The sequence below is a fragment of the Pogonomyrmex barbatus genome, unplaced genomic scaffold, assembly GCF_055798465.1.
Source record: "Pogonomyrmex barbatus isolate J1 unplaced genomic scaffold, ASM5579846v1 scaffold16, whole genome shotgun sequence".
Taxonomy (NCBI): Eukaryota; Metazoa; Arthropoda; class Insecta; order Hymenoptera; family Formicidae; genus Pogonomyrmex; species Pogonomyrmex barbatus.
Genome location: NW_028297112.1, coordinates 6,270,753 through 6,334,180, shown reverse-complemented (window position 1 = coordinate 6,334,180; position 63,428 = coordinate 6,270,753). Strand labels below are relative to the sequence as shown.

General features: G+C 36.6%; 1 protein-coding gene, 2 long non-coding RNA genes and 1 pseudogene across 5 annotated transcripts; 2 read left to right on the top strand and 2 right to left on the bottom strand.

The window, feature by feature from the left end:
* Positions 1–19,750: 19,750 nt before the first annotated feature.
* Positions 19,751–21,910, bottom strand: LOC148937155 (uncharacterized; annotated as a pseudogene). The gene is made up of 4 exons (XR_016138662.1): positions 21,190–21,910; positions 20,613–21,024; positions 20,436–20,537; positions 19,751–20,333 (listed from the first exon to the last, which is right to left on the bottom strand). The product of XR_016138662.1 is annotated as an uncharacterized LOC148937155 (transcript).
* A 4,775-nt stretch (positions 21,911–26,685) lies between these two features.
* On the top strand, positions 26,686–35,896 carry LOC148937153 (uncharacterized). 2 transcript variants are annotated; one of them, XR_016138661.1, is made up of 4 exons: positions 26,686–27,330; positions 28,032–28,271; positions 28,361–28,568; positions 34,019–35,896. It is a non-coding gene; the product is annotated as an uncharacterized LOC148937153 (long non-coding RNA). The 2 variants fall into 2 exon arrangements; XR_016138660.1 differs by having other exon boundaries at positions 28,032–28,568.
* LOC148937154 (uncharacterized) lies at positions 32,738–34,042 on the bottom strand. The gene has a single exon (XM_089074123.1). It carries the CDS (start codon positions 34,040–34,042, stop codon positions 32,744–32,746), a length of 1,299 nt encoding a protein of 432 aa, XP_088930249.1. The 3' UTR covers positions 32,738–32,743.
* Positions 35,897–42,572: 6,676 nt separating the features above from the next.
* On the top strand, positions 42,573–45,725 carry LOC148937152 (uncharacterized). Its single transcript, XR_016138659.1, has 2 exons — positions 42,573–43,382; positions 45,458–45,725. It is a non-coding gene; the product is annotated as an uncharacterized LOC148937152 (long non-coding RNA).
* Positions 45,726–63,428: the final 17,703 nt, after the last annotated feature.

The window sequence follows — 63,428 nt, the reverse complement described above, 5'->3', positions numbered from 1 at the left end:
GTAGAATTTTGTCCAAAAGAATGCAATATAAAAATGTTTGCAGATGATACTTTAGTATATGTAAGTGGGGAAAGTAGTGCGGAATTAGAGAGGAAAATGAACATACTTAGCATAATAGAAAAGTGGATGAGTAAATAAGTTGAAAATGAATGCAAATAAAACAAAATACATGATAATCAGAAATGTAAGAAAGGAGCAAAAAGGTAATATTATATTGAGATGCTTGGACGGAATTAAGTTGGAAACGAAAAAATAAAATATCTTGGCGTAATTATCGATGATAAGCTCCGATTTAAAGATCACTGTGATTATATGCTAAAGAAAACAGGAAAAAAGATTAATTTTTTAAATAGAATAGGTAACTTCGTATCAACGTACACTAGATGTATTGTACATAAGTCGATCATAGCACTTTGAGTACTGTGCTACGCTATTAGTTGGAATGAGAGAAACGCAATTGAGCAAACTTCAAGTAGCTCAAAACCGTGCCATGAGAGTTATTTTGCAATGCAATAGATATACCAAAGTTGAGGACATGCTGCAGGCACTGCAGTTTATGTCCGTAAGGCAACGATTATATTATAATGTGGGGGTATTTATTTTTAAAATTTTAAATAACATGGCACCGATGACATTAAGTACTAAATTAGAAATAGTGGGAAGTGAATGTGATAGACAAACGAGACGGAAACATTGTATTAACATTTCGTAAAACTAGAAGTGTGCAAAAAAGTCTGTTTTACGAAAGAATAAAAATATACAATTCTTTGCCAACCGAGATAAAGCAGTGCGTAAAAATTGAATCGTTTAAGAGAATGTTGAAAGTATATGGTAAATAGTGTATAATAATTATGTATATGTATATGAAATAACTGAGAAAGCTAATAAAGTTCAATCAATAACTTAACTTACATTTATCATAGTGAATCAAACGGAAATAACGGCCAACATTCCGAACAAATAAACAAAGCGGGCGTTGCAACATCGTCGGGAGAAACAGAACAAGCGGACTCGTCGCAAAAACGAACACGCCGGGGAACTCGCGAAGCAGTTGATTGAAATAGAACCTAGGCTTGCGAATATCTTGTTACATGAGTACGCCACCGCCCTCCGCTCTGCGGCAAAGTTCGAAACTCAGTATACTCCAGAGAACTTCGACGTGGAGAAGTTTTATCATCTCGCCAATTTCCTCGATCTCCACCACCAGGGGTTTTCATTAAGCGAAAATTCAAGCTCAACCACGAGTTTTGGGAGGAAATCTCGAAGCATCAACTACACGACGAAGTACATTTCCCGTGACCCTCTTCTCCATCTCGTTCCCGTCAAATCTTTTCGCAGAGCTCACCCTAATCTTCCGTCACACCTTCAACCCGATCCCGTTAATATGTTTGCCATAATCAACTTTTTGCCACAACTAGAAGAATTGGGAATTTAGAGATACGCGAATTCTCAAATATGTAAGGTTTTTCTTTAAATAAACGAAAGTTAACTTTAAGTAAACGAAAGTTTTTTGTAAATGCAAGTTTTTCATTGTAAAACAGGTCCTTAAAATATGAAACAAAAGTATTCAAATGTATACTCTAACATTTGTTTGCGTGATTTCGCTTGCTATTACATAGGAATGTAGGGTTAAATTGTTTGTATTTCCTTTTTTTATCCTTATTAAATCATAGTTGACCCGAATTATGTTTTAATTTATTTTAAAAAATTTTGACCTTGAACCATTCTCAAGCACCTGAAGGTCGCTCGAGGTCCCATCCTTGGTTGAAGAGATTCGATTTTCTGACCTAAAAACGGACCACCGACCGCGCTAGCGCAGGTAAGAGTTATAGCGACGTTGACCCGTTCCCCTGTGCTCTTAGGGCGCGTTCGACTCGCGAATCGACCTCACAACATCGATCTGGGAGAACACAGTTCCGTGCGTCCACCCAAGTTCCCCCTCTTGACCAAAGGTTATCTTTCCTCTCGAACCTCGGACGTAACAATATTATAATATAAAAAGATTTAATTATGAAGAAAAATATCAAAGTCTATTCTAATATTTTTTCAATTAAAGTCTATTATGCTAGTCTATTAATTAAATCTATTATTAATATAAAGTTTCATATCAAAGTCTACTCTAGTATTTTTTCTTATTTAACATAATTAACATAATAAATATATTTTATAAGATAAATTAACAGAGACAACGCTGCCAAAACTTTACCTCATTAAGATAACACAATTTAACAATTCTTCATTATTTTAATTTAATGATATTTAATCAATTAAGATAAAAAAGTGAGTTTTTTGTTGTTGATCAGTGCACCCTTTTATTGCAAAGATATTTTGAATAATTAATAAATTGATACAAAATAAAACAGTTATAGTTTTAAACCCTGATAACAAAGGAGAGCTGCAGAGACAGATTTTGAACAAGGTCTGCTACCATTATTTGATGACAGAAAGGTAATAAATTGTATGCAGAATATGTAATATCTAATATCTAATATCTAATATCAGAATAATTAATATCTAAAGATGTCGGCAAATTGCTATCAAAAATATGATCAAAGCCTGCTGACATATTATGCCAGTAGATTGGAGACAAAAACCGAGCAAATCCTGTTAGGATTTTCCGTCAATCTGCCATCAAACTGTCCACGAGAGCAGATCCTGCTCAGTACTGCCAATTTGCTGGCATATCATGTCAACAAGCTTTGTCAACAAATCTTGATCCTAATACAAACACAGATGGTTATGGATTTGCCAATATCTGATCGAATTTGATGCCAATCAAATTGTTGCCAGCAAATTAGTATTTGGTTTACTGGGAAGTTAGTGTGTTAATTTTAATTGTATGCATCATACATATGTATTTTATTTCATGACAAAGTAGTGTACTACATATAAATTGCTTGTCAGTATTTGCTATATGACGACACCCGACTCACCCCCCCCCCTCAATATTCATAATAATATTAAGGGGTCCCCGACCGATCAACCGTCGGGGCGTCGACACGGCGATCCTTCCGCGATCCCACCGTCGTGAAAATCCCGTCGAACAATGGACGCGGCAAAACGGAGATCACGCGGCTTCACGTGCGCGCTTGTGGACAAACACGCATACGGTAAGGCCACCGCCGCCGGTCCCGCTATCGACCGCGCCACCGAATTCCTCGCGGAATTCCCGAGCGCGTTCGGCGAATTATCGCGAGGATTCCGGCAAAGGCATCCCCCGGAACTACGACCCGAGTTCGGCCGACCCGTACCCGACGACTCCCGACCGACGGCCGGCTCGGGTATATTAGGCGACTCCGATAGAGATCTATATCCGGCGAGACAGTAGCAAGTCCAGTACTGCTCTCGATACTCCCGGTCATCTCCAAAAAGCGAGGGAGGGTGCCACCTATCGTGCCAGGAGTTTCTGACCGATCGCTCCTTTGATCCACAAGCGCACAAGCTATTCACAGATTGAGGAGCTTCTCAATCTAGGCTTCGGAAAGTAAGCCCTTGTGCGCACCTTCCACCTCTGACGATCGAGAAGCAGGGAGCTTCCTGCATTCTAAACGTCATAGCACGAATCCCTGACAAACCATACACGCAAACAGCTGATCCGTCACAACAAGCCAACCGAAAACCCCGCGCACCATCGCGCCCGCGCCGCGCCTACCGTGAACGCGCCGAATTCGCAGAACCGACCGCGAGCCGAGCGATTATACGATACACAGAAACCGCATCTCTTTTCACCGTACCAACGGCGAAATTCAGAAAAATACTTGTAAATATTGTACATACAAAAACCTCAATCAGTCGGAACTGTAAATATAGACTTAGATATATATAAACTAAAGAAGCTCACGATATTTTATTTCTCTTACCAATCCTGACCATATCCGACCGACGCTATCCTGCGAAACCCGATCTACGCGAAACTAGAGACGTTTTAGCTATATATTAGTACTTTATATTTAATTTTTTGCTTACTTCAATACATTTACATTTACACATTAATGATACATTTCTGTATCATTCTTTGTCTTATTTTATTATTAAACATACTTGTCCATATTCCAAGATATTTTATGCTTTCTTCAATATTTTCTTTGAATAATTTGTGTGCATGTGTGTGTATGTATAAAATTATTATTGTTCTTTACATCTTCATTTATGTTTCATGTATTATGTTTCTCTGCATATTGCTGCATTAATTTCCAAAGATCATCATGAATACGTAAAATAACAAAAAAATTATATAGTGATTTTTTTTGGATATTGTTACTGTTCATAAATACAATAAGATATACTATCCAATTTTTTTATTAGTTTTCTTAAATTTAGTTTTACCTATAAATTATATAGATTTCCAGACTGTTTGTCATATAATATAATTTATAATTTTTAAATTGATTATAGATGAAATGCTTAGAAGGAAAAAATGATCACGATCGTGTTATCACGATAATGAAAAAAATAATTACCAGTGAATTTGCTATGCATTTAGTTATATTGGCTTTAAGAAGAAACCTTTTGAAGGATTGACGATTATTACAGTTTGATAAGAGCATGTACGACGAAACTTTTTCCTAGAAAGAGGGAAGATTCGAACGCGAGCAGATAGCGGGAATCTTCCCCCAAGATGCTTTGTTTTAGAAAACCTCAATTATCGTTCGATCTTGGTCGCAAAAAACATATTTCATCATGAGTGTCGCATCACGCATCACGTTTTGAAGCCGTGTTTCTGTGTTTGCATCCAAAAGAGCCGAAAATGTCGTACGGGGCGGCTGCAAAATACATGAAAAAGTCGAAGAGATTGGTGAAATGCTATTCTGATGTAAAAAAAAAACATCGATGACCCGATGAGCCGGATCGTGGCTCTGCATAAGTAACGATGAAAAAGGAGGACAGAACGATTTTACGGATATTTGAAAAAAATCCTGTCTATTGCATGGCGGGCAAGTCGTTTTGTATAAAAAGAATCTAAATGTGTCATGTGACACCATAAGAAGACGTTTAATGGCCTATGGAGTGAAATTTCGAGGCACATTGAAGAAACCGCTGCTGTCCAAAAAACACGTCGAGAAAAGACTCACTTGGGCGAAAGAAAATTTGAACCGTGATTGGGACGATGTAGTTTTTATGGACGAAGCTTCTTTTTGGACAAGTTCTTCCATCCGTTATACTTAGTGTATCCACACTAATAAACTTATCTAGCGGATTATTAAACACTCGGTAAAAATGCACGTTTGGGGTTGTTTCTCAAAATAGGGATTTGGCACTTTACATATCTTTACAGAGAATTTGAACGCTGCCAAAAATTTATAATAGAGCGTTATTACCATTTGCACAAAGGTGATTTACGAGGAAAAACAAAAATTGGCTACTGCAAGAGGACAATAATCCAAAACATCGCAGTCGTCTTTATACTGTATAAAAACAAAAAAATCCTGGACGTTGACGTACTGGATTGGCCGTCGCAGTCGCCAAATGCAAATCCTCTAGAAAATATTTAGGCTCATGAAGTTCAAGCTCCGAGGAAAGAAAATCTGGACTATCAAGCAGTTATTTCGACAGATACGATTTATGGAAGTCTTTGTCACAAGATTATGCTATAAAATTAGTTTCGAAAATATGCCTCGAAGATGCCAAGCAATTATTAATAATGGAGATGATTGGACAACTTATTAATAATAAAGCATCACGGTCTATATCATGTGTATTTTTTTTTAATTCATATTCCAAATAGTTTCCAAGTTTCGCCGTACACGCTCTTGTCAAACAGACTGTAAATGTATACGTATGTATTTAGCTTTGTGACGCTTAAAATTTTTTAATTTTTTTGTATAAATAAATCGAAAAATCAAGAAAATGAAATTAAAATTTATTTTTTAATAAGATCAACTTATTGATTGAGATATGCTTGGCTAAAATGTGACTTAAATATAAAATAATTCAGAAATAGTTTGTGAAATATAAATCAATTTATAAATAAATAAAATTTTAAATGTAAATAAATATAAATATTCCAAATAAATATAAATAATATAAATAAATATATGTATATATAAATAAATGTAATTTTTATTTTAGATGTAATAGCAATGACAATAAAAAAAAAACACAACAACAAAAGAAGTATCCGAGTGGATTAGCAAATGGCTTGCTGGAATTAAGCAGCGTTTTGATAGAGAAACGTGAAACGTTAAATTGTTAACCAATTTAAAACATATATTATCTTACATATATTATCTTTCTAATTTCTTAAATTATAATTTATTTAATGTGTGTGTGTGTGTATGTGTGTGTGTGTGTGTGCGCGCGCGCGCGCGCGCGCGCGTGTGTGTGTGTGTGTGTGTGTGTGTGTGTGCGTGTGTGTGTGTGCGTGCGTGCGTGCGTGCGTGCGTGCGTGCGTGCGTGCGTGCGTGTGTGTGTGTGTGTGTGTGTGTGTGTGTGTGTGTGTGTGTGTGTGTGTGTGTGTGTGTGTGTGTGAGAGTGCGTGCGTGCGTGTGTATGTATAATTATTAACAATTTAAATGATGTTTTCATTCTAGATCAAAAGTTACGGAGAAATAAATAGATTTGGAATAAAAAAGATGATTTGAAATAAAAATTAAATTTAAGTTTATTTAAAGATTGATATACATACTTTTAGAATTTTTACGATTTATGTATATTGAAGATGATTCGAATCAAGCCGAAACGTCTATGGTTAATAAAAAAAACTATAATTTAAAAAAAATAACTTGTGCATGAATTATAGCGCTGATTCTTAATAGTCCTTTCTTATATTTTCTTGTTATAAATTTATATATTTTGACCATTTTCGAATTATTACTTAATTACATGAGTATGCATAATTTGTATAATTGTTTAACATTAAATTGCAATAAGCATCAATTATGAAATGTTATTTTCCAAAAAAATTTTAATATCACTAAACCTTTTCAGCGATCTATTCTACATGATACGGTGATATGAAAAGGTACAAGTGTCGAAGAAAATTGATAGAAGAGATTTTAGCGAAATTTCACTATATTAGCTCTCAGTCTGGTAATTCAGACTATATGCAACAGCAACTTGAATGTCTCTATAATGTTTCTACAATGTCTTCAAAATTATCTCAATAATATTTCAGAATATTCCTGCAACATATTCAGAATTATCTCAACAATATTTTAGAACAGTGCTCAGAATTAGTTATCCTTTTCAGCTCGATTTCGAAGACGAAAGCCTACAGTTTTCTTACTACCGTTCGAAACTTGGCGGCCGAACCGTCGTAGCCTTATGTCTCAGGAACGTCTTACATTAAAAATGCATCATTTCCATCAAACTATTATTAAATCAATTTCTTTATTAAATTATTTTTATTTTTACAAACATTAAATTTTCTTTTTAACACATTATGTTTTATAATATTTAATGATAATAAATACGTTTATAATAAAATTATTACAGAATAATTAAAGAATTAGAATAATTAGAATTAATAAAGTTTTAACAATAGTTTCGCATCATTCATGCGGTTCTATTGTTGATACGTTTTCTCTTTAGTGGTTTCCTCAATAGGTCTATTCCATTAAAAAATAAGAAATCAAATATATGGCTTGGCAGGAAAATAAAATTCTATATTGTAAAATATGACATATAAAGAATAAAAAGAACGAAAGGAAGAGCAATTCGTATAAAAATACTAATTTGATACTAATTTGAAACGATCGTTTACATTATCCAAAAAATCAAAATATAATATTTTTACTAGAGATATATCCACAGAAATTTTAGAAGAACTAGTTCGCAACAAGAATAGTGATGCACAAGAAAAGAAAAATGTTCTTTGAATGCTTACTATCTCTGCTGATGCAAACCAGTTCTTCCAAAATTTCTATTGATATATCATCACTAGGTATATTAGGCGGTTTTAATCCAGAAGCTCCGAGAGGGATGTGGATGTGCGGGGGGAACTCGTAAGCGCAAGGTAGAGGAAAAGGGAGGAACTCGTAGACGCGGGATAGAGGAGAGGGGGGAGGGGTCTACCTTAGGGGTCTACTTCATCGGTAGTCCTTTAAAAATATGCTGCCGGGGGGAGGGGGTCTTTCTCTTGAAAATGTAATGCCGAGGGCGGTTCTGTTTTCTGTTTTTTTATGAGGAGCTGCGAAAGATGGCTTTTCGATTTTTCTTAATAATAAATATTGACACGTGTTTGTTCCTGTTTGGTCAAGCTCAGGTACCTCACAAGAGACAAATAAATTTTGGCAGCGACGCGGAATGGAAACTATAAAAATGAACAAATTCAGTAAAAAAAATATTACTCTTTTGATCGATGTTACCATTAATAAATAATATTACATCATAAATATCAAGTTTCTTAATCGACGACAGTATATGTTAAGAGAAGCGCCGATAATTCGGCTGCTATAAACAAATTGCAATTCGAAGAATCTATGACCATGCTCCGATTTCGACAAAGAGACAAAAAAATTCTTGTACTTTCGTATAGGCTTTTAGGGTCTGTTCTATTTCATTCTCATATGTGTGTGGTGCACATGTAGGAGATGCACATGCATATAGGATCTATTTTTTTAACGCCGCCCTTTCCGAACGACAAATTTTAAGAGAATGAGAAATTTCTGGTCAAAAAGAAAATGCAGATGATATATATAGATCGTTGGGCACGCGGGATCACAGTAGGTGCCTTAAAACTGTAACGAATTGAATGTGAGAGAAAGAAACAGTTGTGAAATAGTTGTGAATATTGTGATTTGAAAATATGAAAGAAAACTTCGCGAATATAATGAACGAAGTTTGGAGAAGAAGAAGAAATGAACATCAATATTGAAAATATTGACATTGACGTTGATATTGAAGAAGAGTCTTCCGACAAAGAGCATGCATTTTCTGACGACAGTGATTATCTAAGTGATCAGAGTGAGGACCTTACGGATCGTGAAGAGAAAATTGTCACACGTTCGGAACTTCTTGCTCTGAATCTCCATACAAAATATTGCATAATTCATTTTTATTATTCAACGGGTGATGCTCTGGTTGTATGTGCTGAATGCATTGTTCTTCTGACAAATACTATCGGAGCAATGTATGCTGTTAAGAAGCATGAAATAAATTTTCTTGGTATTGTTACGTCCGGGGGACTTCACGAATTCTTCTCTTTCGGGAAGACAAAAAATTAACGGCTGCTAACCCATAAGCGGAGCACTTCGAACGATCAAACAAAAAAAAATCCTAAATAAACAAACTTTCTCTCGAGATATGTCTCACTATCAAAAAAAAACACTTGGTAAACTTGGTAAAGGCTTGGTAAAAGGCTTGTCGGCGCCGACAGATTTATGACTCACCAATAAAAATTAATATTTACAAAAGCAAATCCCTAACGGATAGGAAACGCGTTGGATCGTTCGGGGATGACACTCCCCACATTGGTGGGGAAACACAAAAAGCACCAGTCAAGAAGAACCGATTAGTGGCCGTTGGCGGGCACACCAATGAGCGATTGAGAGTGTGAACTAGCGGGAGAATTTTTATTAATAATTCTATCTATCTATATTAAACCTAATTCATTCGCTGGGAAATCTGAAAATGTAAACACAACCACAATTCACAAAACACCGCTCCCCTCCTTCCTCTATATTCACAATTTTCCTAAACTATCATTTGACAAGCCAACACGGAAATCCATCACGCCCTCAGATATTCCCACCCCTCCGGAATCCTTTAAAAACCGCGACTTGGAGCGGATCGCTCTCTTCTTCCTGCTTCATCGCTACATTCACGGTCAGCACCATCTGAAATTGTTACAGTTAGAATCTGTGAGCGATTTTATTATTTTCGAGTGATTCAACGATCCAGCCTGGCCATTCCATTCCTCGACCATCACCAGCGGCCGTTACAACAAAAGTAAGTCCAAGTTTATCATTTTTTCCCCGCGGTAACTGGCAGTTTGGTTCGCGACCTCTACTTATTTATCTCTACTTATTTATCTTAAAAACACTCCAACATTCCAAATTGGCAAGCCGCCGATTAACTCGGTGAAGCTGCCTTCCCCAATTTCACAATATTCTATTCCACAACCTTCTAACCTGGCAAGCCGCCGATTAACTCGGTGAAGCTGCCTCCCCCGATTCCACAACATTCCAACCGGGCAAGCCGCCGATTGATTCGGTGAAGCTGCCTTATCTCGATTCCTCAATTTCTCTCTTATCTGACTCTCATTTATATAGTGAACCAAACAAATGCCATTCGGAACGGACGAACGAAACGGGCATTGCGACACCGTGGAGAGAAAGCGAATAAGCGGATTCGTCGCGAAACCTGCCACGCCGAAGAACTCGCGGAGCGATTAATAGAAGTAGAGCCGGGACTAGCCAACATCTCGCTGCATCAGTACGCCTCCGCCCTCCGCTCCGCGGCCGAATTCGAGAACCAATGTACTCCAGAAAACTTCGACGTGGAGAAGTTTTTTTACCTCGTCCGTCAATTTCCTCGCTCTCCCACCCATCCACCTCCTGGCACCTTCTTCATCCCACGAAAATTTAAACCCGACAAGCAATTTTGGGACCAAATCTCCAAACACGAAATAACCGATACCGTCCGTATGTATATTTCCCGTGATCCTCTTCCCTACCTCGTCCCAATCAAGGCTTTCCGCACCGCGCACCCTAATCCTCCTCCACACCTGCAACCCGATCCCATAGACATGCTCGCGATCACCAACTTTTTACCCCAACTAGAGCAATTGGGTATATAAATATAATAATCCAGATTTTCCTTGTCCGCGGTTATTTTTTATATTTTTTATGTATAAGACTTTTCTTTGTAACAAATACCTCAACTCTTTTTTAATGTACACGAACAGAAAATTGTAACTCATTTTTATTATTTATTATTAAATTAGTTGATCAAAATTCGGTCTTAAATTTTTTTTTCTCTCCTAGACTTGACCCCGCGCCGTTCCCGGCTCCCTGAGGATCGCACTAGGTCCATCCCTGGTCAAAGAGATTCGGTTCTCTGACCTAAAACGGACAATCGATAGCGCGGGCGCAGGCAAGGGTAATAACGTCGCCGACGCTGACCCGATCCCTGCCCCCTTAACGCGCGTTCGACTCGCGGATCGGCATCACGACGTCGTTCCGCGAGAAAGAAGAGGTTCCGTGCGTCCACCCGAGTTCTCCTCCTCCTGACGAGAGATATTATCTTTCGTCCTGAACACGGACGTAACAGTACGTTAAACGGCCGATCTTGCACCAACTGCAGACAGTTTCTATACACAATAATATTGTGTAATATATGTCCTATTTGCACAAAGTAAACTTCTATAAAAGACAATATTGTGAACGAATCACATGCAAGTGCTCCGTGGAAGAGTGATATAAAAAAAAATATGGAACACTTAGAGCGAGTGGAACGCGAGCTGGAGCAGTGCAGCCAAGTCGCCACCTTAGTGGAGTGTTTCGCGTGGTAATGATGCGAGTGCATCGAACACCTCGAGGAACTTAGCTGTGTTAAGCGTTCTTGATTCACCGTCGGAAACAAACAATCCGTGGTAGCAAGGATTGCGTGACTCGCGGGTGCAAAGGTACAATTAGAAAGACGTTTCGTGCACGTTGGTGGCGAGTACTAGTACAGACAATGGATCTCTTGTTTGACGAGAAATCGTGTTCGAAAGTCGTATTCTAACTGGTGTGGTGATTAACGTAAATGATATCGAACGATTTTTGAAAGACTCTGGTGGTGTAGTGCTCAAGCGAGTGCGAAACACTATAAAAAAACACGGTAGTTAACAGCGTTCAACGGCGAGTTTGTAACAAGCGATAAACGCGCCAATAAAAGTGTCAATACGAGAAACTATAAACTTTTTCGAGTGTCAAATGTGGACAAATGGTACGAGCAGCATGTACGAGCATCGAATCCACGTTGGCATCGCTCAAAAAGTTCCAAGAACGCGAACAGTGGATGGGTGCTGTCGCGAATTCTTAATCTGATTGTAAACGTACACAAATATAATTCTCACGCAGGATGTTATATCGAGTTACCGCGAGAAATTATGATTATTGAAACGAGCGATGATCAACGTACGATCCGAAGACAATGCACGTTTCGTGTTATCGCGGCTCTACATCCGGCCGAAAGGCATAAAGATGGGGAATCGTCGTACTCACATTACAGTCTTAAATCTCCAAGATATTGAGTGACATTGGACCAAATAAAAAAATTCTAAATTCACAACTCTACCTCCATTAGTGTTTACGACTTCGAGGAAGAAAAGGAGATTCTCCCGATACAGCTGACAAATAAGAAGATGGAGAAACACAAATTTACGTTCAAGATTCGCGCGAGAACACGGGGTATTTTGCGTACATCAAGGACCTATCTCACCTCGTGAGCTCGCAAATAAACAAAAAGAAATGCAAGAAATTCTTTTGCGACCAGAATATATACATATTAGGTGTACAAAAAAGTTCTGAGCTTTTTTTTGTAAAATTCAATCTTTATTCAAAAATAAACAAAAAAATATTAATCAGCGAAATATTTCTTGTTTGCATCAACGACCTTTTGCCATCTTTCGGATAGCTTGCGAATTCCTTGACGATAGAAGCTCACCGGCTTCGAAGCGATAAAGTCATCAATGCATTTTCGTATCTCTTCAAATCTCACGAAATGTGTATCAGCCAAATGATGCTGCAGCGACCGGAATAGGTAGTAATCGAAAGGCGCCATGTCTGGGCTATATTCCGCGTGCGGGAGAAGTTCCCGGCCTAACGCAAAGATATGGTCCTGAGTCGCTTTCGCAACATGTGGTCGAGCATTGTCATGAAGCAAGAACACTTTACGACGTCCTTGGCCAGTAAATGGCCTTTTTTCTTCTAATGCATCGCTCAAATTGGTCAATTGTTGTTGGTAACGGTCTGCCGTGATTGTTTTGTGGCGGTCACCGCCACTCCGGCCCTGCACCGAGCGCGCCGGCGCGCGCCGCCGCGCTGCCACGCGCCGACACCGTGGGCCCGCGCACGGGAGTGATACACGCTCGCCACGAGATGGCCAGACGTCCGACCGTCTACTCGTGCGTGAAAAGCCGAAAGGCCCGCCCGCGCACGAGAGTGACCCGCGCGCTCGCCGCGAGATGGCCACACGGACAATCAGCAACTCGTGCGCGGAAGACCACACGGCCGCTATATAAGAGCGGCCAGCACCAACAACCGACACTACCCCTCAATGCGCTCTGGGGCCCGTACACGGCTAAGGAGACACTGAGGTCCGACCGCTTGCGGTCAGCTATACGGCTCTTTTTTGCCGGCATTACCGACCCTACACAGGTCGTACTCTCCCCTCGGTGGCCGTTCACGCCATAGAGGGGCTCCTCACCTTTCGACGCGGCCGTTCACGCCGTGCCTCCTCTCGCCGACCTCTTCTCAGCGGCCGTTCACGCCGTTGAGTGGACTCTAGGCACTCCTGCCGAGAGGCACCTGAACGAGCCACCATCGCAGACATCGGAGGAGGAGGACCACGCCGCAGAGACGACTCCTGATTCCGCCACTACGTCACAGCCACCACTACACAGCCGCCGACCTCGCAGCCGCATCCGCCCGTGCCCTAGCGGCCTGCTGGCCGCCATCTCAGCGGGGAGGACTACCCCCGTCGCCAGCGCAGAGCGGACCACGCGGCTGGGAGGACGACGAGACGACCAGACACCGACACCGGGAACACCACGTCGACCAGAGCCCGCGCCGCCAGCGCGGAGGAGCGAACATCGCCCCACGGCCTCCGAGCGAGACCGTCTGGTCGACCTATTTGGCGCCCTCTCGACTTCCTCCTCGTCGGCCGACAGCCACACATCCGGCCCAACGTCGCGGACGCCACCGCGGCCGCACGCAGCAGCTCCGCGGACTTGTCCGCCTACGCCGGGCCGCAACCTCCATTTTTCGGCCCGCAGGGACGCACGTGGCGAACCAGTCACCCCGCAACGGGCGAGATTTCCGCCGCAGATCGCGGCACATCACCGCCCATCCGTCCCGAGCTTCACAGGACTGCGACCGGAGTCCACCATCACTCCGTGGCGCCTTCTACCCCTCGACTTGGGGAGCATCACGCGGGGAACGCCCCGCCGAGACCACCAGCAGTCTACGTTCCACGCCGCCTCGCAAACCGAGGCCTCGACACCTATCGAAGCCGCTCTGGCCATACGAGCCCGGACGCCTCATCACGGCGGAGCCGGTGCCCGCGAGCGACGCACGCAACGATTCAGGGAGGAACCACGCTCCCCGGCCAACACCGGAGACTCCTCGTATACGCGGAGAACTCAAACTCCCGCACAGCGCAATTAATGTACACGACGTTTTGTTTCTCTATTAAATATCCATAAAATGTACGCATGAGATTCGTCCATTTCTGGGAACCAGCACGACAACCTTCCATTCCCCGTCGCCCATTCTGCCTCGTACTTAAACAGCGGACTACCAGCGTCGGAGACTCAGCAGATCGACAACATTTTTGGTGGTGTACATACACACACCACATTGGTGTACCATAACCCACCATAGTTTCACCCGGGTGTAACAACTCGTAATACAACACACCTTTCCAATCCCACCAGATACAGAACAAAACCTTCTTAGCGTGGATATTGGGCTTTGGCGTCGATGTCGAAGGTTGACCAGGGTCAATCCATGATTTTCTACGTTTAGGGTTATCATAAAGAATCCACTTTTCATCGTCTGTAATGATTTTGTGCAGAAAATCTTTTTTCCGGAACTTTGAAAGCAAAGTGAGTGCAGTATCACGCCGACGATTTTTGTTGTCTTCGGACAATTCATGCGGAACCCATCTGCCTTCCTTCTGAACCTTTCCCATCGTATGTAAACGTACGGAAATGGTTTGCTGCGTAACGCCAAGCTGTTCTGCAAGTTCCTTTTCAGTTTGCGCAGAGTTTATATCCAGCAGTGCTTGCAATTCGTCCGTTTTAATCTTTTGAAGGCGTCCAGCACGCGGTTCATCTTCAAGACTGAAATTTCCTTGGCGAAATTTTTGATACCATCTTTTACATGTAGTATAACTTACAGTGTTCTCTCCATATCAACACAAATCATTGCAGTGGCTTCAGCAGTATTTTTCTTCAGATGAAACGCGAAGTGGATGAAAAATCGAATATGCTCTTTTGTTATTGCCATCGTGAACACTACTGATTTTTGAGGTTATGTGCATCAAACGCCAAACCGTATGACATTTTAGAAGGCCAAATGTCAACGCTTTAAAAGCAAAGAGGAAGATATATAAAATTTAAATTGTTATTTCGGTTGTATGAAATCTAAAGCTCAGAACTTTTTTGTACATCTAATATATACATATACATTTTTAAAAAAAATGTTTAATATTTTATAATTGTTTATTAAATACTAAAAAAAAATCATATTTTCCTTTTTTGCAGCTGTCTACACTATTTCAGTTCATCTGAAAAATTGTAATCGCATACAATGGATTGCGAACAGATGAACGACATGCCACTCGATTGCCGAGCGAAGACAAATGGCTCACATTTAAGAATCACATGAATAAGGAACAATTCCCATTTATCGTGTACGCGGACTTGAAGTGCATACTACGGCGAACGAAACCGGAGAAGGTAGGTGTCATACATCTATTAGTAACATAAGGTATTTAGCATCGGATATTACATACAATGCTCATATGATGCGTTATCGGCAAATATTACATCCATTGTTTGGTTTAGTCAGAAGAGTACAACAACTGTAAAAGTACAGAATCATATCAAAAATATTGTTATTAATTATGATGACAAAGATTTCATAATGCATTTTCGATTATCCAGAGCAATAACATACGAACTGATAAATCGATTCACAGAATCAGATATATTTATTTCTATACAAAGTAAGTATATATTTTTACTTCTACACAGAAAACAGGATAGAAATGAAAGATATCTATTAGATTCGGAAAAAATTAACGGAGACCGACTGGATTTGAACTCGGGATCCCTCGTCTACCAATCCGACACTTAGTCTGCACGACCACGACGGCTCCTCTCTGTTAGCTGTTTATATTCCGAATCTCTTTCATGACCGCTTACGGTCGTCTAATTCTTACAGTTCGGCCATTCTGGTATTACATTCGTCCCGAATGTACCGAGTCTTCCTCTATCGGATTTTTATCCGAAACTTGGAGCTTCTGCTCCCGACTTTCGATCACTTTCTTGAACGACCGACACGACTTTGGAGTACTACCCCCGACTTTTTCCGTTCACTCCTGAACGATCGACTTGTCAGGTAACATAGGCTGAATCTTCTCTGAGGTAACATAGGCTGAATCCCACTTCTGAGATTGAAAGATATCTATTAGATTCGGAAAAAATTAACGGAGACCGACTGGATTTGAACTCGGGATCCCTCGTCTACCAATCCGACACTTAGTCTGCACGACCACGACGGCTCCTCTCCGTTAGCTGTTTATATTCCGAATCTCTTTCATGACCGCTTACGGTCGTCTAATTCTTACAGAAATAATAATATGATAAGATTATTAATGGATAATAAGAAAATAGAAAAAAACTTTAAAAAAGTATTAGTTCTATTTTATATTAAATTTTATATTATATTATATTATTATGCTATTTTATTATATTTTTTTAGATCGTATGGAATGTACAAAAATAACAGCTGAAAAACACATTTTGTGTTATTTATGGTTTGTTGGGCATGAAAGGTCATTTTACCGGGATGTTACTGATCGGTATCACAATAAGCACTTTACACCATATAATCACAAGAGTGATAGAATTTATTATGTCTTTAGCGCCTAATATTAAAATACTCAATTAGCAGAAAAAGAAGAAACATCAACTTATTTTTTATTAGAAAAAGGATTTTCTGGTATAATTGGTAATGCATTCACATTTATAATCATGTTTTGTTTAACTCATATTAATTTCATGTTTTACTTATATATTAATATTTTTTTAGATGCTATAGATGGTTCTCATATAAGGATTGACAAACCATAGAAGATGCTGACTCTTATATCAATAGAAAACAATATTTTTCATTACATATTCAAGGAACGATTAATCAGAATTTAAAATTTATTGATGTATTTGTTGGGTATCCAGGTTCCGTTCATGATGCTAGAGTATTAAAAAATTCATCATTATATAATGATCTACATCAACTTTGTGAAGGTTAGTTAAAAATAGAAAATAATAAGTAGTAAATCATGAAAGCTACAAAAATATCAATATTTTAATGTTATTAATATTGTTTCAGATAATTATTTCCTTGTGGGAGATAGTGCATATCCTTGTTTGCAATAACTAATCGTTCCATATAAAGATAATGGATATTTAACAAGAAAGCAAAGAATGTTTAATCAGAAATTAAGTTCTTGTAGAATTATAATCGAAAATGCCTTTGCTTGTTTGAAACAGCGATTCCGCCAGTTATCATTTTAAATTAACAGATACCACGAATAGTACGAGTTATATATGCCTATTGTTTTGCATAACATGGCCAATGTATAGGATTTATAATTATTTGAAGTACTTATGGACGATGAGCAACCAGATTTTGACGCACAAAATCATTTCATAAATAATGAAGCACCAAGAGAATATGAAACTGGTGTACATAGATGATATGAAATATGTTACCAAATAACGCGTGTATAAAATTTACTTTAGGATATGTAAACAGCTTATACTGCCAATAATTCAATAATTTAATTAATCTAATTTTTAATTATATAATTAATATAATTTCTAAATATTTATCCACCGCTTTATAAAAGAATAAATTTAGTAATATCCAGCTTTCTTACACATATTTATTTGAATTAATCCAGGTGGATACACAGCGGTGTTGATTTGCTGTGAAATTCTCGGGCGGGCGAAGTATGCGATGTGCGCGACACGTGCGTCGGGGCGAGAGATTGACTCGCGTCGGGGCCTACTGGTCGCATAGGCACGTGATTGATCATGATTCGGCGATAGCGCTCGCAGTGCGTGCCGCGATATTTTCGCGCGGTCGATGTGCGTTTGAATGTCAGGAGCGAGAATACTCGCTTTGGCTCGTAAATTTTGCACGAGAGACAAGTATGCTTGTCACGGACTGAGAATACTCCGTCTCATATGCTCGTGTACAGGCAGGATTGATGAGACCGAGAATGCTCCGTTTCAGAGTGGAAGATAGAAGGAATGAGTGACAAGTATGCTTGTCGGAGACTAAGAATGCTCCGTCCCGGTTTGTTCGTATCGTTAGCAAGGAAGCGTTGAGATTGAGAATGCTCTGTCTCGAGGGAAACGAGAATCAAGTATGTTTGACAAGGACTAAGAATACTTTGTTCCGATTTTCTCACTTTTATGAATGGATGATACCTGTGTCGAGTATGCTCGGTGTCGAGTATGCTCGGTAGAGATCAGGAATGCCTGGTTTATATACGATTCGAATATACGAATGGTATATATATGAACAGGTCGGAGAATCGGATCGGTCTGGTCTGTCTTATCGTGGATCGACCGGGTTTATATATCCGGTTGCGTCTGCTATTTTCCGCTAACAAAATAACAGCAGTGTTGATTCGCCTAGCTCGCTTGTTGGCAGGTGTTATGTGCTGTTCGCCGTGATGCGCATGAAGTATGCGCGGTATATTCGGAGTGCGCGGCGCGTGCGTCGGAGCGAGAGATTGGTTCGTGTCGGAGCCTATTGGTTGCGTAAGCGCGTGATTGGTTAAACGGTGGTTCGTCGGTAGCGCTGCAGTGCTCGCAGTGCGTGCCGCGTTATTCAATATTTCCGCGCGGTTGATGTGCGTTCAAATGCCAGGAGTGAGAACGCTCGCTCCTGCTCGTGGATTTTACATGAGAGACAAGTATGCTTGTCGGAGACCGAGAATACTCCCGTGTGCTCGTATTGTTAGCAAGAAAGCGTTGAGACTGAGAATGCTCTGTCTCGGAAAAAGTGAGAGCCAAGTATGCTTAACGGGACTGAGAATACTTTGTCCCGATTTTCTCACTTTTGCAGATAGATGATACCTGGTGTCGAATATGCTCGGCGGAGATCAGGAATGCCTGGTCTCGGTTTTCGGTATCGATCGGAAATATGAATAGAGCATGGATCGGAGGATCGGATTGGTCTGATTATTTTATTCTAGATCGGCCGGGTTTATATATCCGGCCGCATTTGTTATTTTGTATTAACAAAATAATGCGGGTCGTCGGCAGTGTTTAACACTTACATGGCGAATGCGTGTTCGGTTGCGCGCGCAATGATCGGTGCGTTCGATATCTCAAGCGCGCGCGTCGGTCGGTGTGTTCACAAATTGTGGATTTATTATAATCATTTTAATTAGTATCAAAGAACGTATAATAAGAATTCTTGCAAAATATAGTAAAATATAGTAAAAATATTAATCGATAATGTTTACATTTGATAAAAAAGATTTATAAAATATATAAAAAACTTATTTTTGTTACGTCAATCAATAAATAACTATATATTTAAAATGAATTATGACTTTGTTTTTAATTAAGCATAATTTATTTCTAGATATATGGTTATTCATTCATTATTGAGGCAAAAAAGAAATTTGATATATTTTACAATACTATTCTATTAATTTCAAATTTTATTTTATCAAAAAATATCTTTCTTGTAATGTATTTTGTAATATATTTTGCAAAAATTTTTATTATATATTTTTGCTTGTGTTATCAATTAAGATGACCGTAACAAACCGATAGAGTGAAATACAAATGTGATTTTATGTTTTATCTATTTAATTAATTTTTCAAGCTTTGCTATATCTTATTGTAAAATAAATGAATATAACATATAGCATTAAAATATAGCATTTTATTTAAAATATTTATAACTTTTAATATATATATAATTTCACAAGGAAATTGTCATTACGTTATATCTTCAAAAATACTATAGGTTAAATATGCAATGTTTCTTTATATTAATAAATATAACGAAAGTATTTTATCATTGTAGAAAACTTATGTTTTTAACATAATTTTATAATTTTTTATAATTTTTTATTTATCTTTCTGTTACCATTAGTATCACTGATTGCAATTTCATTATAAGTTGGTTCATTATATATTGTTTGATGTGATGTTGTTAATTCATTATATGTTTGATCTGATATTGTTGATTCATTACATATTACCTGTTGTGATATTGTTGGTTCATTATATGCTGTGATACGAAATTTCTTCATTACATATTGCTTGATGCGACATTATCGGTTGATTGATTACATGTTGCTTAGCTTTAATTTGTATACTTGTATTTATACTATTATAATTATTTTCATTATTTTCATTATAGATAGATCTATAATATATTTAAAATAAATGATTAAAACAATTTTATTATATAAGAAACAGTTTCTAATAATTAAGACTTTTCTTACTTAAAATCTAATATAAAACTTACAAAGATATTGACCTACTATCATTTTTTAAAATTATGCCTTTATTTCCTGATAACAATAAGGGTTCAATATTATGTTTTTCGCCTAATAGTTCTGCTAATTCCCTGTAATTAAATTAAACGTGTTTTATAATAAATATTAATTTTTTTATACATTTTAAAATTTATTGATATACTTACTCATAAGGACAATTTAATCTATTTCTTCTATTTTTTTTATTATGAGTTACATTTTTATAAGATTCGTTCCAATGATTTATATTTGTTTTCTACTTGTATTGCAGAAACATTATAGCCTTGCATTTTCATTTTTTCTGAAAATTTTTGCAGAATTTTTTTTGTTTTAATTTTTCTTTGTATAAGTAGATCTATGTTTTCTTTATACAAAGATAGAAATAATTTTGTACTCGTATCTGTCCAACAAAATGCTTCTCTATATACTTCTTCTTTTCTATTCATATTCTCATTATTTAATTCATTTGCATTAGGAATATCATGCCATGTTATTAATATGTTTTTATTATCAATAGTACAGCACATACTGTCAAAATTAAAATCGATTTCTTTGTATATGTGAAATTCTAATCCTCCTGCAAATGCATACAACAATATATTAATTTTTATATTTTGTTTATACACAGATGTTGATACACAGATTTAAATCTACAGAGGCTGATATTCATAATAGTAAATAATTTTGAATTTCCTTATTAAATAATATATAAATATTAAATTTAGAGGGGCAATCTTAATTCCTTCAGAAATACATGTAACGTATCTATTTTCATTTATCAGAATGTTTCCTGCGCCGTCTTTTTTGATAAATGCTATTTCTACATTATTGCCGTTTGCCATTTCTATGGAATGCCAGACGGAATAATGTGCGAAAGTCCGATTTATCAAATAAATGACACTTTGATATATAATGACACTTCTGTACACAGTGTCCGTCGGTCGAATCTCCTGTTCATTATTCCGTATTAGCTCTCTTCCCTATACTTTTCTCCTTCGAGATTATTCTTAAATAATAAATATCTTAATTCTTACAAATAAATATAGTTTTGAAGGAGAATCTGTTTGCTATTATTGTTTGTCTCTTATCTATTGTCTCGATTGTTAAATGTTTTCGAATTATGTTTTTCAACCTGCAGGAATTTTCAACCTTTCGGTATTACAAAGACTAGAAAATAATAATCATGGAATACAGTAAGTATAAATTTAAAAACAAATATGTAATATTTATATATAATATTATTAATTATTATGCATTAGCGTCTGATTTTCTAATCTACAAATTTTCTACAAATTTAATATTTAATGAATACTGTTTTCTAAATAGTAATGCTGATAATTTTAACTTGCATATCTCAAGTATTATGTATATTAAAATATATAAACAATATCAATCAAATATTGAATTTATACTCTAAGAAACTACTTTCTACTTTCATACTTATTGATTAATATCTTATGGTATTCAAAATTATCGCTACTGATTGAATTTCGTTTGCCTGCACTGCTTGCACTGACTCTAGACCCAGTGCAGCCAATTCAATGAATTCGTGCACTAAGTTTTGTTGCACTGGAATAATGAACAGTATCGATGATGTCATTCCGGAAATAGAAAACGCTTTAGTGTACACTTCTTGCACTAGTTTAAGAAGTTCAGGAATAAAAAACAAACCTTGTCTCCTTACACAATGGCGACGACGATAATAATGACGACGACGTTTCTTAAAGTAAAAATTTCCAAATCGGACTTTGCGTAGCAATATCTCTGCTTGTACGGCACGTAGCAGAAAAATAAAAATACTTTTATTATGCAAGTCGGACTCAAGCTATAAATCAAGCTTAAAACTTGATCAGTTTAGCCATTATTGAGATTCGATAATTTCGGATGCTCGCCGACTCGCGTAAAGTCAGATCAGTAGTTCTCCGGTTGACTTGACATCCGAGATACATCGCATATATTACGTGTGTGTGTGTGTGTGTGTGTGTGTGTGTGTGTGTGTGTGTGTGTGTGTGTGTGTGTGTGTGTGTGTGTGTGTGTGTGTGTGTGTGTGTGTGTGTGTGTGTGTGTGTGTGTGTGTGTGTGTGTGTGTGTGTGTGTGTGTGTGTGTGTGTGTGTGTGTGTGTGTGTGTGTGTGGATGCGCGCGCATGTGCCTGTATATCAAATTATATCAATATGTAGAATGATAAACGCGAATGGCTCGACATTAGAATCATCAAATGAGTAAATGTAGGAAAGCGAAAGCTTCTGAAATAGAAAGACGATCGTAATAGAAGTCGTAATCATAATTCTAACACACAATAAATTGGTAAGTCTGTTCTACAATACGTCATGCATCACAATCAAGTATTTTCCCCACATTTGACTGTGATTAGCCCATTCTTACGGCCCACGACCCACGACACCGATACACGACGCATTGTAGAACAGGCTATAAAGGATATATGTCGCCAATTCCTTATGCGTTGGAATTACGACTATGATTACGACTGCGACTCCGTCCTTCGGCCTGTTCTACAATGCATCGTCTGTCGGTGTCATGAGCCGTGAACTGTAAGAATGGGCCAATCACAATCAAATATTGCCCCCATATTCGTTTATAATTGGTCCATTCTTGTGGCTTGCGGCTTGTGACATCGACATGCGGCTTGTTGTAGAACAAGCTTAAGCTTAATTTGGCTAACGAGAATATAGCGCGAGGGTTAGATGGCTGTCCTTGTCTATTATTCGAGCTGGTCCAAACTCCGAGCACTCATGGATGTACTTTTTCATCGTACATAAATCAAAATTCGCATAAAAGAATAAAAGAAAAAAGGATATTATGAAATAAATTATTGAAAAAAATCAAGAAATTAATTTTTAAAATATATATTGTAAGTTAAAATTAAATATATAATATATTTAAAGAATTAAATCATATTTATATAATTTATATATATAATTATATATATATATAATTAAAACATTTAGAAATATATGCATATAAATAGATTGAGTGATAAAATAAATCATCAAGAGTAATGAAAAAAAGAGAGAAAGGCGAGGGGAGGAGGGAGGGGGGGGGAGAGAGAGAGAGAGAGAAAAGCGGAAGAAGCAATGAACAAGCTGAATGTTTATACTTACGTATGACTTTGCATAATGATCAGTCGATTCTAACGATGAAACAGGTCCATCGAATAACTGATTAAAAATTCTTCCACTTTTCTTTATAAATTGTATTATATTTCAACACATTCATGCAATCACATCATTCACTTACTTGGTCAATTAAACAAGGAATTTATTAATAAATCAATCAATAACTAATTATTCAATATAAAATCACTAATAATTGTTCACTGTGCAAAAGTTATTTGAAGTGACTACTGTTTCTTCTAATGATTTTGACTCATGAATCGATGCAGATCACGAATAATTAACAAAAATAATATATAAACTCAGCAAATGATGTAACAAAGTTACATCGAATTGATAGAATATTCGAAATGATAGGAAAACAAAACGCGAAGCATCACAGCCGTTTCAAAAATTTACACAAAAACAGAACACATCGACTTTATTTAGAGATCTCAATAAGACTATCCGAAAGAAACACGTGTTACTCGACAATGGCTGTGTTCAGCCACCTGTTACGTCCCGAGATGGTGTAGAACGGTTAATGGGGTTTGAGAAAGGACATCTAGAACATCTGTGTTCAATGGCGGCGCTGGATACGGTTACGAACTATATTTCGGATTAGAAGCCGCGACCGAGCGGAAATCGCGGGGAAATATGCTTTATTAATATAATAATCGGGCTAAGGTATTGTATTGTAAAGTTGCGATTATTGGTATGATTGGCTATGAAATTACGATTCAAGGTTATTCAGTGTGGCAGGAAGGAATGATTTCTCAGGTTGTTGTAAAATATAACGCGAATAAGTAGTTACATTAAAATAATAATTATAAAGAAAAATAATAATGATAATAATATAGTGATGGCGATAAAATATAACTTAGTTGATATAAAAATATGAAATATGTAATAATAGAGAGATAAGATGTGAATATGATAATCAAATTCTAAGTTATCTTTGCAATTCATATAAATAATAATATTAAAACGAAGTGAAAATCAGCAGTATACTATAAGCAAATCGAATAATATAATGTAAAGGAAATCAGTGATATAATGTAACCAAATTGAATATAATAATATAATATAAGGAAAAAAAAAATCAAATGCCTCAATACAAGAAAATCAGCAATACAATATAAGAAAATCAACAATGCAATATAAGAAAATCAATAACATAATATAAGAACATCGAATAAGGTAATGTAAGAAAATCGAATAATGTAATATAAGAAAATCGGTAATTTAATATAAGAATAAGTAAGTCGAACAATACAACATAGGAAAATCAAGCAATATAAGAAAATCAGTAATATAACATATAATACATCGAATAATGTAATATAGTATTAGAAACAATGGTTACCTTAAACTGTTAGAGGCGAATTCTTAAATGAATTAGAATTATAGTGACTTCGCTTCCCTTTCCTTTATTTTTCCTTTGTGGTTGTAAGATTCAGCGGTTTGAGATAGTGACTGCACTCTCTGACAGTTTGGTAACGACTGTGCTCGTCGGAGGTTCGCTCATCACTGGCCCGTCCGCGCCCAAGCCGTATCTCTAGAGTTGGGCCAGGCGCAAAGGGGAGGGGCAAACAAAGCACTCCTCGACTGAGTATTTATTTTGTACTACAATTCTTTGTGAGAAAATAGAAGAAAGGGAAAGGAGAAAAGAAAAGCTAAGCCTAATATTTCGAAGATATAATTAAGATATAATGCTTAAAGATAAATCTTATTATTCAAAACGAGAATTCATTTTCCTTCGCCTCGCGATAAGACATAATTTTGTTTTACTACTATTATTATTGTTTCCTTTTAGATGTATAGTTTGGAAATATAATTCTATAACTTAATTTTCTTTTCTCGAATTATTTCCTCTTTGTTCTCGATGCTGCTGTATTGTAGGAGAGACGAAAGAGCGTTCGATGGCCTTAGTTTATACTATAGGGGAGACTTATCGCACTCAAATATTTCTAATGTAAACTTTCAAACGAAGGGCCAACTCGGAGAGCCTTTCGTTGCGCAGCAAAGTTTTAACTGACGACGAAAATGAATTAAATGAATTCTCGCTTTACTATTGCTTATATATATATCTTAATATTAATTATATATATATCTTGATCATTAACACTTAAAAGTAAATCTTATTATACAAAACGAGAATTCGTTTTCCTTCGTCTCGCAATAAGACATAATTTTATTTTATTACTATTATTATTTTTCTTTTGGATGTATAATTCGGAAATATAATTCTATAACTTAATTTTCTTTTCTCGAATTATTTCCTCTTTGTTCTCGATGCTGCGACTGTAGGAGAGACGAAAGAGCGTTCGATAGCCTCAGTTTATATTATAGGGGAGGCTTATCGCACTCAAATATTTCTAATGTAAACTTTCAAACGAAGGGCCAACTCGGAGAGTCTTTCGTTGCGCAGCAAGATTTTAACTGACGACGAAAATGAATCAAATGAATTCTCGCTTTATTATTGATTATATATATATCTTAATATTAATTATATATCTTAATAAAAAAAAGGGAACACACTTATATATAAACTGGTAAGACCTTGAAGGTTGTATCCTAATACTTAAATCTTAATATTTAAAATATCAATATTTATAATCTTATATCTTAATATTTAAGGTTGCGCATGCGTTAACCTAAGGTTCGACTGCACCTACATCATTTCGGATGAACGTCCGCAAGTTTTAATTTTCTGCGGACGTTACACCCCCCTCCTTAAGAAAGTAAATAACGGGAGGAACACGTCATTTACTTCTGGGAGCTTAATGCAGGGTGAAACTTGAGTCACTTATAGTAATAGTTTATGGGAATAGCTTACGGACGCAAGATTATATGAACACTGATTGTTCATTGAGGCTCTTTCTTATAAAGTCACTTTCATTAGCTGTGGTAGAAACCTTGCACATACTATAGGTAACACGTTTGCGTCCATTTGATTGGCTGCGTTCACTTTAATGAATTTCCTTGCAAGTTGCGTTGCGCTCGACGGAATCTTCCACGTTATTGGAGATGACTCCGCGCTGGTTTGTTCTCCTAGGAAGTTCCATTTCGATTGCTGCGGTTGGATATAGTGGCTGAGTTTCATGGAAGGACATGCGTGCTGCAGGTCGAGGTTTGTCCACGTGGGCATAAGTTTCGTTTGAGATTCCTTCTTCAACTACTTGAGGAGACGATTCAGGATGGCTGCGTTTCCCCAAGTGTAGCAGGAGGTTTGTAATAGAGGAGAAGATTGCTCCTAGTAGGTGCAAACTCCATCCATACACTGAATGCAGTGCATAACCGTGTATCGCAGTGTCTGCAATCAATTTAATGAGCCTTATCAACATCCAGATACCAATAAATCCAGCACTGGCAGTCCCAAATTTCAGAAAGCCACCCCACAATTTTTCACCGGCAGAGGTAGCTATTTTATCAAGGGTTTGCTCATCGAGAAAACCCGAGAGTGAGATGCCCGCCAAAGGAACGCGTTGTCCGGCTGCAGTCCGTGCGAAAGTGTTGAGGAGAGCGGTACTCTCGACAGGGAACATGATGTGGTCGCGTAACCTGGAGAGATCTTCCTGGGAATAAATTCCACTATCAGCAAGATGCTCAGCGTCAACATATTTCCAGACGGGTTTAGTCATTGGTTCTAAGGTCTGAGGTGACAGTACTGCAGCAGGTTTCGGAGTAAGACTTATCCAGCCTCCTTTTATCTGATACATAACAGGTATGAGAGGATTGCAGTCGATCGGCGTACCGCTATTAACTAAAATGTGAGTTTTAGGAGATAAATACATAGATCTATTTTGTAAAGATACTGGTAGTTCTAAATAACAGATTTCGGTGGTGCGACGTGTAACTTCGATTGGAACGCATTTAATAATATGAGCTACTTCACCCGAAATCGTAGCCATGTAGCCAGGGCCTTTCATTAAGTTGTATGCAAAAACATCAGGTTGGGTGTGAGCTATCGATATAGCGTTTTTCAAAACCTGTTGTTCTAGTTTACACTTTTGTTCAAGAATGTTATGGTACAGATCTTGCATTTGTGTCTTTAAATGTTTCTCGACGTAGACAAATTTAGAGTTGATGTAAGTGAAAATATCTAAATTGTCGACAGAGATTCTAGTGAGTTTAGCAAAGAGATTATTTTTATTTGTTTCTACGATTAGCAATTTAGGGTATTCGGTTTGTATCAAGGTATAGCCACACACGTTATATTCAGATTTTTTGGATAAGGCAAAAGTGACATCCTTCGTTATTAGTGAGTATACAATAGGGTATTGAGTGTTCGAATCAGCTATTTTATAAGCTTGACCTTGATACAAGACGTTATAAGCGTGGAAGTTACACGTCTCGACAGGTAGAGGGGCCCAATATACATTTCCCCCATCTTCGTCGATACATTCGTTCCTTGAAAGCATGCATTGAATTCCTGAGCGGAGTGTAATATAATCTGTCTTTGTTCTTGCAGGCGCAAAGTAATCTCGCAGTGTAATGGTAACGGCGGCCTCGACGATAACATCATCCCAGGTCCCGTATGGATCCGAGAAATGGCTTCCTTTGCAGGAACCATCCATGTTGGTAGAACCGGCTAAAGTGACGATCCGATAGTTGGTGGCATTGAGGAGCAATCCAATAATAGAGACGGAATTCCCCAGAACGATGGAACCCGTTTCATGTAGACGAGCGCATTTGTGTTGATCAAGTTCTAGTAGATATTTCCTATGGCCTCCACGCACCATGGAGATATGTGAGTGCATTCCGCAATGGAATATTTGTCGATCGATTTCTATCTTGCAGGAAATGACGCCTATCTGCGAGTAATCGGCGACTTGCAGCAATTGTATATATACAGCGGTAGAGTTGGGTCGGGAATCCGTGATATGGCATTCGCCTACGTCCAGCAAAGATACAGTGGTTACATTGAATGACGTCCCTCCGCAATCATATCCAAATAGACCGGAGGCAGTCTTAATCAGAAATAGCACCAATGGTATGGTGAACATCTGTAAGTATATACAGTCATTAAAGAGGTAATCCAATACTCAAAATTCGGAGTTTCAACCGGGGTCAGTCATGTGAGACAATCGTAACTTATTAGTGTGAACCAGTTTGATAGTGTCTTTAAATTGAATGCGTACATTTTCATGGTCAAGGATTTCCAGGATCTTATAGGGGCCGGAATATTCATCCGAAAATTTATTAGTTTTCCTCTCTGTTTTCAAGAACACATAGTCGCCAACGTGAAAATTTATTTGATTTGAATTCCTGTCGTAATAACGTTTTGAGCGGGCTTTTGCTCGTTCCAAATTGGTTTTAGCGATTTCTTGTGCTTTGCTTATATGATCAAAAAGCTCAAGCAAGTGGTGTTGATACGTTTCCACTCCTCCTTCCACAGGCTGACGACTGGATGGAATCCTGGCCACCTTCCCAAATACTAATTCATGAGGCGTGAATTTTGTGCCTTCATGAACACTTGTATTATATGAAAATGTAGCTCTCTCCATAAACTTATCCCATTCTTCGTTTCTGTCGATGAAAGTCTTTAGGTATTCTATAAAAACGTGATGGGAACGTTCGACGGATCCGTTAGCTTGTGGATGATAGGCAGAAGTACGATAATGTTTGATCCTAAAGCGTTTGGCGATATTTTTCATCAGGTAACTTAAGAAATTTGTTCCCTGGTCGGTTAAAATAGCTTTCGGGCATCCGAACCGGCAAATGAAGTGATCGACGAATGCTTCCGCTGTTGTTGTTGCGCTTGTATCTTCCATTGATACAGCGATCGAATATTTAGTAAGTAAATCTTGTATCGTTAAAATATATTTATTACCACGTCTAGTTTTGGGCAGAGGGCCCATCACATCCATCGCGACCTTATCAAATGCAACTCCCGGCGTATCAGTAAGAACCATCGGTTGTTTGGTTTTTAGTCTTACTAGTTTTTTTAGTTGACACTCGCGACAATTTCGTATGAACTCTTGGACTTGGATTTTGATATTATTCCAATAGTAATCTTGACGAATCCTGAGATACGTTTTCGTCACACCCTTATGTCCGCCTACAGTTGATCGATGATATTCACTGATGATGTTTGGTCTCTCCTCTTCAGGGGGGACCGTAGTTAAACCTTCGCAAATGGTGATAGAAACGGGCCTATGGTCGAAAGTGTTTTGTAATTCTTCAATGATTAATGGCCAAGGTATATCGTCTAGTTGTTGGGTTTTTGCTACACTAAAAGAATTCAATTGAAGTTCGACCGTTACATCCAACAAAGAACGAATTGTCTCTTGAAATATGTTCCAATCCATAATAGTAGTGAGTCTTTCTTTGACCGGTAGTATGATTAAAATTTTATTATTAACTCCACATACCCGCGCGCGACCAAGAGTCAAGTCTATCAGTGGTGGAACCTTACGGAGTTCATGAAATTCTTTAGCTCCGTTATCGCATGGGTGTCCATCGACTGTTGTTAAAATAACCAAATTATCCTTTTGCATGGATAATCTGTCTCGAATAGTTCGTATTCTAGCTCGAGTAAGATGCTGATACATTGCTCCATCGTCTTCTTCATCCGATAAATCGGATTCGCTGGTTTGTTCGTCAAGTTCGTTATTGTCGGCGGGAGGTAACTGAATCTCGGCCTCATCAGCAGGAGGCACGATGACTGGCATGGAATCTCCCCCTAATTCTGAGCTTCCTTCTATGATGTTGGATGCGGAAGGAGGAGACTGGGATTGATCTTCTTCATTAGATTCGCCAAGGGTTTCAAATTGAGATTGAGTGGGTGAGGGTGGTTCTGAATCTTCTTCTGGCGATAGGAGATCGATTATCTCGGCAGGCGAGTTTACAACGGCCAAAATTTGGAGATTCCGAGAAAGCGCATCGGCGTTATGATTCGCGGATCCTGATTTATACACAATTTGATAGTCATACTCTTCTAATTTGAGCCTCCATCTCATAAGTCTCGAGGTAGGGTCTTTCACTTTGTAAAGCCAAGTAAGAGGTTGATGATCGGTAACAAGAGAAAATTTGTGTCCATATAGATAAGGTCGGAAATGATGTGTGCAGTATATGATGGCTAAAAGTTCCTTTTCTATAGTAGAGTAATTTATTTCGGCGGGATTTAGCACGCGAGACACATATGCTATAGGGAGGTCTTGTCCGATAATCCCCTGGCTGAGGACTCCGCCTACGGCCGTGTTCGAAGCGTCGGTGGTGAGTATGAATGGTTTTGAAAAATCCGGATACTGAAGGATAGGTTGTTGGCATAGAGCTGTCCTTAGGAAGTCGAACGCCTCTTGTTGTTCGGATTTCCATGAGAAGGGGACGTTTTTCTTCAAAAGTTTGGTCAGTGGCTTTGTTAATCCTGAAAAGTTGGGTATGAAACGGCGATAATAGCCGGCGAGTCCCAAAAACTGTTTGATATTTTTGGAGTTTTTGGGAGTCGGGAAATTCTTAACAGCCGCTGTCTTTTCGGGGTTAGGCTGCACTCCATCCTTTCCAATTATGTGGCCTAGATAGCCAACCTCGTGTCGTAGAAACTCACATTTGTCTGGTTGCAGTAGTAAGTTAGCATCTCGTAGGCGACTCATTAATTTTTGTATTTTTATATCGTGCTCTTGCAGTGAGCTTGCATATACAACGATATCGTCCATGTAAACGAAGAGTTCAGCTCCTTGTAACCCGGTGAGGATTTGGTCCATCAGGCGTTGGAAAGTAGCTGGGGCGTTCTTCAGGCCAAATGGCATCCGATTGAACTCGTAGTGACCATGAGGCGTAGAGAACGCTGTTTTATGAGCACACGAAGAATCCATGGGGATTTGATGAAATCCGCTAGCAAGGTCAAGGACCGAAAAGTACTTGGCTCCCCCGAGTTGGTCTAAGATGTCTGAGATATTCGGTAACGGGTAAGCATCCCCGACAGTTTTTTCGTTGAGAGTCCTGTAGTCGATTACCATTCTCCATCTTCTGTTCCCTTGAGAATCTGGTTTCTTTGGAACTATCCATACCGGAGAATTGTATGGTGAAGTCGAAGGCTTAATGATATCATTTGATAACAGTTGTGAGACTTGTTTGTTGATCTCTCCTTTATGTATAGGTGGGAATCGATATTGTTTGGTATTTATTGGTATTTCGTCGGCGGTGAGGATTTTATGAGTAGTAGCAGTAGTTCGTCCCAAAGGCTCACCGGGAATGTAGAACCGATCTTGATGGCGTTCCACAAGGGAAAGAACATTCTGTCTTTCCTCTGAATTGACGTGGTCTAGTCGGAGAAGTTGAATGATTTTGTTGCTCCGCGACTCTGAGTCGAAGAGAGTATAAGACGTACAATCATCTTCATTTGAGCATCCTAGGACGCTTGAAATAGATTGAGGTGGAGATATAGAAAGATTGGATTCAGTGGAATAGCATGGATTGCCTAAAGATTTTTCCTGCCCTAGAACAGGTGAAGGCAATGGTTCTATCGGTTTGGCGATAGTGGAAATGGAATAATTTATTGAATTAGAGTGTCGCTTCTGCGATTCCTCTTGAGTGTCATCATCGCTAAGATGATGAGGTCTCTGGGAGACCGATTTAGAATCAAAACAATCCATCATGGGTTCTCCGAAATTAGCAACCTGCGAGATTTCTTGTAATCGAATAGTAGGAACAAGAACCTCGAATTCAACTTCAGTGGTGTTGATAATTCGAATAAAAGCTTTATCGTTGATACAAGTGACAATGAGTCTCCGAGGAAGACTCCATCCCTCACGTACATTCGTGGTACATATCCAGTTCCTATCTCTGGATTTAGTACTTTTATCATTAAACCTACGTTACTTCTTGGTGGTACCACGATACTTGCAGGAGTTTTGAAAGGTATCTTATGTTGGTTCCAGGTAATATGGTTGGTATCATAATCGATTCGTGCATGATGTTCGGTAAAGAATGAAGACCCTAATATTCCCTGTTGTGCGATAGGAAAATCATCGGTTACAACATGAAAGATTATCGGGATATCGCGAAGATGGATGTATACTGTCCCGAGAGTTTTTACAATATTTTCCGTGATTCCTTTTAAATTCAAAATGTTGTCACTATTAATAGGTACGTCACAATTTAGAATACCAATTTTTATGATATTCGGCTGAGCTTCTGTATCAAGCATCAGAGCTGCTGGCTTGCGGAAAGAGCAAGAATCTAATTCGATGGTTGGGACGGTTCCAGAGCTGAGTTTGACGACGGCGACTCTGGTACTTTGGTTGTTATTGGGTATAACGAGCGCGTGGTCGCCTCCCCTCGATTTACGCCCGACGTCGAGGGGCTGGGCAAGTTTCCCTGGTTGTTATCGCGCATGGCATTGTTATATTGTCTTTTCTTACATTCGGAGATTAGGTGACCAAAGTTTTTACAGTATGCACAGATTTTAACTTGGAGGGAAGGGTTAGGAGAAGAAGATTGACGGCGATCTGGTTGCATAACGGAAATTGGCGGTATTGTTCTTCGGTTCTGATCAGTAGCTGAGATGTTGCGAACAGGGTTTGGTTTCGTATCGCGCTGGCGTATGCGATCGCGTTCGAGCCTTTTACTAATGAGTATTGCTTTATTATAAGCTTCTGAGAGATTTCGGTAACCCTCCATGTGGATTTCGGTACGATATTCGGGGGTTAAACCCTCGAAGAATGATTCTAGGGCATATGAATCAATCTGCTCAATTTCGAAATTATTGAGAGGTCGGCCAAATTGATTTTGATCTCCTTCGATTATAGCATTGCGTAAATCCTTTACACGGCCGATATAATCTAAAATATGCTCTGAGGGTTTTTTGAAATTGATGCTTAATTGTCCGCGGTAATAATTAGAAGTCCGTACCGGTCCGAATGTGCGTTTTAAACAATCTATGAACTGATCGACTGTATTATGAATCTCATCTTCGACGGCTAGGTATGCATGGCCTGTTAGCTTATTTCTTAATAATCGGACTAAATGATTTTCGTTAGTCAATGGGATAAGTTCCTTAGCGCGTTTGCAAGCGCGTGCAAATTGTAAAACGGACATATTATGTCCGTCGTATTTCGGCACGAGATCCAAAGCGTCTCGGATCGATGAGTTAGAATAATTCACTTCCGTGTGTTGAAAAGGATTCGGTGGATTAGGTGATAATCTGTCAAAGAATGTGCTATCTTGCGTAATTCGATTCTCTCTAGTCTCAGCGTCTTGCAATGATTTATTGGAAGCAGAGTTGGATAGGCTATTCTGTACATCACCTACGCGTTTTTCTAAGATTTGAAATCGTTCGCTTAAAGTTTTCAAAAAGGAAAGATCCTTTTGGATCGTGTTTAACGTAATATTAAAATTACTGATATCTGAATTAGCGTTTTTAATTCTTTCGAATTCCTCTCGTTGTTTTTCGAGTTCTTCTTGTCGAAGCGATACAGCATCACTCTGTTCTTTTAATTGTTTCTCTTTTTCTAGATATTGATTTCTGAAAGCGTCCATCTCCGCTTCGGATAATGGCTGATCAGCAAAATCTAGGCGAGTACGATGGCACTGAGATCGCGTACCTTGTGCCATCCCACCGCTGTCACCAGTTTCGTTCTACGGTGTTGTTACGTCCCGAGATGGTGTAGAACGGTTAATGGGGTTTGAGAAAGGACATCTAGAACATCTGTGTTCAATGGCGGCGCTGGATACGGTTACGAACTATATTTCGGATTAGAAGCCGCGACCGAGCGGAAATCGCGGGGAAATATGCTTTATTAATATAATAATCGGGCTAAGGTATTGTATTGTAAAGTTGCGATTATTGGTATGATTGGCTATGAAATTACGATTCAAGGTTATTCAGTGTGGCAGGAAGGAATGATTTCTCAGGTTGTTGTAAAATATAACGCGAATAAGTAGTTACATTAAAATAATAATTATAAAGAAAAATAATAATGATAATAATATAGTGATGGCGATAAAATATAACTTAGTTGATATAAAAATATGAAATATGTAATAATAGAGAGATAAGATGTGAATATGATAATCAAATTCTAAGTTATCTTTGCAATTCATATAAATAATAATATTAAAACGAAGTGAAAATCAGCAGTATACTATAAGCAAATCGAATAATATAATGTAAAGGAAATCAGTGATATAATGTAACCAAATTGAATATAATAATATAATATAAGGAAAAAAAAATCAAATGCCTCAATACAAGAAAATCAGCAATACAATATAAGAAAATCAACAATGCAATATAAGAAAATCAATAACATAATATAAGAACATCGAATAAGGTAATGTAAGAAAATCGAATAATGTAATATAAGAAAATCGGTAATTTAATATAAGAATAAGTAAGTCGAACAATACAACATAGGAAAATCAAGCAATATAAGAAAATCAGTAATATAACATATAATACATCGAATAATGTAATATAGTATTAGAAACAATGGTTACCTTAAACTGTTAGAGGCGAATTCTTAAATGAATTAGAATTATAGTGACTTCGCTTCCCTTTCCTTTATTTTTCCTTTGTGGTTGTAAGATTCAGCGGTTTGAGATAGTGACTGCACTCTCTGACAGTTTGGTAACGACTGTGCTCGTCGGAGGTTCGCTCACCACTGGCCCGTCCGCGCCCAAGCCGTATCTCTAGAGTTGGGCCAGGCGCAAAGGGGAGGGGCAAACAAAGCACTCCTCGACTGAGTATTTATTTTGTACTACAATTCTTTGTGAGAAAATAGAAGAAAGGGAAAGGAGAAAAGAAAAGCTAAGCCTAATATTTCGAAGATATAATTAAGATATAATGCTTAAAGATAAATCTTATTATTCAAAACGAGAATTCATTTTCCTTCGCCTCGCGATAAGACATAATTTTGTTTTACTACTATTATTATTGTTTCCTTTTAGATGTATAGTTTGGAAATATAATTCTATAACTTAATTTTCTTTTCTCGAATTATTTCCTCTTTGTTCTCGATGCTGCTGTATTGTAGGAGAGACGAAAGAGCGTTCGATGGCCTTAGTTTATACTATAGGGGAGGCTTATCGCACTCAAATATTTCTAATGTAAACTTTCAAACGAAGGGCCAACTCGGAGAGCCTTTCGTTGCGCAGCAAAGTTTTAACTGACGACGAAAATGAATTAAATGAATTCTCGCTTTACTATTGCTTATATATATATCTTAATATTAATTATATATATATCTTGATCATTAACACTTAAAAGTAAATCTTATTATACAAAACGAGAATTCGTTTTCCTTCGTCTCGCAATAAGACATAATTTTATTTTATTACTATTATTATTTTTCTTTTGGATGTATAATTCGGAAATATAATTCTATAACTTAATTTTCTTTTCTCGAATTATTTCCTCTTTGTTCTCGATGCTGCGACTGTAGGAGAGACGAAAGAGCGTTCGATAGCCTCAGTTTATATTATAGGGGAGGCTTATCGCACTCAAATATTTCTAATGTAAACTTTCAAACGAAGGGCCAACTCGGAGAGTCTTTCGTTGCGCAGCAAGATTTTAACTGACGACGAAAATGAATCAAATGAATTCTCGCTTTATTATTGATTATATATATATCTTAATATTAATTATATATCTTAATAAAAAAAAAGGGAACACACTTATATATAAACTAGTAAGACCTTGAAGGTTGTATCCTAATACTTAAATCTTAATATTTAAAATATCAATATTTATAATCTTATATCTTAATATTTAAGGTTGCGCATGCGTTAACCTAAGGTTCGACTGCACCTACATCATTTCGGATGAACGTCCGCAAGTTTTAATTTTCTGCGGACGTTACACACCATATATACGCAACTCGCGATTTCAGCTTGGATAAAAATGAACTGCACATGCGCGAGGTAGCTAGCCGATCACAGCATTGATATTCTATCTTATTTTTCTCTATTTTCCCTCTCTATTACAACCATTTAAGATATTTAGACTGCACTCCAATATTCACTACCAGTATTGAAAATATATAATTCAGGTCACGTATATTATAGATTTTCAGTACTAGCAGGGAATATCGCAACGCGGCCATAGAAACAGAAAGTGGCGGGAACAAAGATTTCACACAAAAAATAAAGTGATAAAGTGATTAGTAATTCAATAAATGTGCATAAATAGTGACTGTTCTGTATAACCAGTGTTCAATGTTCAGTAAATAGAATTAGAAAGCGAGAAAATAAAAAATTATTCTTACAGAAAATAGTTTATCTGTACAAAAATTGTACAGATTTGTTATTCTCTCAAAGAAAACACTTTGGTCTCAGCTTTATTGCAGGTGTTATTTTGGAAAGAATTTTGAAGAAGATCAAAAAGAAAAAAAAGATGTCGGCTCAAAGAAGAAGCAATGTTGTTAAAGAATATAATAAAAATGTACAGGAATCATGCTTTTTTCCAAAGAAACATGATAGGTATGATTTTATTTCATTTATTATTTTTTAAATATGAATTTATATTATTGATGTAAATATGTTTACAATATTTTTATATATTTAAATATATATATATATATTTATATATTTATATATATATATATATATATATATATATATAAATATATATATATATATATATATATATATGTTTATTAATACAATTTTATTTTTATCTTCTAATGCTTTTTATGCAGCTTCTTTCTTCATCATTTCATATTAAATATTACTTCTCTGCGTTGAGAGTTATTATCCTCTTCGCCATGTATTGTGACTGCTGCATCTTTTCATCCATAGTAGTCACAGTGGGGAATGACAACAAAATCTATACAACATCATTACTCTATTGCAGTGCTAACGCATTAGGATACATTTTGGAACAGTTTTACCGCACTGTCAGTGAATTTTGGAACACAACTATAGCCTATAATATTCAAATACAAAAATCTGAATTCAATTCTGTCAATATAATAATAAAATAGTAATGAAGTAAAGAAGAAATACAAACAGAATAGTTCAGTTCAAGAAATTTGGAATAGAAAATTGAAAACTTATAACTGATACACTCATCGAAGATTGAGGGTGATATTAATATATGAAAAAAAAATGAGAAATAAATACAGAATAGACATATATATAATGTAATACAAGGTAAAGTATCAAATAATTACATGTATAATTAAAAATATCAATATTCCTAATAAATAAATAAGTAAATAATCAAAAATTATAAGAAAATTTCCTAATCAGTCGTATGTGAAAACAAATGCAATACACGGGACAGGCTGATAAAAGTAATATCAAGAAACAGTAAAGCGCATGACAAAATCATGAAATGGTTGACTATAAATGTGCATACTCAAAAATGTTAGAGGCACTGAGTATCACACATATCCCACTAGTCCCTACATATCCTCTATTTAAATGCACAGATCAAAACTATGATACAAATTAAACACTTGCCCAACGAGATAAAGATTTAAATAAATTACTAAAATTACTGAAAGTAATTTAAATAAATTACTAAAATACAGCAAAAAATTATACAAAATAGGCGCAATAACTAAGTAATAGCTTAAAATAAAATTAAAAAGCAAATATATAGGCAGCAAGTAAAAGGTATGCAAGTGTACATATGGGACAACCAGGAAATAGCATTACAATACAATAGCTATCCGGCGCCCGGATGAAAATAGTTTCTCAAGAGAAATTAATTGATACATAAATAAAGTAAAATAAAATTAATGGATAGAATGATGTGATTATATGAATAAAAATTACCAAATTAATAATTATCAAATAAGTTAAACCTGATTATATGAATAAAAATTACCAAATTAATAATTATCAAATAAGTTAAATCTGAGTTAAATTAAGATAAATTAAATAAAAATTAAATAAAAAAAAGTTAAATTAAAATTGATATATGAGAAAATTTGGAATTGTTCATTTAATACTAATCAAAGCTAATTAAAATTAAACAAGATGAATAATTAGAATAATAATTAATGATTAGAGTAACATTTATAGATAAATAGTGTAAAAATATAAGAAATATGAATAGAGCTCAATTGAATTGATTAGATTAAATTAAACTGAGTTAAACTGAATCAGAGATTGAAAAAGAAATAAGAATATTAATGAATATATATAATACTAAGCAGAGATAAATAAAAATTATATAAATTTAAACAGAAACAGTGAAATAATAAATAAATTAAATTAATATGTAATTAGTATGTTTAATAAATAAACAATTAAAGTGATACATAATAAAAATATAAATCAGATTGAATAAATATACATTCCAGTGCAGGTAATATAATATGATCAAAAAATTGATAATAAAAAGTAAATAAATAAATAAATGAATAAATAAAGTCTAACAAAGCAAGCGAGTCAAACAATTTATTAAAACAAGGCAGTATACAGATCTCAAAACTCCTGCATTTGAAGTGTACTTCAACGTTTTTTTATGTTAAAAGAAACAACTTTTTCCTTTAGTAAAATTGCGTGCGAGTAGTTTTTACAGTAAATCAAATTAAAAGTGACGAATGAGCGCGCGTATGTGCGTAGCGATTAGGGCTGGTGCGGCTCTGGTACATAAGCTTTGATGACTTCACGTACTATATTGTTTAAAATATGATAAAAATTAACAAAATAAGTATTGTTTTCATCTTTTAACAATTTAATAAAAAAATTGTCTGATTTCATAGCATTATCTCGAAATAAAAATAAATGTAAATAATATGATGTAAATAATATGAACTGAGCATTCTATTATTTTAATTACTGTGCAATATAACAATAAAAAAATACTGAATTTAACGAATTATTTAGATTTCGTTAAATTTTTCGTTAATTTTAATTATTCGTTAATTTCTTTTTTTTTTGTTTAATTTATTTTTAATTATTTTTTATTTTGGAAGATTTGCCATTAAATATATGTCGAATCATATCAGAAATGCTCCAGTTCAAATATAGTTTTATTCACAGAGTCAAAGTCTGAATACAAATAAAAGGATTACACTTCGAACATCTTTTATAAATTTAAATTTTTAATCAGTCCTTTTCAGAGCTATACTATTATTATTATAAACTTACGAATATTTCAGTACATCACAAATGCTTACGAATTGTGTTTTTTACTTTATTGTTTTAACCATGTAATCAATAGAATGTTTTTTTTTAATGGAATATATAACGCTTAATAACTAGAAATTGAACTTTTGAACTTTTTAACAATTATAAATAATTTACTCAAATTGTTTTTTATGAAGGAAAATTTTTTACAGAGCATATACGTAATATGTATAATATTATATTTTAAATACGATTATTTCAAAATATTTAAAATATTTTAAATTTTTGACATTTTTTAAACAATTATTTACATAACGTCTAGATCATAATTATAAAAATTATTTATTTTATCAAATATAATTTTTTATACTTTTTTTATTTGAATAATTTTAACTTCTTATAATTTTTTTAACTTCTCTGATACAAGATATTAGAAATAATTTTACACATTTACGAAATATGTGAAAAAGTTTCAAAATATCGGTACAATCGTTATTAAAGTTTTATGAAATTATGTAATTATTGTAATATTATAAAGATAAATATGTTTGCATAATCTGTTGTTAATTTTTTCTGAAAAATAAAAAGAGAACCAGCTCTCTCTCAAAATATTTTAAATTATATCTTAAATTATAAATTATAATTTTAAACTATTCTTTAAACACTATTATGAAAAAATCAATTTTTTTGACTTTTCGTAATTATATACTCACGTAATTAATAAGTATTTGTTAAATTCAGTATTTTTTTTATTGTCATATACAATTGCGTGACAAAAAAATAATTAAAATAATAGAATGCTCAGTTCACACACCATATAATTTACATTTATTTTTATTTCCAGATAATGCTACAAAATCAGACAATTTTTTTATTGAATCATTACGTAAAGGATGTAAACAATATTTATTTTGTTAATTTGTTTTATATTGTTACACCCGCGGCTGGTTCATTCGCGTCAAGAAAGGAAGAACAGTTTGAGAAAAGAACACAAACTTTATTACGCACAAAGCACAGGAGCATTAACAAGAACTTTCACAATTAATTATTATTCGCAATTATAATCCGCGTTACGGCTCAAATTCGCGCGTCGCGCCGCCGACTCTCTCGCTACAACAATCACTTAACAACCGCTTAGCGACTGCTTGACAACCGCGTTAGCAAAGAACGATCTTCATGTTGGAAATCGAATAGCATCGAGCGGAACATCGCTCGGTCGTAACAATATTTTAAACAATACAGTACGTGAAGTCAAGATTAAGTACCAAGCCGCGCCGGCCTAAGGAATGCGCGTCTGACCGCTACGCACATACGCGCGCTCATTCGTCACTTTTAATCTGATCCACTGTAAAAATTATTTGTCGCACGCAATTTTGCTAAAGGAAAAAGTTGTTTTTTTTTTAGCATAAAAAATCACGTAGTGTACTCCAAATGCGGGAGTTTTGGGACATCCTGTATATCAATATCTGATGATCAATATAAAAATAACAATTAAATATAACAGTGATGCAGTATAGTAAGAAAACTAAATAAAGAAGAATGAGAAAGTGTATTGTTAATAAAATCAAAGAGTTTAAAGAATAGCATATACAAAAAATTTTTTATCAGCAAATAGTTGAGTAAGTAAAAATCAAAATAATATTAGCAACAAAAGACTAATAAACAAGTCATTAATAAGGGAAAGGCGCGGACTTGGAATCACTGATTTTGAAAAGACTTATATATTGTCGCGTACGCGGCGGTCACAAATCGCGAGTCGCGTTATGCGGATGAGTCGCACGCGGAATAACAACTCTCTTAATAAAAACTTGAGAACTTTATTAATAACGAAACAATTACAACACCGCGGACACACGTCGGTCCGCCTCAAATCTGCGCGTAACAACAACCAGAAAACCGCGCGTAACACAGAATAATCAACGACACGTCGTCAGAGAAACGATCCTCTGTTTTAAAATATCGATTCTTTTAATATTGATTTTCCCGAAACGACGAACACCGTTCGGGTCGTACAATATGTTAAAGTACTCTACTAGAAGAATACTTAAGTAAAAGGATAGGATGCCATATTCAGTTGTTTTCAAGAAAAACTGATTTAAATTTATAGCATTCCTTATAGACCGGCCGCGTTAAACTCATTATCGTTGAGATCGAGTAGTTCGGGTGCTCGGCCCTGTACTACCAATCTATCAACTTAGGTTCGATTCCTGTCTATTATACTTTTTTTTTATCTAGAAAATATTTATTTATTATATTATTATGTTAAATATGTATTATATTATTATGTAAAATAAAATTAATTTAATTAACAATTGTTTATATTTAAAATTTTCACTTTTAATTTCAATTAATAATTTAAAATAATTATTATAGTTCACTTGTTTTTATGATAAATATCACTCAAACAGTTGTAATCGAACTGCAAGTATTAACAGTGATGAAGATGACTAAAAGTTTTGGCACAACATTTTTCGAAATTACTTTTAAATTCCTTATTAAATTAATCCTTAGTAAATTTAAAAAATTAAAATATACTATATTACTATGTTAAACTATATTAAAAGTGACATTTTATTAGTTTTATATCGGACATAAAATAATAAAATTGTTAATTGAATAAAAATTAGGTTCAAATAAATTATTAATTGAAATTAAAAGTGAAAATTTGAAATAAAAACAATTGTTAATTAAATTAATTTTATTTTACATAATAATATAATACATATTTAACATAATAATATAATAAATAAATATTTTCTACATTAAAAAAAAGTATAATAGGCATGAATCGAACTCGGGTCGACAGATTGTAGTACAGAGCTGAGCATCCGAGCTACCCGATCTCGGCGACAATGAGTTTAACGCGGCTGGTATATAAGGAATTATAAATTTAAATCGATTTTTCTCAAAAGCAACTGAATATGACGTCCTATTCTTTTACTTAAATACTCTTCTAGTAGAGTATTTTAACATATATAAATCTTTTCAAAATTGGTAATCCCAAGTCCGCCCTCCCTTTGTAAGATCAATAAGCTGCAAAGGAAAAAATATAATAATTACAGTTACAATTGATAAACTCTTATACTCATACTGTGAAAGACATAGTATACCGCATCACAATTGAAATAAAATGGGATAAATAAAAAGGAACATATCAAGTTTCGATTGAAACAAAGTCATGGATATAATAAATATCAGATATGATAAATACCAGAACTCCAATATTTTAAAGCAACTTCAGATTAAATCTAATATGAAAATATATGTCGATATATGTCCGCAGAGGGAACATAAAAGATATCGAAAAGCACGAATTTCAAACCGCTCCATCGCCAAATCGGCAAAATGATATTGACGGAATAATTCGCTATGAATCCGTCACAATAGATAATAGATAATATCCGGAGGATGTGACTTAACTCATAAACGAATATTGCGTATTATTTATTGCCACGTGTCAATGTTCCGGTCACTTATATTCACTTATATCACTTATGTCACTTATATCACAATCTATGATAAAATATTAACAATAATCAAGCTGCGCATAGTCGTACCGACTTTTCGGGTAATACGCACAGTCCCACTCACGTTAAGAATTATATATTTCTGACAAAATTCACTGAAATCTAATATGTTTCACTTTGGATATTTCAGTCATGAACAAAGCTGCCAGAAACGGCACTCTGCATCACGACAGCATCGGTGATGGGGCGGGAGTGGGGAGAGCGCGAAGCATGCACACAGAACACGAGTCACATCTATGTGCGCTTGGCGTTTCGACTACCTTCGAACGGTAAGAGAGACTAGGAATATTATCCTACTCTCTCACGTTCGAAGTGCTGCGCGAGAAGAATAGACATACTATCGTACTCTCTCGCGCTCGCAGTGCATCGAGCGTGAGAAGAGGATACTACCATTCTCTCTCGCCCTCGACGCGCCGTACGATTTCGAGCGTTTCCAATGTTTCTCGGTTACCGCTCGCTATTCTTGCATACATAGCATATCCATTGGGAAAAAAATAAGCGGTATTAATAATATGAATGAATTGCAGAATTGATAATATAAGCAGAATTAATAAAACGAAAATGAATTTATTTTAATAAATGTTATATGTTATACTTGTGTTATATGTTGTGAAATTATATAATAGTTTCTTAATTATATCACTCTTCCCCTCAATAATTATTCTATCCAGTTTGATTTTTTACTTATGGTTTACATTGCAAATGTTTATCATATGTTATTTTTATTTATCACGAAATTATTAATATTTCTATTCTATACGTTCATAAATTAATGTATAATCAGCACTATTAGAAAATAAATATTAATATTATTTTCATAAAGATTAACATTATTTTGACAAAAATATGTTCAAATTTTACATTAATTCTTCTATTCCTCGCAGCAAAGAATTATAAATTTTAATACAAATAAAGAAAAAACGAACGCCAAACAATGACCAGCACAGTTATTCTTTTTCGCGTGCAGGTTTAATTTGTTATTGTAATTCATACATGTATCATATTACGTGCCAATTATTTGTCGGATTTTATTATTTGATTTATTTCATCGTATCAGGAGTTTTAAGTAATTTATTTTATTTCTTAATTTATTTTCATATAATATTATTTATTTTAATACATTATGTATCGAATTAGTCAAATAACATTCTGCAAAAAGCCGAATTATATCTCTTCTAAGGGAATTTTTTAAATTCTACGTTTTCACGAATACGACGTAGCGTTTGTGCGATGCCGCTGTATTGTTCTATCTCACTTGCCGCTTGTAAACATTTGACGATTAAACAAACGAGTTCTGTAAAGCCTTCTTATTTCACAGTTCATGCCAAGACGAAGCAGAAATAGATAAAGCAAAGGACAATAAAGTTATAAATATTAAAAATTATTAAAATATTATTATTTAACACGTTAATACTGTTATGTCGGTCCCTACGGACCGGCACTAGACTTTCCACTGCATCGGTCCTCACGAACCGGCGTTTGACTTTTGTTTATTATTTATATTTCGACTTATGTATCAAGCGTCTCAAGTAGCGCGAACGGAAAGTCAAGCAAAATCGACGTGGTAGTTAACGTATTAAATATTCTTAGTTATTATATTATGATATGATGTTCCTGCCTAAAATATAATCTTAATGTATACATCAATATCTATGCATGCTATTTATAAACATATATATATATATATATATATATATATATATATAAATGTATAATTATAAACATGTGTGAATGTTGCGTATATATGTATTTTATATATATATATATATATATATATATATATATATATATAACAAAAAAGTGAATGAATATCGATATCCTATCAATATTTACACTTACAAATTTTTGCTCTATATATATATATATATAACAAAAAAGTGAATGAATATCGATATCCTATCAATATTTACATTTACAAATTTTTGCTCTATATATATATATATATATATATATATATATATATAGAGCAAAAATTTGTAAGTGTAAATATTGATAGGATATCGATATTCATTCACTTTTTTGTTTTCTTGTATTCCTGTGTTTTTAGCTAAGAAAACGGGATATATATAATATATATTTTATTGCTATTCAAAATATAATTTCATGTTTCATAAAAAATATATCAAATATATCAACACTTATTACTTATCTTTTTACTATTCCCGTTTTCTTAGCTAAGAACGCAAGAATACAAGAGAAAAAGTGAATGACATATCCTACCAATGTTTACAATTACAAATTTTTGCTGATATATAGAATGCATAGCACCAAACAGAGAGCGAAGTGCAATAGAATAGTAGGTCTTAGCAAATGAAATTTAAATAAATATGTATTTTCATTTCAGAATACGAAGAAATGTTGTTGAAGGAGGAGCTGTCGCTGTCTGCTCCACAGACTTCATTAGAAGAAACTATGGAGCAACAGCGACAAATAATCATAGACTTGCAAAAGCAGTTGAAGCAGCTGCAAGAATAAATTGCAAGAAAAGTCCAGCCGTTGCAATAGCAGCATCAACAACCTCAACAATGGCAATAACAGCAACAATCATATAATGCAGCGCCGCAACAAGAATTGCAACCGATGAATAGTAAGACATATACATATATACGTTTAAACACACACACACACACACACACACACACACACACACACACACACAAATAAACACACAAATAATATTTATTACATCCTTTTATTAACATGTCATTTTTATGTTTTATTTATTATTGCTATTATTATTATAAAATATTTAGTATGTTTCTTTTATTTCAGATTACAAAAGAGGATGTGGCCGTAGGAGCAATCGTGTTCATTGGTACCAGCGGCGACGGCACACTGTGCCCTCTAAGAATATCATAATAATTAATAATTATTGTATAAAAAAAAATAAAAATATAAAATATTATATATAAAATGTGTAGTAAATAGTAGGTATATTACACCGGTTCTAACTCAAGAGCTCCGAGAGGGGTGCGGGTGTGCGGGAGGAAACCGTGGATGCGGGGTAGAGGAGAGGGGAAAGTCAGGGGCGGCAGTCCTTTGAACTAAACCGCGGGGGTGGGGGGGGGGTAGATAAGATAGTAAGATTCGGTGAAGATGATATAAACAAATAGATAAACAAATAGGTAAAAAATTGCGACTCGGAGGACATGACGTCACGGGGGCGGGGTAGATAAGATAGTAGCTGCAAAGGCGAAGGTGATATAAACAAATAAATAAACAAATAGATAAACAAATAGGTACACAAATAGATAAACAGGTGACAAAGATGATATAAAGAAATTGCACATGGATATGACGTCAGAGGGGGAGGCGGGCCCGCCGCCGCCGCCGCCGCCGCCGCCGCCGCCACTCCGCCCCGCCCGTCATGTTCTCATCTTCTCTTTTCGTTGCGCTGTCTCTATTGTATATCTACTATCTCTCTCTCTCGCATACCTACTATCTCTCCCATTGCGGCTCTCTCTTATTATGAATCTTATAATATTCTATTTTTTTTTTTGGCTAATTATTTTTATGGCGGGAGGAAAGGAATAAAAGATACATATTGTGTATATTATATATGTTTATTTTTAAACAAATTGAATATATTTTTCATTTAAGTGTGAAATTTTTTTTATTCACATTTTTTAGAAGAATATATATATATATATATATATATATATATAATGCTTTATAAAATATTTAATATAAAATTATTTAATCTAAACTATATCATACCTATACATTTCTACAAATATCTCCTAATTATTTCATAGTTCAGTACGTCAATTTCATCCAACCAATAAAATGCTTCTTCATTATTTATGAATTCTTCTATACATATCATACATTGTTCCACCGGTCTTAATATTAGTAAAAATTTATGGCACTCAAAACAGTGTTGTTTTGTTCCCTATTATCTTCGGTAACTTTACGTAATGTATGCCACTCTCTCACTTCGTCAAAAATATGATAATGAATTCCAACATTTTCTAGATGTCGTTCCAAGTAACAATTTTCACACAGACATCGATAGGGTTTCTCAGGGTGTTTCTTTTTCCGATAAATCACTTCTTGATGAATTGCTCTTATGCACATTATCGACTCTTACGCCTCTTCTGGTTCTGGGTGTTCTTCTAAAATAACTCTATCTAGATTGTGACGTTGCAATCCTCGAGCTTGTCGCGCGGCTTTTCTGTCATTTACCGTTTTCGCCACGCTGGCCGCTTCGCCGATCAAGGATCCGAGCGCGCCCAAAATTGGCAGAATCGGTAACATGCTACTTCATTTCGCCGTTGGAAGTATTCGTTTCTTTTTTTGCTGGCTTTTTTCTTCGCTTTCATACCTATATCGATCTTAGCTTTCATCGCTCAAATTTTTTCTGCCCAAATAGCTACAGCTGCAGTTTTCTCGCTCAGAGTCGAATCCCTCGCGATGACGCGTCCTAGGCTTTATCGACTAGTACCTTGTCCGCCACATGTCTGTCGGCGAGATCGTTGCTCTGAGGATACGCAATGTCGTGTTCACGACACGCCGCGTCCAATGGATTTATGCCCGTTTCATCTAATCGATTCTTCAGTCGAATACCCGGGCCGCAAGACTAGTCGGGAATATGTAACTCGAAAGGAAGCGCGTTTATCGCTTGATTTAGCAGACCTCTAACGCAGCCTACGTTTGACGTTGCTGCTGCTGACATACGTTACAATCCTTTATCTTCGATGTGCGTACGTTGCCACGGTTGGTTATAATGCTCGATACAGCGACAATAAGTTCGAACGTCCAAATTCGTCTTTATATGATCCAGAAGCTTGTCCTACACATAGTCGATACATTCACCGTACACGCATAACAGTACGACTTTCGATATATATTGGAACTGTTCAGCGCTCAAATCCCGAATATCGGAGGGATGCGACAGCGCGAGATATATTTTTGCAACTGCGATTCGCGGTTTCGCGCCTATAAATAGGCAGTTCGATCGAAGCCTAGATAATGCAGTGTGAACATGAAATTCGTGCGGCATCCACTGACGATACGCGTCGCGAATTGTGACGAGAAAGCGCGAATGGAAGGACATCGCGACGGAGCGCAAGCACGGAAATGCTACCGCGCCATCATTTGCGGTCGAATTGCGGTAAAACCAATATTCTTATAAGTTTGCTCGAGAATCCGCACGCTGTATATTTCGAGAACGTGTATGTATAATCGAAATCGCTGCAACAACTAAAATATCGATATCTCGAAACTTTGTTGACATCGATCGACGAAATCGGCTTTACATTCTCCAACAACAATGACATCATTCCACTGAGCGAGGCACGTCCCAATTCGATCTTTGTCTTCGATGACGTTGCATGCAATAAGCAAAATGCAGAGAGAATTCTTCTCGATGGGCCGTCATTCGAACATCGATTGCTTCTATTAGGTGTACAAAAAAGTTCTGAGCTTTAGATTTTATACAATCGAAATAACAATTTAAATTTTATATATCTTCCCGCCCTTTTGCGGTTTTAAAGCGTTGATATTTGGTCTTCTAAAATGCCATACGGGATATTTTGGAGTTTAATGCACATAACTTCAAAAATCAGTAATGTTCACGATGGCAATAACAAAAGAGCATATTCGATTTTCCATCCACTTCGTGTTTTATCTGAAGAAAAATGCTACTGAAGCTACTGCAATGATTTGTGCTGCATATGGAGAGAACACTGTAAGTCATACTACATGTAAAAGATGGTATCAAAAATTTCGCCAAGGAGATTTCAGTCTTGAAGATGAACTGCGTGCTGGACGCCTTCAAAAGATTAAAACGGACGAATTGCAAGCACTGCTGGATATAAACTCTGCGCAAACTGAATAGGAGGCTTGCAGAACAGCTTGGCGTTACGCAGCAAAACCATTTTCGTACGTTTACATACGATGGGAAAGGTTCAGAAGGAAGGCAGATGGGTTCCGCATGAATTGTCCGAAGACAACAAAAATCGTCGGCGTGACAATGCACTCACTTTGCTTTCAAAGTTCCGGAAAAAAGATTTTCTGCACAAAATCATTACAAGCGATAAAAAGTGGATTCTTTATGATAATCCTAAACGTAGAAAATCATGGGTTGAGCCTGGTCAACTTTCGACGCCAAAGCCCAATATCCATGCCAAGAAGGTTTTGCTCTGTATCTGGTGGAATTGGAAAGGTGTGTTGTATTACGAGTTGTTACAATCGGGTTGAAACAATCATGGCAGACCGCTACCAACAACAATTGACCAATTTGAGCGAGGCATTAGAAGAAAAGAGGCCATTTACTGGCCAAGGACGTCGTAAAGTGATCTTGCTTCATGACAATGCTCGACCACATGTTGCGAAAGCGACTCAGGATCATATCTTTGCGTTAGGCTGGGAACTTTTCCCGCACGCGACGTATAGCCTAGACATGGCGCCTTCCGATTACTACCTATTCCGGTCGCTGCAGCATCATTTGGCTGATACACATTTCGTGAGATTTGAAGAGATACGAAAATGCATTGATGACTTTATCGCTTCGAAACCGGTGAGTTTCTATCATCAAGGAATTCGCAAGCTACCCAAAAGATGGCAAAAGGTCGTTGAAACGGGGAATATTTCGTTGATTAATATTTTTTTGTTTGTTTTTGAATAGAGATTGAATTTTACAAAAAAAAGCTCAGAACTTTTTTGTACATCTAATATTTCTGTCAGACGTACGCGAGGATACCTAAACATGTGATACGCGACAATGCGAACCTACTGATTCTATTCAAACAGGATCAACTTGAAATATGTTTACAACGATCATGTGAATACCGACATGTCGTACGATGAATTCTGTGTGTTATGCCGCGATTGTTGGCAGCGCGAGTACGGATTTTTAGTGATAGATAAGGACAATCCGCTTATTAATGGGCAATACAGAAAAGAATTTAACAGAATTTAACAGTTTACGGTATCATAACGCGATTAGTCGAAATCGATACGTCAAGCAGGCAACATGGATAACATCAAAGATCGCGAGAAAATAGTGAAACAGATTCCGAAACGTGCGATTCGATTCGCAAAAAATATTGCGCTTTGAAAACTGATAAAATAGCTGAAGATGTAGCGTTGGAAAGACATTTTAAGCCCATCGTCGAACTCTGAAACAAATTGTTGAAAACATCGAGGAATCTCAGCTGATTAAAAAAGGAGCCAATGTTGCAAAGGATATCGGTTAAGAAAAAGAAACGTGAAAACAATGACGACGATTATAACATTACAACAGGGATTCGTATTGGACGGATGTTGGATGGTTGAAATTAACGCCGCCTAAAAAGCAACACACAAAACAATTGAACGCCACGTTAGATTCATTCACGTACGAATCTACACCGAAAGAATTATCGAAAGAACTGCTGCTGCTGAAAGAATCATCTAAAGAAAATACTGAAAACCAAAAATACCTTTACGAAAGTTTTTGAGACAAAAGACGTCAGAGAACCGTCACCGAAAACAATCATCAAATAAACTTTACAAACGCAAAGAGGAAGCCGAGGTGCTTCATGGTCAGCTGGGACCGTTTGGACGAAAGTACGTGGACCTTCTTCTCAATGACGACATAGATAAAGCGATCGATAATGTATACAGTGTTTATCTCAACAAAAGTAGTACGATGTTCGGTGACTAAAAGTTTGACGTTGATAAAGATGACATCCATAATCATCCATAATCATAGACAATGTGAGATACAATATGAGGTACACCAGAATTATACAAATTGATCTTCAAGAGAGATCTTCCCGATGAGGCTATATTCACCTCAGATGACAAACAAACATATAAAAGTATACTATTAACAACGAATGCTCATAGGCCATAGCGCCTATAATCCCATCATGGGCAACAAGAGATACAAGTACATTAACATCATTGCTCCGCTCGTATCTACATATAAGAAAAGCGGTAAAAAGGATGCAGGCAATATCCGTCATGAAGTTAACGTAAACGATAACAAGATCGATTACGTGTATTGGGATGATCTCAACGAGTTGGTGGATCGACTCCGATTACTCGACACTTCGCACCGAGCTGATAACAACGCTCACAACAACGAGATGCTATTGATCATCGAAGAACTTCGCGAAGCCGGCATTATTATAAATTAATCGCGTATTGACGAAACGAGCCAGTCGATTGACGTCAGTGAGGAAAAAAACAATTTTAAATCGTATCTTGTTTACTATTAAACATCGTCGAAACATGAGATCCAATGGACGTGAAAAAAATGTTAACTCCGAGAGGTGACTCGTTGAGAAATTGCACGCTTCGGCAAGGAGAAATTTTCCGCGAAGACGTGTCATAATTCGGGGATACGACGATCTGTGGCAGGCTGATATCGTCGAGATGCGTCTGTATTCGAGTTTCAACAGAGGTCATTATTACATACCGTCATCGATGCGTTGAGCAAGTACGCCTGGGCCGTACCGCTCAAGAGCAAGGAAGCGAGACGACTAATTAAGATAATTCAAGAGAGTGGAAGATGCCCGAGAAACTTGCAAACAATATGGATATGGAAAAGGAGTTTTATGCCGATGTGCAGAAACTCTTGAAAAAACACAACGTTAATTATTCCACGTATACGCTGCTGAAGGCATCGATCGTCGAGCGATTCAGTCGCACGCTTAAGAACGACATGTAGAAGATGTTTATGCTCAACGTCACTTATAAGTGGGTCGATCGCGTCTCGCGTGTCAGATTACAACGCGCGCATCAGCATGCGACCCGCTGACGTAACTCCCGCGATCGCCAAGAAACTCTTGGACACGGTGTACAGCGCGATAAAGATCGCAGATCCAGCAAAATTCAAAGTAGGCGATTCGATACGCGTGAGCAAGTACAAGACAGTTTTCGAAAAAGGTTGCACATCGAATTGGACCACCGAGGTGTTTAAGATCATTAAAGTGCAGCATATTAATCTTGTAACCTATCTGCTCGAGGACTATCGCGGAAAAGTCATCGCTTTCTACGATCACGAATTGCATCGCGCGACTCATCCGGACGTGTATCTCGTGGAGAAAATACTGCGCAGGAAAGGAGACGAGGTTTACGTCAAGTGGTTGGAATTCGATGGATCGCACAATTCTTGGATAAACAAAAGCAGTGTGATTCATTTTTTTATTTTTACAATTAAAAATAAATATACAATGTATAAATGTATACAATCTTATTATTCCTTTCCTTCAATTATATCTTCGTAAAGTATAAAAAAACTACACGTGTAAATATAAAAAATTATTAAACGTATAAAAAAATGTACAATACAAGTACAATATGTGTACAAAAAATATAATATAAAAAAAATGTATAAAAGTACAAGAAATACGTACATACATACATACATACATACATACGTACATACGTACATACGTACATACATATATACATACATACATACATATATACATACATATATACATATATACATATATACATACGTACATACGTACATACGTACATATGTACATACGTACATACGTACATACGTACATACGTACATACGTACATACATAAATACGTATATACATACATACATACGTATATACGTACATATATGCATAATATGTGCATATATGTAAATTACATATTGTCACACTCGCGGCGATTTTTACTTGCGTCACTCTCACGCAAGGAAAGGAAGAGACGGTTAGAAAAGAAATATTATTATTTTATTTTATTATTTATTTATTAAACACTAAGCACAGGAGCGATAACAAGAGCTTTTCACAGTTTAATAATAATTCGCGACACAGCTCATACTCGCGCGCCGCGCCGAATACTTTCTCGCTCAAATAAAAAGGGAGAGTGTGTTTTTAATCGTAATTATTTTCGCGTAATTATTCGCGTGACGACTTTCTCGCCAAAACAACGCTTGACAACCGCTTGACAGTATCGGCAAGGAACGATCTTCAGGCTGGAAATGTATGAGAGTAGCGTCGAGCACCGTTTGATCGTAACACTATTAAGAATTCTCGTCCATATAAATAGTGATGAAAACTTCAAAGAGTCAACTATTGCTAACAACTCTCTTCGAGTTACACAATAATTTCTTTCGGTTTTACTTAAAACCCTACTAAAATAAACAAACTCTCTCCTTTCCTTTTTGAATCTGGAATAAAACAGCACCAATGCCATGATTCGAGGCGTCAGTATCCAAAATGAATTTCCCTGTCTCAACTGGAAAAGATAAAACGTGGGAAGAAATCAAACATTGCTTAAGCTTTACAAATGCCTCCTGACAATGTTCATCCCAAACAAACCTACACTATTTCTCCGTCAAGGAAAATAGGGGTTTTGCAATTTGCGAAAATCCTCTAACAAATTTCTTATAATAGGAGCATAACCCTAAGAAACTACGAACTTGCTTCTTATTCCGCGGAACAGGCCATTCCTGTACACTATCTTTTCAGAGTTAGTAGAGATTCCTTCTTCCGAGACTTCATGTCCTAAATATTTAACTTTCCTTCCAAACAGGGAACATTTCTTTGGATTTATTTTTAAATTTGCTGTCCTGAGACGAAGGAAAATTCCCCGTAAATTAGCCAACATCTCTTCAAAGATTTTACTGAAAATTACAACATCATCTAAATAAACCAGATTTTGTTTAATATCTGATGAAGAATTCTTTTCATTAACCTCTCAAAAGTCGCCGAGGCATTACATAATCCAAATGGCATCACAGTAAATTGCCACAAATCGTTACCTATTGAGAGGTAATGCCGTTTTTTCCTTATCTTCTGGATGAAGCTTCACCTGCAGTATCCACTTTTCAAATCCAACATGGAAAACCAAGAATTTCCTGACAATCGATCAAGAAGATCATCAATTCTTGGTAATGGGTAACAATCCTTCTCAGTAATTGCATTGAGCTTTTTGTAATCCACACAGAACCTCAATGTCCCATCCTTCTTCTTCATCATAACCGCAGATGAAATCCAAGGACTGTGGGATTCTTTAATTACCCCTTGCTGTTTCATCTCTTCAAGAATTTTTTTCACTTCATCTCGCATCTGTAAGGGAATACGAGAATCTAGGAATCTGCTTAATACTTGATTTTTCTACAGAAATTGAGTGATCTATTACCGAACAATTTCCCGTTATAATATTTTCCGAAAAGATATCTTGAAACTCTTTGAGAAATTCAGAAAAACTTTTCTTTTGCAAATCATTTAATCTTTCCGAATTCCTATTGAAGAAATTCAATAAAAATTCAGGAATTTTCCTTTCTGGGAGACTAATACGAAAACAAAATAGGTTCCTATCTTTTCTAGAATCGTCATTACTAAAGAGCGAATTAAAGATCCTATTCTGCCCGACTTTAACAAGAAAATCTGCTTCCAAGATGCATTCATCCTTAATTTCTGCTACATACATCGGAAATTCTAAGAAAAACTTCCCTAACACGACGTTTACATTTGTTTTAAAATCAATGGGAACTTCTTGCCCAGTTGGATATTGCTCAATTTTCTATTCCCTACCCAAAACTGTTGCCTTCCCGGCCTAACCAACCTTTTATTCAGAATCGAAATATCTGAGCCCGTGTTAATTTTGAAAACACAATTTTGATCATCTAATCTTCTTTGAAAACAAAAATTTCCTGCTTTCTCACTTAAATTCCCGAAAGAAAAATTTCTTTCCCTAGCGGTATTACATTTCCGCGCCGAGTCCTGCGTTACACCGCTGCAAAGCTCGGCGAGCTCAAGTTTCCTTTCCCTGAATTAACTAATGAAAGGGCACTCTGTTCGAAAGTGTCCCTTAGCTCCACATTGCCAGCATTAGTTGGCTTCTCTTTTAGGACCGGAAGTTTCCTTTTGTTTACTATTAAAATTACTAACTTTTCCGCGATTTTGCTTATAATCACGTGCGAAAATTTCTCCTTTGTTCAAAAAGTTCCGTTCGTGTCCGAACTCAAAATTAATTTTCCCCTTTCGATCTCTCTCCTGAAATTTGGGAAAACTATTTTCCTTAATAATTTTTACCGCTATGGCTCTTTCCACAGCGATTCCTCAAAGATGTATGCCCTTCCATTTGAAGGGTCTGCTTAATAAAACCGTCTGCCAACGCGACAATAAATTGCGAGCACGCAATTTTATCCGCGCCAAGAGAGCCGGATAGGCTAAACGCTCCAGGTCCGAGCCAAGCGCAGCCAATTTCTCTCCAAATTTCTGCTTCCGATTTATAAACTGCATGTAATAATTTTGCGCCGAAAGTTTTTCCCCAAAACGTAACTCTAGTCTAGAGATTAATTCGCTATATTGCGAATTTTCCAATTCCGTTCCCCCCTCTAAAACTGAACGCGTCTTCCCCCTCAAACAGAAAAGCCATACAACCACTTTCTCCGAATTTCCCTGATCTATTTGCCCGAGCAATCAATTCGAATTGAGATAAAAATTCCCGCAAAGGAATACTCATATATATATCGGACTTTAATTTTAAACCGAGACCGAGACTTAAAATTGGATTTGACTAGCCTGGTACGGGTGGTTCATGCTCTTCGGATTGCCACACCGATCCTTCCTGCTCTTCCGTTTCGCGTCACCGCTCCGCTCGCTCCTCTCTAAGAAGGCGAAGCTTCTCAATGGTCATTTGGAGAACCATCTCCGAGCTTGGAGTCGTTTCCGGTTCCTCCGTACGCACTCAAGCTTTCTTTCTAGCCGAGACAACCCGTCTCCCCGACGTTCCTTCCTGTCCTTCCTCCGTTTCCTTTTAATTCCGCTTGACTCTCCGCCAAGTTTTTCATATCCCAGACGAGCCCCATGTCACACTCGCGGCGGGTCTACTCGCGTCACTCTCACGCAAGGAAAGGAAGAGATGGTTAGAAAAGAAACACACTTTATTAAACACTAAGCACAGGAGTGATAACAAGAGTTTTTCACAGTTTAATAATAATTCGCCGCGACACAGCTCAAACTCGCGCGCCGCGCCAACGACTCTCTCGCCAAAACAACGCTTGACAACTGTTTGACCACCGCGTCCACAAGGAACGATCTTTAGGCTGAAAATATATGAGAGTAGCATCGAGCGGAACACCGCTCGGTCGTAACAATATATAAAAATATAAAAAATATATGTACATTGTATATACATGTATATTATAACGAAATCCGCCAATATCTCCACGATAACGTTTCCGTCGAATCCGGTATGATGTATCGTTTGTCATCGTACGGACTCAGAACGATTTTCGACTCGGACACTGTATATACTTGGTGTAACTTGGATCTTATATATGACATCGCGAGTCATTTCGATCTTTTCATTCAAGCACCGCGTGTAATCGTCGAACGTTATTATTCGCGCTACGATGTTATTTTTTACACCTTTCGCCTTTTCCTTTTTACTGTCAATCCTTACCGCGTACATCTTCGCTCTGAGTCCGACGAATTCCGTTATTATCGTATCATTATTTTCGTCCTTCATTAGGCTAAATACTTTTTTATTCATAAGAGGCATCCCATACGCATTGTCCGGCGAATAATCGTATCGAATCTAGCGATATCGCGTTTCATCGTCTCGTACACGTCATCGCATTCGATGTGATATATGAGACTATACATGTCGGTGTACATGATCTTACATTTGTCGCCATACAGCGGTGATATGTACTCGTGGTGAAATTCATACAAGCAGATTTTCAATATATCGAATATACACATACCCACATAAATAGATTTGTCGAATTTCACCTCGAGTTTATGCAGTTTGACGGCGATTAAGTTTTCTACAAAGATGCTGCGGCTGTAGAAATTTGGTTTCGCGATCATTGCCTCCGCACTATACCGTTCATCCCATTTTGTTAATTTTACTTCCACGTGATTCCGAACATTTTCCATTGTTTTACCGAATAGCACGTTGTTCATCAATTTGTACAAATTTTTCTCAAAATCGTTTTTCGCATTCTAAAATATTTATTGAGTTCAATGTAATCGCGGAGACAGGCGGATTAAGCAAATTATAGTACGCGATATATCTTTGCAATACGAAGATCATGGCATACGAAAACCATGCATATATTGCTGCAGGTTGCGATAGTGGATGATGTACCGCTTCTTGTCATATAACGTCGCGAGAAGTTTATCCTGCCGCGTGCAGGATGGTTTATTCTCGTCGGACAAAAAGGTAGGTTAATGTGTTGATCGTGCAGATGATACTCGAGATCAGTCTCGAGAATATAACTCGTAGGCAAATCCGGAGCGATCACGCTCGCGTCAAAGTTCGCAATGTCTTCAACCCATCGAAATTCGGCATAGGGCACAGATTGTTCACGTCGTAGTATATCTCAACACGATGACGGTTTCGACGGGTCGTACGAATGCATGTATTTGTTATTGGCCTGCGCATATCTGCCGGAACATTGACTGAGGCCACCGCGTATACCGCGCTCTATAAACATAACCATATCGATATTGGTGAGCAACTCAAATTTTACGCGTATGTTACAGCATGATGTCCCATGTGAAACCTGGCTATGTGTAGTAATGAATGGGATCAAGACTATAACTTTCGATAGAATTTTCGTGGAAATTTTCAAAAACGTCGATCAATAACAAGACATCGGTTTTTAAATACAGATCGCTGTACCCGTCTAGGGTTTCAATAGACAATCGCTGCCAGACGTTAGCGGCGCATAATCGTTCTCCGATACCGTATCATCGGTCAATGAGCTATAGAATGATTCGCGTGGTAATAGGCGCATGTCCTGCAGCTTATCTGCGCGATCCATGTATTCGTAGGGAAAGACCTTTACGCGTCAACAAATCAAAATCTTCGTTTGATAATGGAAAATTCGGAACGTAAAATTTTCAATTTTTCTTTCGTTAGAAAAAATGCCAATTTATAATGCTGGTATTTAAAAATTTGTACGAATCGATAAACCGCGGTTGTACGCAATTTCGTGAATTTAATTTCTCGGCGTTAATTTATCTTTAACGTGTTTTGTAAAAATGTATTTTTCTTTTGTTATCGGCAGCATGTTGATCCTCCGAATGCCCTAGCTATTTCTATGATGACAAAGTGCGCGTCATAACCGGATAAGTTGTGAAATACTATGGGAATGCAATATGAATCTTTATAATTTAGTTTACAATTTGAATGCGCGAGACCACGATAATGATCGGTAAGGTGGTAAGGTGGTCGCGTACCCGCGTGTCATCGGACGCAAATAATTTTTCACAAATGTGACAACGCGTCGCGCTACGATATGCCTCCCATTGTTCTCTCGCCAACGTTTCCATAGGGACATTGCAGATAACAAAATTTTTACTCGAGTGTTTATGCGAGTTGCTGAACGAACCATGTAACGCAGTCTTCGCCGCGACGAAATCGATACGCTGATAACGCGTCGTCGTACGAGCATCGCACGCACGTAGTATCTGATGCTAAATACCTCGTGCTATTGATAGGTGTACGATGCGTCTTTCTTCTCTGCCGGTTTCGTTCGTGCGCCGTAGTGCGCACTCCAAGTCCGCGTATACGACGAAAGGAAGTCGTTCCTTATTTGTGTGTTCTTGAATGCGAGCCATTTGTCGTCCTCGCTCGGCAGTCGGATGGCGCAATCGTTCACAATCCACCGTATGCGATTGCAATTTCTCGGATGAATTAAAATAATGTAGACATATGGAAAAAAAGGAAAACATGACTTTTTAATATTTAATAAACATTTATAAAAATATTATACAATTTTTTTGTTAGAATGTGTATACATACCGGTCGCAAAAGTATTTCTTGTGTCCTTTTTTGTTTATTTGCGAGCTCACAAGGCAGATTTTTGATGTACGTTTTGATGAAGTGTTACGGGTTTTGATGAAGTGTTCCGCGTTGTCGTCGCGCGGATCCTGCACGTACAATAGATTTGCATGTTTCTCCATCTTCTTATCTGTCAACCATATCGGGAGTATCTCTTTTTCCCCCTCGAAGTTGTAGACGATGATTGAGATGTTCGAACTTTTTAATTTGATTCAACGTCATCAGAAACATAATGTCTTGGAGATTTAACACTGTCATATAATACGGGTACGACAATTCCCGATCCCTATGCTTTTCGGTCGCATGCAAGACGCGACCATCGACCACGCGAAACACGCATTATCCTTGGATTATATGTTGATCACCGCTCGCTTTAACATAATTTCCCGCGGTTCGATGTAACATCTCGTGTGTAGAGGATTATATTTGTTTATGTTTGCTGTAAGATTGAGAATTCGCGACAGCGTCCATCCATTGTCGCGTTCTTGAAACTCTTCGAGCGATACAAACGTGGGTTCGATGACGTGCCGCTCGTACCACTCGTCCAAATTTGATACTCGAAAAACCTATTGTGATCCCGCGCGCTCAATGATCTATTATATATCATCTGCAGTTTTCTTTGTCCCTCTGTCTAAACCGAAGCATCGTCATACGTTTGCAAGTCGAGTCGCAATTTGTTTATCTATTTGTTTATAGCAGCCGAATTATCAGCACTTCTCTTAACATGCCACGACACATACAGTCGTCAATGCTACTTCTTTGTCTAAATCGGAGCGTCGTCGTCGGTCTTCCGAATTGCAATTTGTTTATAGCCGAAATATCGATGCTTTTCTTTTAACACGTCGCGATACGTACATACATCGATTTCCACGAAAAGCCATCTTATCGCGGCTTTTTTCCTGAAAAAAATTTAAACACGCGAGCCTTTTTAGCAAACATGTCGCTACATGTTTGATCACAATAAAATTCCTAGAAAAAGAGGGAGAGGGAAGAGGAGGGAGAGGGATTAACGTTACCTTAACATTTGCTATGTCAAAATTTATGCGAATCAATCCTCCATCGAACAATCTGCATGAAAAGTACTCCGCTCCTCCATCATTCGTTTCAAGACGCAACTTCGCCAAAAGAAGCAGCGCACCGTACGATGGTGAAACAAAAAAGGAACGTAACGCGTAAGTTTCAACTGCATTTTATTTCTTTCTCTTTTTTTTCCAATATTGTGCAATATTATATATTTAATTTCCACAGCATTTTGGTGGAGCGTCGCGCGATGCGCCTATTGAGTAGATGTTACTCTGATGGCCATGGGCTACAGATTTTTGGAAATTGGAATCAACGTTGGTCCACCGAGCTACGTGGAGCTCGCTCTGGGAAATCATCGGGGATAGGAATTGATACTGTCTTTCGAAACGTGGAAGGGACTCTACGAGCAGCGATGGAATATCTATAAATTGCTGCAAAACGATTACAAAGACAATTTTATAAGCGGACCGTTAACCATTAGAGTTTGCTTGATGAACGATGTTACACTCGATGAACGATGTTACATCTTGAATCTTTGAACGTACGTATAACGATGCTCGAATCTACGCCGAATGTTTAATTTTTCCAAACTGGATGAATGTATCGATATGACGTTCGATCGACTCGTCATATTCGTCATCGATGTCAAGTATACGCGATTCTCCAACATCGCGTCTGTTGTAACAGATCCCGAGGAAGTACCAAATACGATACGCGATTGCGATATCTTCAATAGACGTCAACTCGTCGATTGCGAGCTGTTAGCTTTAGTTTTTAGTGTGTAAGAAAAAAATGTGAATAAAAAAAGTTTCACGCTTAAATGAAAAATGTGTTTTGTTTAAAAAATAAAGATATATAATATGCAAAAAACATGTATTTCTTTCATTCCTTTCCTCTCGCCATAAAAATAATTAGTCGGAAAAAAAATAGTCATAAGATTCGTAATAAGAGAGAGCCGCAATGAGAGAGATAGTAAGTATACGAAAGAGAGATAATAGATATACAATAGAGATAGCGCAACGAAAAGAGAAGATGAGAATATGGCGGGCGGGACGGGGTGATGGCGGCGATGGCGGCAGCGGCAGCGCCCTGACCCCCCCCCCCTCTGACATCATATCCACGCGCCTTGTCCACGCGCAATTTCTTTATATCATCTTCGCCACCTGTTTATCTATTTGTTTACCTATTTGTGTACCTATTTGTTTATCTACTTGTTTATATATTTGTTTATTTATTTGTTTATATCATCTTCGCCTTTGTAGCTACTATCTTATCTATCCCTCCCTCCCTCGTGATGTCATGTCCTTCGAGTCGCAATTTTCTTTATATCAAATTTGTTTTATATCAAATTTATTTATCTATTTGTTTTTATAACTACCGGAGCATATTATGCCACCCGCGGCTTATTTCAAAGGACCCCCCCTCACCCGACGTTATGTCCTTCGAGTCGCAATTTTTTATTTGTTTATCTACTTGTTTACCTATTTGTTTATCTATTTGTTTATATCATCTCGAATTCTACTACCTTATCTACTCCCTCCCCCCCCCCGCGGCTCAATTCGAAGGACCGCCGCCCCTGATTTCCCTCTCCCCTCTACCCCGCGCCCGTCGTCCTCCCCGCACACCCGCACCCCCCTCGGAATTCTTGAGTTAGAACTGGTGTAGTATACTGTAAATCCTCCTATTAAAAAGAAAAACATAGATTATCAGTAACGTACCTAATATAAATAAAATTATGTAACATTGTTGCCTGTAATCACATAAAAATTTTTCTAATTTATAAAGATATGTATGACCAACAAACATATGTACGATTTTACACACACACACACACACACACACACACACACACAGAGAGAGAGAGAGAGAGAGAGAGAGAGAGAGAAAGAGAGAGAGAGAGTTATAAAAAATTTAATGAATTTAATTCAATATAATTCATATATAATTTAGTTCAATATTTAATAATATACTATAAATAAACTAAGAGAGGAAATGATGCTAAAATAATTTGAAACACAACATGTAACTCAAAATAAAATATTTTATTTGACAGAAATATTCAAGAATATCAACATTTGTTGCAAGGGTAAGGAAAACTGCCAAAAACCTTACCAGTATTCATTAAAGAAAAATACATTTTTAGATAAATTTAAAATAAACATTATAATAAGAATTTATAATAAATAATATGAACATTACATAAATTTTTTATTAATATTTAAATTATGCTGAAATTATAACTATAAAAACAAAATTATAACTTATTACAATAAATTAATTCACATATTTAATAATAAAATTAAAAAATACTTTAATAATTAAAGGCAACTATAAACGGTGAGGACGAGATGCAGAACCAGTTAAGATTCGTGAACTATATTTTATAGAAAGCACAAAAAACAAACAAAATAAAGTGATCATGTGTATTGGTCGTATATGACACGCGTGTCTTATATGCGGTAAGAGAAATAATCAATGTGATACACTCAAAGAAATCAGTTATGTGTGTGTGTGTGTGTGTGTGTGTGTGTGTGTGTGTGTGTGTGTGTGTGTGTGTGTGTGTGTATATATATATATATAGAGCGGCCCACACGCGATCACTACGTAGATAATCGAAGCAGCGCATGTCGTGCAAGAGGGCGCTAATTGGTGCAACAATAATTAACATTTTCTAACTAACAATAATTAACATTTTCAAAAATAAAAATATAATTACGTTATTTTTAATAATATTAATATCTTTAACATTAGTTAAATAATTTATAAGTACTACATAATATAATTTAACATAATTTCTAATTTTAAATATTAATATAAATAAAAAAATAATAAAATTTGCAAAACAAAATTATCAAACAATTTTAAAAGTATCATGTCTCTTACAGATATCCCTTACAGACATAGTGTCTCTTACAGACATGGAGTCCTTACAGATATGATGTCTCTTACAGACATTATGACATATTGCTAGATGAAGAAGGACCAGCAATATCTTTATCTGCAGCATATAATGGTAGACTACTTTTTTTTTGTCGGGAGAAGTAGCATACAATGGATCTGACGATATTAAAGATAAATGTTTTTCATTAATCTTCATGATCAAAATAGATTCCCCTCTTGTGATTCCTCCTCAAAGCTGATTTAAGTACGCAAATATCATTAATAGTACTTGAAGAAAGTGAGCTTCGTTTCTTTGTTTTTATATCTGTTAAAAGTGAAAAAATTCTTTCAGAATCAGCATTTGAATTTGGAAGGGATGGCATTCAAAAGCAATGTTAAGTTGGGATATTTAATCACATTGATCTGACATTGCAAAATTTGCTTCCACATTTCACTGAAATTTAATTTTGACAAATTTAATTTTTCTGTATCACTAAATTTTATAATGTCGACCATTCTTTTTTAAAATTATCTTCATCAAAACCATGAATAAAAGAAACATCTTTGAATGATGTCTGTCAACATCAAATAAAGCTATTTGTGATTGAAATATTTTCAATTTAGATAAAAATCTGTCTGCAATTGGTAAT

What these genes read in the sequence shown, in the direction of transcription:
- LOC148937154 (XM_089074123.1), bottom strand. Translation starts at nt 34,042, where the DNA reads ATGGACGCTTTCAGAAATCAATATCTAGAAAAAGAGAAACAATTAAAA.